This window comes from Gopherus flavomarginatus, chromosome 3, assembly GCF_025201925.1.
Source record: "Gopherus flavomarginatus isolate rGopFla2 chromosome 3, rGopFla2.mat.asm, whole genome shotgun sequence".
Lineage (NCBI taxonomy): Eukaryota > Metazoa > Chordata > Testudines > Testudinidae > Gopherus > Gopherus flavomarginatus.
Window position 1 is genome coordinate 83,833,448 of NC_066619.1, and position 72,089 is coordinate 83,905,536.

At 41.2% G+C, this 72,089-nt stretch overlaps 1 protein-coding gene across 2 annotated transcripts; it reads left to right on the top strand.

Annotated features, from left to right (window-relative positions):
• The first annotated feature begins 8,907 nt into the window (after positions 1–8,907).
• On the top strand, positions 8,908–58,237 carry SPTLC1 (serine palmitoyltransferase long chain base subunit 1). Of its 2 annotated transcripts, XM_050945943.1 has the most exons (11): positions 27,659–27,832; positions 29,241–29,373; positions 38,164–38,293; positions 40,986–41,075; positions 42,285–42,392; positions 46,077–46,172; positions 46,468–46,564; positions 47,336–47,390; positions 52,757–52,874; positions 54,760–54,833; positions 56,508–58,237. In XM_050945943.1, the coding sequence occupies exons 2-11, from the start codon at positions 29,279–29,281 to the stop codon at positions 56,599–56,601; spliced, it is 957 nt and encodes a 318-aa protein (XP_050801900.1). In that variant the 5' UTR covers positions 27,659–27,832; positions 29,241–29,278; the 3' UTR covers positions 56,602–58,237. The 2 variants fall into 2 exon arrangements, with proteins under 2 accessions (XP_050801901.1, XP_050801900.1); XM_050945944.1 differs by lacking the exons at positions 27,659–27,832; positions 42,285–42,392; positions 46,077–46,172; ... (3 more) ...; positions 54,760–54,833; positions 56,508–58,237 and adding exons at positions 8,908–8,984; positions 13,383–13,490; positions 18,924–19,018; ... (1 more) ...; positions 25,196–25,268; positions 41,443–41,798.
• The last annotated feature ends 13,852 nt before the right edge of the window (positions 58,238–72,089 follow it).

The following is a 72,089-nucleotide window of genomic DNA, read 5'->3' on the forward strand; positions in this document are numbered from 1 at the left end:
AGCCAGCATTCTGGGCTTCTGCTTGCTTTGCTGCGGGGTATCAGATAAAATTAACAACTTTTGCAGTTCTCCTTTTTGCTTCTCACACTGTTATTGCAAATCACTGAATCTACAATATGTCATTGACATTTTTTAAAAAGTGTAACTAGTAATCTTCAACTACTTTACTGTCTGAATTTAACAATCATGATAATATTAGGTTTGGTCCCATTAATCTCTCTCTTTTCTAATAATGCTAGGGGGAAAGTTATTCTTAAGAATGCAGAGGAGCCTGTAACACCAGATCTGAGTTAATACCTTAAATCTCAAATAAACACACCTCCTCTTGATGTTTCAGGCTGGGCATCCTAAAACTACTATACAAAATTACTAGTCATTTTTTAAAATCTTGGCTTAAAGAGTGATAGTGTACTTGACTACACTATATTAGTCCATTGAATAACTGAACTGTACCTTGGACCAAAACTTGTTCTGAAGTAACGCTGCCTTTCATTGTGGCACTAAATCATTGGAGTTACTTCAGACAGACACCATCATACAGGAGTGCAGAATTTTTCTCCTTGTGTTTAGAGGTAATCACTGGAGGTGGGGAGAGATATTCTAGGAGTAGCTATGTGAGAGCACGACACAGTAGAGAAGTTCTGTTTGTGCAATCTGTCCTTTTCTCTTCCTTAGTCATCTGCATCACACCCAACACTGGTGCTGCCACTGAAACACAAAGAAGGGATTCAGGACACAGGTTACACTAACTAGGGCCAGGGCCGATGAGAGGGGGGAAGCCGGTACAAATTACTGGGGCCTGGAAGGGGGCCCGGTGCCCGGCTTCCCCAACCCTGTTTAGTCGCTCCGCCCTTGCTGGGGAGGCACGAAATTTTTTTTTTCACCGGGGCCAGAACCCGCTCTTGGCGGCCCTGACTAGGGCAAAAAAAAGAGGGAGACATGAACCAAATGAGAAATTTCATAGGCTGTAAAAACTGTAGAATATGAAATAGAATCCTTTAATCCAATGAAAACTGACTATTCCCGCTGTTGCCCCATTCTTATATATATATTTACAGCTGGGCACGTTTTCCCTTTAGATTCCAGTAATGACATTAAATGGATATGGATGGTTCTTAGTGTTATGGATCATGGTCAAAGATCCTTTCATTCCTTTTAAGCTCCTTTCTCTGAAAAACATGTTCACTTCTTTTTAATTCCAGGATGTACTACTTTAATACATTTACTCCAGGAAGCCAAGCATTCTTTCTCCTAAAATGGAATTGTTCAGAAACATAGAAGTGCCATAGATTCCTCCCCTTTTTCTGAAGTTTTCTGGCATGACACCCCTTATCAAATTCTGAAGTACTCAAATAACCTGTTGTTAATGGATCTGAAAGCATCTTACAGGTTTTTTTGGGTGGGTTTCAGTTAATCAGACATGGGTACTAATTGTTTATAGTTTAATGGTTATATATGTGCCCACTGCATTGGGTGTGCACCCTTTGTGAAAGAAAGCTATGTCAATAATCACTTATAACATGTTTTTACAGTATATTAGAATACTAATTTGACTAACAGTATATGATGATTTCTCTTTTTCTGGCTGTATATTTGACCAGTTGTCTGCAATGTTATAGAATGCCTCTCTCTCTCTCTCTCTCTCTCTCTCTGAGGTCCTGATCTTGCAAATGCTCAGACTCTCGTTAATTTCATTGCAAGCTGAACTGACTCAGCACGTCACAGATCAGGTTCAAAAAAGACTTTATCAGTAGGAAAGCAATACTATGAAACTTTGATACTATCTTGGAGATGGAATCAAGTCTAAATTCCTACATGTGCTTATTATGATAAACATGGTTGTAGCACCATCCTTTGCTTCATTTATACTAGTGGCTGTGAATCTTAAGCACTCACGATGCTATCTAACCTACTAGCATTACAACCCTTACTGCAAGCTTTAGGAAATTCCAACAGCTGGTATTAATGAATTAAATAACTCCTTCCATTTGAACTTCCTTGTGTGATGTGATTTAGCACAGGCATTTGTAAAACAGATTTTGCCCAAGTTTTCATTGACAGCTTGTTTTAAAGCAGTGAAAACATCAAAAGGAAAAAGGGGATATGTCAAAGGTCCAAGCCAGTTATCAGATGATCAGTTCCTTCCAAGTCTCATCACTTCAGAGAAATCAAAAAAGACAGGAGATGATGGAGATATAAATCCAGCTAAGCATGAAATTTTTTTTCAAAGTGTTTGAGTTTTATATACAACTTTGCCGGATGGGGAGCATTATTGATGATGCTTTCGGAAAAATAAATTCTTAAGCATAAAAGATGTATTAATGTTAAAGACATCTGTTAAACAACCAAAAAAGGAATATATTTTTCTGACTCTTTTTCTTTTACCTCCTACAATGCAGAATATTTTATCAATGTTGCCTCCGGTCACAATCAAAGAAGACAGCAAGATTTGTAGAATATCATTTTCTATCTAAACCAGCTGTGGGATGGCTTAGCATCAGAAAAGCTTGACTTAGACCAAAATTGCTTCTGAACAAATTATGACCAAATTTTCAAAAGTGGTCACTAATTTTTAAGCTTCAAGTTTTAGGTACTCAACTTGAGACTTGATTTACATAGAAGCCAAAGACCCACAGTTTGGAGAGGCTTTCCAAATAAATTACTTAGGCCAAAGGGTTGTCTTTTTGATACCTCTATATTTAATCAACAGACTAGCATTGTATAGGTTTGAGGATGAATCTTTCCTCAGTCATAATTCCTCACAACTGTTGGTTAATAGTTATCAGGATTAAAAAGTGATCTATTACCATTTTTAATGTGCAGGATAGGTATGTAAAATACCCACTGTATCCAAACAGAAGGAGAAAGTAAATATAGTCTATAGTAAATCTATTAAAATATATAATCTTGTAAATAAGAACTTAGTTCCTGATCTTTGGGTCCAGCTAAGCTCTTGTTAGTGAAGGATCTTAGAAGGGGACAAAGGTAGGTGTACACAACCATTGCACTCTCTCAGCACCAGAAGCAGCCGGGGGTCAGTTCAGCCCCCATTATAAATTAGAACAGGATCAAGGCTGCTCTAATTTATGTCAGTTTGCAAGTATCCCCAAGGAGCCATGACACTGGTCAGGGATAACTAGAATGCAGCACATTGTGACTACTATGCCTCCTGTCCCAACACTTCCCCAAATACCAGAGGGACTGGTAGAGGGGGTATAAAGCCATGAAAAAAAAGCAGTTGACTGGTTACGACGGTTTTCTTTAAGGTTGCTCTGTGCCACTGAAATAGCTCAAAAAGGTTTTATCAGAGGGTAGGCTCAGTTCTTTACTTAAAACTCTATAATATGCAGTAGCTTATAGTCTCAGATCATGCTAAATCAGTCTAAATAATAATGTGAACAGTCACCTTCCTTTCCTTCCTGGTATCATCAGGCAAGAGTTGTGGAACCTGAGATTCTAGTACTCTTATTTCTTAAGGCTTACACGTTCTTCCCACAGAATAGCCTTCCATTATTACTATGTGTTGGGGCATGCCTGCTTGGCTTGAGGCTAAGCTCTCAACTGGGTTAGGACACCTTCTGTGCTTGACGCTGATTCCTCTTGGTTGAATGCCAAATTCCCAGCTGAACTTGATCATAGAATTTATAGGAAAGCAATTAGATCATCCAGTCCTCCTTCCTGCTAGTACAGGATTGTTCTCTGTTCTTTTAATGCTTTATCTAGTTTAGTTCTAAAAGTCACACCTGATGTGCTTTCTGCCACTTCTGGGAGATTTTTAACAGAATGTTAGGAGCTATTAGAAAAAGGATAGATATCATAATGCAACTTTATAAATCCATGGTACACCCACAACTTAAATGCTGGGTGCAGTTCTGATTGCCCCCATTTAAAAAAAGATATAATAGAATTGGAAAAGGTATGGAGAGGCAAAATAATGATTAAAGATATGAATGAGCTTCTGTATGAGGACTGGGACTGTTCATCTCAGAAAAGATACAACTAAAGGGAGATACGAAATTATGAATGGTGTGGAGAAAGTGAATACCAAGGTGTTATTTACCCCTTCACATGACACAAGAACCCAGTATCACTCAATGAAAATAATAGGCAGCAAGTTTTAAACAAACATAAGGAAGTACTTCTTCATACAATGCAGTCAACCTGTGGAATTCATTGCCGGGGGATGTTGTGAAGGTCAAAGGTATAACTGGGTTAAAAAAAGAATTAAATAAGTTCATGGAGGATGGATCCATCAATGACTATTAGCCAAGATGGTCAGGGATGCAACCTAGGCTCTGGGTGACCCTAAACGCTAATTGCCAGAAGTTGTAACTGGACAACATGGGATGGATCACCCTGTTCTGTTCTTTCCCTCTGAAGCATCTGGCACTGGTCACTTTTGAAAGACAGGATACTGGGCTAGATGGACCATTGATCTGACCCAATATAGCCATTCTTATATGGCCCAATGAATACCATCCTCTGGAAGATTTAACTGATACTCAGTCTAAAGGAAGTTAGTTCTATACACCAGAGTGATTGCCTCTGCTTCTGTGACCATGACCTCCCATAACAACTGTATTGCACTGGAACAATGAAACTGTCAAACAACTGGGATAGACACATGACAATGAGAGACAGAACCAAGGATGTGGGATTCACTGCCAGAAGCATTAAGAACATCTCTAATCTTGCTGAAGTCAGAGTTAAAAGCAAAACCTGCCTTTTAACCCAATGTTTCACAAAATAGTACCCTCATTCTGCCAGACGCATTTAAACACAAAATGAAGTGCGCCACCTAAGCTGGATTCTTGATGACAGGGAAGGGGGAACAAGGTCATCTTTTAACTCACAAGAGGTGCTCAGATAGTATCATGGAAAGGGCCCTAAAAACCTGAACCAAATAACAAAATATCCATTTCTTAATTATAATCGACCTGTCCTATTTACACTCCTTTTATTATTATACTAAACAATTCATTTCCTTCTATGATGTTTACAACTTTCAATATTTGTACACGCTTAACATAGTCCCCCCTATAGTCATCATTTAGAAAAGCTATACTTATTTCTCTCTCATCTCTTCTCACATCATTTTTCCTGTCACTAATTATTTTTCTTTTTTGTGGGTTCACACCCTACAATTTGTCATCTGTTGATTAATGAGGTACCTACAAATTAATATAATAGTCCAGATACTGTTGCCTCAGAGCTGTACAGACAGAGGGAACAATTACCCTCCTGTTCCTGACGCCTTTGAGTGTGCAGCCCACAACTACATCATTCCCCTTTTTTGCTGCCATGTTACCTTGCAAAATCCAGAACACAGCTGTAATTAAGACCAGAATCTAGCATATTCCATATTTCCTAAACAGCCTTTATTATGAAGCTCATTTGTTGACTTTTAACAGTTGGCTATGCAGCACTTAGCCTTTACTGCCATTTACGTTCAAAATTCCTATATTTAAAGTTATTTTGTCTCTTTATCTGTTTATTCCGTTCCCCTTAAGAAGTTATTCCTACTGTCACCTGATTTCACCTTTGTCATTAAACTTTTAACAGGTGTTGCATTATCCAGCTATACAGATAAGAATTTAAATAACTATATAATTTTAAAATACTCATATTACTATTTAAATAACTATATAATTTTAAAAGACTATTATAATAGCAAAGATGGCATTAGCAAATACATAGTGTAATATGTATCATTAATATTTTAAAGTACAATAATATCATTCTACTACTCAGAACTGGTTAAGTTGGGATAAAGAGAAGTTGAACTGTGAGGAGGGCCAAGGAAAGAGCGGTAATAAACAAATTTTGATTTGTAAGTGCTTGTTTAGAAACATCTAACACATTTATCAAAACTGTTATAGGAAAAACAGAAATGGGAAGATTCTACACAGCAACATCCTCCTAGCCATCATGCCAAATAAATGTACTCAAGAACCAATTATATAATTTCATATAACTGTTCTAGGAAGTTTAGTAATTACCTACACAGGGTATTTCTAGGATAAAGTCACTTGTGCAATGACCAAGCTCAATATGTTCTAAATAAAAGAAATTAGTGACAACGAACAAAACTAACCCCAGAGACTGTTTTAAAGCAAGTTTCAAGCACGTGGCCTCAACATCATGAAAAAGAAACAAATGAATAGCGTTCAGACTTATAAAATGGCATCTCAAAACGTAAGTAAGAAGTTGAGGGGTGTTAGATCTCTTCTCTTATGATTCTAGAAGCAACTAAATGCGGTGTTGTCCAGCAACGTTAACAGGGTCAGTGTGCCAAAACAAGTACACTTATTCTTCGATGACCTTGAGATTAGCATGGCTGTGATATTTTCATCCTGGAAAGGTTACTTAGCATGGCTCTCTCTTTCCTCCAGTTCTGGGATCAAGGAATGTGTAAAGCTGTGTTTTGTTCTCTCAGTGCTTAATATTTTCTTTATCACTGCTCAGAATCTCCCCTGTATGCTGTCCTTTCATTGACCTACAGCAGAAATTGGAATGAGCTTGATTACACTGCTCTACAGCCAAAATGCTTCTGAAATAAATTTAGTCCAACTTTAGTAATTGTGGGTCACTGAGAACGAAAATGATGCTTAAAATTGTTGATTGGCTCTAGTTTTCAAGATATGCTATTGAGTCAGTATATGTGATCCTTGACTTGGGAATGGCGGAGGATAAGTGAGTTTTATAAAGGGAAGGGATCTCAATTTAAACCAGAAATGACTAAATACATCTTTGACTGGATCTATGAATAAATCTATGACTGGGTTTGGACAGTACTTGCTTTTTAGGCAAAACAATGAATGATGCAATCTGAAGCTGGTATTGTGTCATACATGATATGAATTGCATCAGGTTATTCCTAGAAGTCATGGATGATGCAATCATAATGAAGCTTACGTCACTCTGCTGAACAAATTGCCCTATATCGGCTCTAGAAATCATACAGTGTCGTGCTCTCTCATTTGTCAGTGTTTGATAAACAGTGTTCTGTTTAGCCAAAGTGAGCAGAGATGCCTCGTATTTGTGTGAACAGTGCAGATAACTTGTGCTATGTTTGTGATGAAGTGACTTTTGCATCACAAAAGCGCAGTATAACCACTACGGTTAAGAAAGCCTATCACCTTGATTTTGGCTGCAAAATTGGAGACCAGGACAAGAGGTGGGCTCCACACATATGCTGCAACACTTGTGCAACAAATCTTCGCCAGTGGTTGAACAGGAAAAGGAAATTATGCCTTTTGTAGTGCCAATGATTTGGAGAGAGCCAACAGATCATACCAGCAATTGTTACTTCTGCATGGTGCCTCAGTTGGGAAAGGTGTGTCAAAGAGGAAAAAGTGGACTGTGCATTATCCAAACATTCCATCAGCTATATGCCCAGTACCCCACGGAGAAGGACTACCGGTTCGGTTCCTGATGCACCAGAATCATTCTCACTTGAGTCAGACGAGGAAGAGGAACAGGATGAAACTTCTGGTCCTGAACCATCAATGTCACAGGACCCACATATTCTCCCATCCTCCTCCTCTGAACCACACTTCATAACACAAGGTGAACTGAATGACCTTGTCAGGGATTTGGAACTACCCAAGAGTAAGGCAGAGCTGTTGGGCTCCAGACTACAGCAGTGGAATCTCCTGGCAGGCTATCAGGGCAAATGGAGCCCATCAATGCTTGCAGACTATTGCTGGACAGTGACAAGAGATGCTTCATTTAATGAATACAAGAGACAAGCCAAGAAGCGTCAAGTAGACACTGAATAGGACTAAACTATGTACATAATAGTTTTTTGCCTTTTGTTTCATAATAAATTTTATTTATATAACCCTTTTGCTGATTTTTAAAGTGTTACATACACAGGACAGGTGAAATATTATCATGTAAAGCAACCATAAGCACAGGAAAAGACCTAGGTTTACAATTTATGATTAAAACTCTACTATCTACACAATATACATAGACATAAAATGTAAAAACTTAAATATCTTAGAAACAGTAGCCAATCAGTTGTTTTGTCATATTTGAATTCAGCACATCAAAATACATAATAAATATCACATTTTATTTCTGAAGCAGACGACTTCTCATAAATTGTAGACCAGTGTTATCCTCTTCTGCCAAGCATAAGACACCATTTAATCAGAATAAGTAGTAAACCAATGTTAAACTAAATTTCTCCTGCTGTTTGATTCCTTATAATTATTGTATAGATCAACAGTTGCAAGGAGACGGAAGGTAAAAAAGGTGTTGTACTGCGATTTGTAATGCTTAAAACAATGTACTAAGTAAAAACAACACAAGGTATACAGTCTATATTCACTTTTCCAAAAGGGGAAAACACTGTCCTATTTACACCCACCCCCAGGTGGACTTTCCCCCTCTAAGACCCCCCTCTCCCAGCTTGACTATACCGTGTGAACCTGGGCCAATATCTAGTGCAGGTTAGCAAAAATGGCCGGTTCGTTGTGCCCTTCTCTTTGTAATTAATACTAAAGCGCGTTTCCTTGAGGCGTTTCTATTCACTATTCATCATAGGCTTCCGACCCGTCTGCCTTCCTGGCCTCCCTGCTAAGCCGCGGCTTTGACAATGTGCCAGTTATGAACCGAGCCCACGTTCATGCGTGGCAGTGTGGTGTGACCCCGGCCAGACCAGCCACCCCCGCTGTTCTACGCTGTGCTTCCCCCGCAGTCCCGCCTCAGCCGCCAGAGGAAGCCCAGAATCTCGCTCCAAAGCTGCTGCCAACCCCCGCTCCCTGTCGCCGGCCTAGAACACCCAGACTACCAGGGCTCCGCAGGAGGGGCGTGGCCACGGCCTGATGACGTATCAGATGCTCTCTCTCTCCTGTCTACGGTTGCTGACGTCAGTGTGCGCTCAGGGGGCGTGGAAGTGGCGGTTGGCGATGGCGGCTGCGGTGGGGATGGGGCAGCAGTGGGTGTTGGTGGAGATGGTGCAGGCCTTCTATGAGGTGAGACTCCCCCCTGCTCGGGCCGGGGCCGGCACCCCCGCCTCCTCCTTCTTCAGCGGGGCCGGCGCCGGGGCTGTGAGCTCAACCTGAGGGAGCGGGGCGCTGGGTGACGGCCCCGCCTGGTGACACCAGCTCTCGGGGGAGGGGGTGTCGCGCTGGTGGCACTGGGGGGGGGGACCCTGTGGCATTGGTGATTCCAGCAGGAGCCGAGCACCAGGCTGTACTGGCTGCACAAGGAGCGGGGCAGTGAATCAGTCCGGTAGGGTATGGTAGAGCTGATGGTAAGCCCGCTGGAGCAAGCAGCACTGACTGTCACTTCTCACAGACCTAAGTGGGGCTCAGAGAAGAAGAAGGAGAATGACTTGGTGGCCTGGAGAAACTCAGGGTGTGAGGAAGTGGGATTGCTGATCTTTCAGAGTTAGGAAGGGGATCACAATATAAAAAATAACAAATGCTGTAGTGATAATAGGGCAGGAGTGTCTTCCTGTGGCTTAATCCAAGTACAAGGGGATGTTTGGCCAAATTAAAAAGTGAGAAATTTGCAACTGATAAAAGGACTTAGGGCTTTTCTACACTCACACTTTACAGCGCTGCAACTGGGGTGTGAGAAAACACACCCCTGAGCGCTGCAAGATACAGCGCTGTAAAGCGTCAGTGTAATCAGGGCAGCAGCGCTGGGAGCACGGCTCCCAGCGCTGCACGCTACACCCGTAAGGGATGTGGTTTACATGCAGCGCTGGGAGAGCTCTCTCCCAGCACTGCCGCTCTGACTACACTCACACTTCAAAGCGCTGCCGCGGCAGCGCTTTGAAATTCCAAATGTAGCCATACCCTCAGTCTTTTACATGATGTGTCATTTGACTGTGGAACTTGCTGCCACAGGAAATCACTGCGGCCAGGAATTTAAAAAAGATTCATAAAGAGATTGAACATTTATATGACTCCTGGGCATCCTTGGTTGTCATACTTTATTATCAAGTTTTGGAAGGGATATTAAACCTCATGCATCATGTATGAATCAACTTCCAGCTATTAGATACTAAGATGAGATCTAATATGGGGGATAGATTACACCTCTATCTCGATATAACACAACCCAATATAACACGAATTCGGATATAACGCAGTAAAGCAGTGCTCCGGGGGGGCGAGGCTGTGCACTCCGGTGGATCAAAGCAAGTTTGATATAACATGGTTTCACCTATAACGCGGTAAGATTTTTTTGGCTCCTGAGGAGCGTTATATCGAGGTAGAGGTATATTTCCTATCTGCTTATTGTGAGGTTCTTGCATTTTTCTCTGAAGCATTTGGTACCAACCACTGTCAGAGACAGAACCCTGGACTAGATGGACATTGGGTCTGGTCCTTAATAGCAGTTCCTATATTGACATGCTATGTATTTTTTTTTTCAAAGTTAAAGTATGGTGACATTTGTGTCTCTCAAGGTAAATCTAGTATCCATCTATGGTGGGGCTTCACATTCACCTTCAGAATTTATGCCAGGTGCTCGTCAGCATTATGGGCCACTGCTGACTTGGAGGCAGTTTGTTCCATATTGTGATGTTGTTTCTGCTGTTAAACGCTATGCTATATTTTGGTACACGCTATTTTTGCCACATTTATTTTTTGAGGAAAAATCTACCATTTTGGTAAGAGAGTTGAGGAGATAAGACAAGAGACTTTAGTTTACACATTGTTACTATTATTGAAAGACAAAGATTTATGAATTCAAAGTCTGAATTTATTTTCCCTTAAGAGAGACTCTATTGTCATTTTATGCTAATGTGGAAATGGGTATTTATTTCCAGACTGTTAGAAACAGGCATTTCTGTGTTAGAAACAAGCTGATGACCTGGTTGCCACTTCATAGGTAAAGGTGTTGCTCTAATCTCTTTTATCCCACGCACAATCTAGGTGGTGACCTACTTTCATGTAATGGAATCTTGTTTGAGTTACCTAGCAGGTCATGCAATGAAAACTACTGCTCACTGAAGAAGCAGCAACTCTAACATCAATGTCATTTTTGGTTGGTCTCTCTCCCCCCCCTCCCCCAGTTGTTGCTATATCTTGGTCATTTAACATGGTTCTTAAAGACTAGTAGATTACAAGTGGAAAGATACATTGCCAACCATGTGCACTGTGTACTGTAACTCCTCGCTTAACGTTGTAGTTATGTTCCTGAAAAATGCTACTTTAAGTGAAACAATGTTAAGTGAATCCAATTTCCCCATAAGAATTAAGGTAAATAGAGTGGGTTTAGGTTCCAGGGAAACTTTTTTCATCAGACAAAAGACTACATACACATAAACGGTATAAGTTTTAAACAATTTAATATTGTACACAGCAATGATGATTGTGAAGCTTGGTTGAGGTGGTAAAGTCAGAGGGTGGACTGCGTTACTGATAAATGATGAACTAGCACTCAGCTGAGCCCTCAAGGCTTAACACATTGTTGTTAATGGAGCCTCATACTCTACAAAGCAGCATGAAAGGAGGGAGTGGAGACAGCATGGTAGAGAGAGAGACATGTGCGCACACATCCCGTGTGTGTGGGAGAGAGATGAGCGTTGCCCCTTTAAGTACGCAGACTCTACTCTAAGTACACTGCCTTTTTAAGTAGATCAGCAAGTTGAGACAGCAGCTGCTGCCAGTAAGCTCCCTCTGTCGTGAGCCCCTACTCTGTGGAGATGGGGTAAAGGAGCGAGGGGCAGGAGGGGCCAGGGCCATCCTGACATTAGCACCCCTCTCCCACCGTCCCCTGCACAGCAAGCAGGAGGCTCCTGGGAGCAGCTCCAAGGCAGAGGGCAGGAGCAGCACATGGCAGTGGAGGGAGGGACAACTGAACTGCCCAGCAACTGATAGCCTGCTAGACATCTGCCACGCAGGAAATTTAGGGGAGCGGGGAGCTGATGGGGGCGGGGTCTGCCGATCCACCCTGGTTCCAAGCCCCCACCAACTATCTCCAACAGTCTGCTCTTTCTGCAAGCAGTGGACAAAGCAGGTGGCTGCCAAACGACGTTATAAGGTAACATTGCGGAACTTTAAACGAGCATTTTCTCTAATTGATCGGCAACGAAACAATGTTAACCAGGACGACATTAAGTGAGGAGTTACTGTAACCCTTTTCATTTGTAAGGGGTTGGTTCTAAAGCTCATCCCTTTTAAGTGACATGTTCAGATCATTGGTGGCTGGTATCATAGATAAGGGGAGGCTGTGCCTCCCCAAATACCCAACTGTGGGCCTGCCCCCAGGCCAGCGTGCCTCCTGCAGGGACTTGGGATGCCTGGTGCTGGGCTGTGCTGCCTGCCCTGTGCTCTAGGGCTGGCCACCTGCGCACCGTGGCTGGGAGCGCAGAGACCATGCTGATCGGCCGCCTGACCTCCAGCGCTGTTTTTGGGAATAGCTTCTCACAGTTATATTCCTATATGAAGTGGGTAGAAGGGTGTCTGTATCAGGTTCTTGAAAAATAACTGATGTCCACTTTGTATACTGGATGCTTGTTAAAATAGAACATAAGAATGGCCATTCTGGGTCCGACCACAGGTCCATCTAGCCTAGTATCCTGTCTTCCAACAGTGGCCAATGCTAGGTGCTTCAGAGGGAATGAACAGAACAGGTAATCATCAAGTGATCCATCTCCTATCGCCCATTCCCAGCTTCTGGCAAACACAGACTAGGGACACCATCCCTGCCCATCCTGGCTAATAACCATTGATCGACCATGAATTTATCTAGTTCTTTTTTTGAACCTATTATAGTCTTGGCCTTCACAACATCAGCTAAACATACCTAAACCCATGTTCTAAAAGAGCTATCAAGCATTGATATATTTTAGAATTAGGTTTATGTCTAGCATGAACTTGTTCCTTAGATGGGCAGGCTTTAGCCTCATGCAATTTCTATTAATTCGGCTACAGATTTAATCAAATGTAGTCTGTCTAGCGGTGAATCTGTATAACTTTTTAAACATATGTATTAATTTAATGCAATTAAAAGTGACACTGAGCCAGTAAAGCATGCTATTCTCTTCCATACAAACTCCCTAGCCACAGCTTTGCCAGTGTAATTTAGGCTAACCTGCGGTGTACTTGCTAATCCTCTCATGCACCTTTCTAGAACTGAAACTACCTAACATGTCAACTTTGAGAGCAGCTTATTATGTCTTCCACTAACACATAGGATAAGACCATCCGTGTTCACTTTAACACTCAGTAGACAGGATACGCAAAGCCATGAACTTTCATAAAACACTTTTATTTAATTAAAAAAAAAAAGGTATATATGAACAGTTCTAGTTGATGCAAGGCAGTTTTGTTTCTTTTAGAAATAAAATAATGGAAAGGAAAAATACCAGCTAATTAAAACTGAATCTTATATGGACTCTTTTTAATTTCTAGGCTCCTGCTTACCATCTTATTTTGGAAGGAATTCTAATACTGTGGATAATCAGACTTCTTTTCTCTAAAACCTATAAACTTCAAGAACGATCTGACCTCACACCTAAGGTATATTGTAATAACATTCTTCCCAATATGCAGATTTTTTCATTATAGCAACAATTTATACTACTAATACATTTATATGTTTTGACACTCGGTATGTGGTGTGATCACCTCACAAATTGAAACCACTGTGATAAGATGATATTTCTAGTGACTCCAAAATGGAGTAAGAGATCTTTCAATATGCATTTTGTTTTGGGCAGGAAAAATGATTGATCAGGAATAATGTTACACCAGTTAAAAGAGAACTTAATTTTTTGAAAGTTACAAATCAGAAATTTGAAGGAATTGGATTAATTGTTAAATTTCTAGAGAGATGAAATTGTCATCAGCTCTAGTTTGTGAATGGATTTGTTTTAACAATGGAAACTTCAGGTAGATTTGAGGAAAAAAAAAACTATTGGAGAAATTCATGCTGAATTTTACTGTCCTGGAAAGCAATTGCTAAATAATCAGTCTGGAAATAGTATGTAAGCATAAAATACTGGCACCTAACACTTCAGCTATTAGCAAGTTTAAGAGAGGATTGAGAACTGTATACATCAGTGGGAATAAAAATCTGTTAAACTTTTAAACTCATTCCTGCAAGCAGTTGGACTCTTGCTTAACTCTAAACATTAGTAGTCCCATTGACTCCAGTTGGACTACACATGTAAGTTAAACATGTGTAAATATCAGAATTAAACATCAGTATTTCATTTTCTCTTTCTTACTTCATCTGGTACTCAAAGCCATTATATTCTAAAAACTAGTGATAATGGTGGGGAGGTCCTCATGACTTCTTCTGTACTGGTATCTAAGGGTATGTCTTCATTACCGGCTGGATCGGCGGGCAGCAATCGATCCAGTGGGGATCGATTGATTGTGTCTAGTCTAGACGTGATAAATCGATCCTCAAGCATTCTCCTGTTGACTGCTGTACCGGCGAGCAGTGCAGGCATAGTTGACGGGAGAGTGGCAGCAGTCAACTCACCATAGTGAAGATAGCATGGTAAGTAGATCTAAGTACGTCAACTTCAGCTACGTTAATCATGTAGCTGAAGTTACGCAACTTCAATCTATCTCCTCCACCCCCAGTGTAGACCAGGCCTAGTAGTCAATAAGGGGCTGAGAGGCCTTAGTGCAGTGGTCCCCGACCTTTTGGCGGTGGTGGAGCATCCGCTGAAATGCCTCCGAATTTCTGCGGCATTTCAGCAGCAACGCCTCTCAATGACGCCGCTTGCCGCTGACAAGCGACATCATCGAGAGGCATAGCTGCAGAAATGCCGCAGACATTCAGCGGCGTTTCGGCAGATGCTCCACCGCTGGCCAGGACGCGGGCACATTTAGATGCCCGCGGACACCGCATTGGGGACCCCTGCCTTAGTGGATCTGCTTAGGCTAGAAGTGTTGCCACCAATAGGCTATTGTATTGAAGGTCATGGGTTGCTGAGATTTTTAACCAATATAATTTTAAATATTCACCTTCTGTCCACCAGTATGACACTGCCTTTACTCTTCAGGCATCATCTCCCACGTCTGCTTATGTGATAATAGTGAATATGGATATTGCTGGACAATGCTGCACAGCAATAAACTGTATTGAAAGTTTGATAGAGAACAGAGAGATCAGTATTAAAACTACAATATTTCGTTTTAAAAAAAAAAATATCATATCACTCTTAACATGCTAGGCTAGTAGCATTGACACTAGCTAAATACTTGATGAAACTTTATGAGAATTCTTAAAACCTTGCAGACTGCTTAAGAAATAGGGGGTGGGGGAAAAGAAATCTAATGCATGTGCTATAATTACATTCATGAGCACACTAGCTTTTAATCTCAGTATTAGGGCTTGTCTACATCAGAAAGTTGCAGCGCTGGTGAGGGAGTTACAGCGCTGCAACTTAGGAGGTGTACACATCTGCAGGGCACCACCAGCGCTGCAACTCCCTGTTTGCAGCGCTGGCCGTACTCCCGTTTTGTCTCGGGTGTAGAGGATCCAGCGCTGGTAATCAAATATAGACACTTACCAGCGCTTTTCTTGACCTCCGTGGAATAAGCAGGTATCCCAGCATACCTGAGGAAGCCTCTGGTAATCAAGCTGGTCTCCTTCCCCGGTTTGCTCTCGCGTTCCCCGAACCCCGAGCAAGCAGGTCTCCTTCCCTGAGGTTTGCTGGGTGGTTCTGGGAACGCGAGAGCAAACCGGGAAAGGAGACCAGCTTCGCCGCGGTTTGCTCTCGCGTTCCCCGAACCCCGAGCAAGCAGGTCTCCTTCCCTGAGGTTTCCTGGGTGGTTCCGGGAACGCGAGAGCAAACCGGGAAAGGAGACCAGCTTCGCCGCGGTTTGCTCTCGCGTTCCCCGAACCCCGAGCAAGCAGGTCTCCTTCCCTGAGGTTTGCTGGGTGGTTCCGGGAACGCGAGAGCAAACCGGGAAAGGAGACTAGCTTCGCCGCGGTTTGCTCTCGCGTTCCCCGAACCCCGAGCAAGCAGGTCTCCTTCCCTGAGGTTTGCTGGGTGGTTCCGGGAACGCGAGAGCAAACCGGGAAAGGAGACCAGCTTCGCCGCGGTTTGCTCTCGCGTTCCCTGAACCCCGAGCAAGCAGGTCTCCTTCCCTGAGGTTTGCTGGGTGGTTCCGGGAACGCGAGAGCAAACCGGGAAAGGAGACCAGCTTCGCCGCGGTTTGCTCTCGCGTTCCCCGAACCCCGAGCAAGCAGGTCTCCTTCCCTGAGGTTTGCTGGGTGGTTCCGGGAACGCGAGAGCAAACCGGGAAAGGAGACTAGCTTCGCCGCGGTTTGCTCTCGCGTTCCCCGAACCCCGAGCAAGCAGGTCTCCTTCCCTGAGGTTTGCTGGGTGGTTCCGGGAACGCGAGAGCAAACCGGGAAAGGAGACCAGCTTCGCTGCGGTTTGCTCTCGCGTTTCCCGGAACCACCCTGCAAACCGCAGGGAAGGAGACCTGCTTGTTCGGGGAACGCGAGAGCAAACCGCGGCGAAGCTGGTCTCCTTTCCTGGGTTTGCTCTCGCGTTCCCCGAACCACCCAGCAAACCGCAGGGAAGGAGACCTGCTTGTTCAGGGGTTCGGGGAACACTGGAGCAAACCGGGGAAGGAGACCTGATTCCCCGCTGTTTGCTCTCGCGTTCCCCGAACCCCGCTTGAAGCCGCCCAACAGCGCTGCAGTGTGGCCACATCTAACACCACTTGCAGCGCTGGTTGCTGTAAGTGTGGCCACTCTGCAGCGCTGGCCCTACACAGCTGTAACAACCAGCGCTGCAAAATTTTAGATGTAGACATGGCCTTAGCCAAGCACACATTCTAATATGATTGTAGCTATTTCTAAATATTAAATATTTAGACTTAATTTTGTTGCACACATTTATTCACTTTATTTCCTTTCAAATATAGGGCCATTGGGCATAGTTCTAATAAGAAATACAACATATAAAAGATCAAATGTTTAGATAAAACATTTTCTTAAAACAATTTTAAGAAAATCTCTTCTGAAACACAGGCCCATTTATATTTTGATACAGAAGGTCTCATCCTTTTCAAATATGAAATGGTATTCTATAAAAAGTCAAAGTTCAAAAACAAAATCATTCGTCATCTAAATAAAAGGAAAAGATTGAAACTACAACAAAATAAACTTATAATTGTGTACACTTCCCTTTCCAATTTCTAATCTTTCCTTTGTCATTTAGACTTCGAAATTTTTTCTTTAAATGTAAGTATGAGTTCTTTGCATCAGAATCTTCAAACAAAAATTGAAGTTACAGAAAGAATGGATTTTCTTAAATAGTAATCCTGTAATAAGTATAAATAAGTAGGTTTATGTTTTTTAAATATTCCGTTACCCTTACAGTTTATATTGACATTTAATTACAATATTGATGTGAAAATCCAAAAGCTGTCATAAAGCTTTTTTCTTTTGCATTTGTGACTAGATCATCGGGAGTGTCTGGTTTTCTTTGTCTTTTTGCAAGGATGGGATTTTATTATACCTGGAAAATAACTCTTAGGAAATGTTACTCTTCAACAGTGTTAAGGGAGGTGTTACATTTTAGAACTCATGGCCCTAGTGGCTACTGATGTTTTAAGCATTGTTGTGTATCTGGGTAGTGCTAAGAACAATAATAGGATATATTAGCAGTTAATTTCCTATATCCTGTGTATGGGGATGGTTCATTGCAAGAGAACTACTTAAATTATAAAACCAAAGAGTGGAGATTGTCTGTCAGTTCTAGTCTCAGGATCTAAATATTTAGTTAGTCTTTTAAAATAAATTTAAAAGTAGTTTCCAGCTTAACATCCCTTTAATAGCTAATGTTTATATCATAGCCCTACTTAGTGTCATTGTGGTTCAGGGGTTAGAGAGTTTAGGATTGGGTGGAATGAAGGGTATGTCCACACTATCCGCTGAATCGGCGGGTAGCGATTGATCTATCGGGGATTGATGTATCTCGTCTAGATGAGACACGATACATCGATCCCTGAACGTGCTCCCTGTCGACTCCGGAACTCCACCAGGGCGAGAGGAGGAACCGGAGTCAATGGGGGAGCGGCAGCCATCAATCACTCACTCCGAGGACGCAGAGTAAGTCAATCTAAGTCCATCTAAGATACGTTGACTTCAGCTAAGCTATTCTCGTAGCTGAAGTTGCATATCTTAGATTGATTCCCTCCCCCACCCCACCCCTCAGTGTAGACTAGGGCTAAGGAACTCCTGAAGTCTAATGCTGGTTCTGACTCTAAAAAAGAACAGGAGTATTTGTGGCTCCTTAGAGACTAACAGAAATTTATTTGAGCATAAGCTTTTGTGGGCTTATGACTCTGATTCACTGTGTGTCCTTGTGCAAGTGACATAACCTCTGTTACTCCTTCTGAAAAATGGACAGGAACACTTGCCTACTTTGCATGTGTTGTGAGGATTAGTAGTTATGACAGTCTATGCTATGTGATGTTACCCAATGTGCAGATTGAGATAATTTAATTAGTAATTGTTGCTTCTGTTGTGTCACTTCACTTAACACTCTAATGCAAGAACTGTTTGTTTAAATAGTGCTATAGAATGGTTGAGGACAGGAAGTGAGGAATGCTGTATCCAATATTAAGTTAGAGGGTGATTTTGCTAGTTGGTAATCAGGAAGAAATTGCCTTAGTTAAAATTTTGACCAGGATGCTGAGTCAACACCTTTTTCTTTTACAAAACATACCCTGAGATCTTTAATGAACAGATCCAGCCAGGATCTCTCATTTCTAAGTCACTTCAAGTAGTGTCGAGTCCCTCTGTATAGTCTACGGGAGTAATAGTTCAGCATTGACTTGGAAGGGTGCTGCATGTTGATATAGTTCTTTTGGCTAGAACTATACCCATCTGCTTACCATACCATAATCTGCTATAATGGAAATCATATTTGAAAGATTCTAAATGTTGGGTATTTTGACTTCTGATCCTTTCAGGAAAAGGAAGAATTGATTGAAGAGTGGCAACCAGAACCTCTTGTTCCTCCTGTATCAAAAGATCACCCAGCTCTCAACTACAGTATTGTTTCAGGGTAAATTTAGCACAAAATATTCTTGTGTTCAACTTCAATAAAAATCTCTTCAAATTTCTCTGTTTTTAAACATATGAGGATTTGAGTGTTCCTGGAATATCTTTGTGAGTGAGTTGCATGTTAGGATTACAGGACTGGGTTTATCACTGATGCTAAAGCCTCCTATCAAAGTTCGTTATATCTTTGTTGAAACAGAATTAATTTCTGAGGAGATACAATAGTATAGAGAATCTAATTATGTTTTTAATCACTTACAGTAAAGTACAGGTAATTGGGTTTCATCTTGGTATCTTATTCAGGATCCTTTTCTGTTTGATGACTAATTACAAAATTTGCTTCATTTTGGTTAAGGTATAGGCCTAAATCTCCAAAAGCGACTAGTAATTTTAGGGTTTCCAACAGGAGGGGCCTGATTTTTGAGAGGATTGGCGTTTTCTTAAAATTAGACTACTTTAAGGTATATCAAGCTGGGCTCTCAAAAATGGAGTCATTTGAAATCTTGGCTATAACATCTTCAGGCTTGTCTACAAATTTGAAATGGGATTAAACCAATGTGCACTAGCCAATTAGTCTGTGACACTCTGGTGTGGACTAATGCACTGTGTAACTAGAAAAGCCCTCAGAAGAGTGATACTGATTCACAGTATTTCCCACATGTGTTGCAACACAGATGCAATTCAAACATAAGTACACTTCTAGAATATACATCATATTACTGCAGGAATGGTACACTTTTTGTTTTAACTTTTATGTTGGTAGCATTTAAAAATAAAGGTGTATTTTAGTGCTCATGAAAGATGCCAAGTTAACCAACACTAGTTATTTTAAAATCATCCACTCATGAAACAAGTGTGGCACAAACAGCACAGTGATTGCTTTCGCATGCTGGCCTGGCAATATGCTGCTTGCTTGTCAAAGAGGAAGCAGCTCTGCTTTAAAAAAAAAAAAAAATGGAGACCAAGTTTAATTGTGGCTTCTGTGATGTGGATGCTTTCGGTCACTTTTTCCCTGTCCAGAGCTGTTCTTAAAGATGTTGGTAAAGGGTGTGGGGAAACCATCAAAATGTCTCAGTGGGTATGGAGTGAAGGAAAATATTCAGTGTTTGAAAATCTTTCACTTGACTTCTATACCTTGTGTTAAAGCCATATTTAGTTCGATAACATAGATTCTTGTCTGACCTGAACAGATGAGTTTATTACTTAACCAGAAGCCCCAGCAGCTACTGTTGTTAATGATGACAAAACCAGCAATGCAGAGCATTTTCCTAACAAAGAACAACCAATTTTAAGTTAATTATTGTTAAAAGCTATGTTAAGACCACTTTAAGAGATCTATGTTGAATTAACTGATTCATGAAATATAATAGACTATGCTATGTAGGGAAACTATCTGCAAAATAGCCTGTTTAGACAGGATCATATTGAATTCTCATTCAGCAAATGTGCACCTTAATGATTAAGGGAAAAATAATGAAATGTTGGAAACACAAATGCTAAAAATGAAGTATATCCCTGAAACAAAAAAGTCCACAATGAACTTTATAGACACTAGTACTTGTCCTATGCTAACTTTAATAAAATGTTTCTTACAACCTTTGATACATATTTTGCTTTTTATGTTGAAGATGAAATTCAGTATTTGCCTTTGTCTGTACATGCAACTCAGTGAAATCCCCAAGCACAGATTTGGAATCTTAGGACCCTAAAAGACATTATCCAATTAATATACACATAGATTCCATGAAAATCACTTGGAATTCTTTGTTTTTATATAAAGTAAGAATGTGGCCATTATTTTTGATTTACAAAGTTAATGGCATTTAAAAATTGCACCTGGGAATGTACTGATCATTGCAGTAAGCCTATACCTGCATAGTTACACCCTGATCTTGCAAAAACATATGTACATGAAAACTCTTTTGACCTCAGCGGGACCACTAAACCTGTCTGATTACTTGTGGGCATGTTTATATGGCCAGGACCTTAGAGATGCATTTCAGATGGATATATAGCGAGTTAATTGAACACTTTTCAAAACTGTTTTGCTGACTTTTCTCATTATTTTAATCTTCTGAATTAACAAGTTTGAAAGAAAATTGAATCCATGTTTTTTCGAAGTTATGAACGCTTGTGTGCAGTAAGCTGAAACTTTTTTCTTACAATTTGTAATGAATTCAAATTTAGCCTTTTTGTGTTTGTGGTTTGTACAACTTAAAACTTTGTCCAAACTTATTCATTCAAAATGTATAAAAATTGGTGAATTAGGATCAGAAAAGAGTTTTGAAGCAACTATCTGAGGATATTGGAGCTGCCTTGATTGGTTTTGATTGTGTGTATATAAAGGTCACATATTATTGTTCCCTGATTAGACAAGCTTGGAGAAATTATATTTTATATTGATATAGTATAGGATCATATTGTACAGCATGTGCATAAATTGGCAGAACTAGTGTTTTTCAGTCATAACGTCAGTATGATTTACTACTTGTCACTTTGTTATTAAGTGAAACTTTAATGTTGAGTTAGTAGTGTCTTTAGCATTTATAATCACTGTTATAAAGTACAGAACACAGAGGTCTGATTAATTTGTAGGCTAGACATTAGGGGTTTCTGGCCTGATGCCTAAATTTTGCAAAAGCAAGTCAAATTGAGTTAGCCTAGTGCTAATGCAAATCTTAAATAGTCAGATTTTTCGTTGCTTCAGTAAAGATGTTTGATAAAATGCTTGCAGTGTAAAAGATTTCATTGTTCTCCTGGTTACAGGCTGCTTGTTTTAAACTTTGCTGAACATTTTGCTCTGGTCACGTTTTCGTCTCCACAACTATTTTTTGTCGTCATTGCTTGATTTTTTTTCTTTTTTTTACTTCCAATCCTGGTTCTAGCAAAAACGGTTCCTGGAATTACTGTAACTTCTATGAATTAAACAGAATGAAATCTAGCATGTCAGATTTCCCAAGCATTCTAAAACATCTTGTGTTGAGTGTCTGCATAAACTCGGTGCCTTTTTATTTTTATAATTTTTTTCCATACGTGTTTGCAAAGGTGATCTTGCTATACGACAAAATTATTGTTTTTTAGTTAACTCTTGTTAATAAAGTGGGAGGATCCCAAGGATCCAAAGTGGGAGGATCCCAAGGATCCCAAATGCACTTTGCAAATTATACAAAGAAGAAGTTTTAACCACTACTTAAATACATCACCTTTGTGGCATGAACCAGCAATTATTTAATCAACAAGCAGCAATCCTAAACAGTTCGGAACAGAACTTTGGAGAGTACTGCATTTAGTTTAAGGGACTGGAGATTTTAGGTAGGCAGAATGTAATTATCCAAACTGGAATTTGACAAGCGTATCTGTGTTAGTATATCTGTTTGTATTGTATTTAGGCTATGTCAGCACTAGAGTGCCTACCCCAGTACAGCTGTACCGACGCAGCTGTGCTGTTGTAAGATCTCGTGTAGCCACTCTATGCTAACGGGAGAGAGCTCTCCCTTTGGCGTAATTAAACCACCCCCAACAAGTGGCAGAAGCTTTTCCGCCAACATAGCACTGTGCACACTACCACTTATACTGGCAAAACTTATGTCACTCGTGGGTATGCCGATATAAGTGGTAGTGTAGACATGGCTTTAGGTTCAGAGTAAAATTATGACTTTGAAAACATGGCAGAATAGGGAAAAAAATCAACATATTTCAATTAATATTGTAATATGCCTTAAAATACGGTCAGTATACTGTTTGACTGTTATGAAAGTGACAAATATTTAACGATAGCACTGTTTTTATATTTTTGTAGCCCCCCAAGTCATAAAATCATAGTGAATGGCAAGGAATGTATAAATTTTGCATCATTTAACTTTCTTGGACTTCTGGATAACGAAAGAGTGAAGGTGAGTAGATTATATGATTGCGCATAGATAGTTATATACAAAGGGATTTTTTAAAACGTGCTATTGCATTTTTTACCTTAGTTTGGGGATGACTTCAAAATATGTGAACCTCACAATCACTCAGCATCGTAGTAGTCTTCATCCACCTCACATCCTAAGCCTGGTTCTGCTGTTGACTTACCATGTGACCTTGAGCAAGTCACTTCACCTCTGCTTACATTTCTTTATTTATAAAGAAAATACATACCTACCTCATAAGAACTGCCAAAATTAAAAACATTTAGAACTTATATTTAGACATATTCAAAGCCTTATGCAAATATTAAATATGTGTTTTTGGGTGAAGTGTTTCAGTCCGGTAACAACATGAAATAAAGAAATTGCAGTAACTTGTGTTATGCCTCAGTTATTTCCAGTGTATACTGGAAGTGTGAAAGTACTAGGAATTTAAATGGCAAAATGTTAATCAGCATTTAAATATGGCAGTATATGCATCATTGTAGTTTGTGTATTATAAGTAAGGATACAGTTTGGTCAGAGATTCCGTGACTTTAACAGATGTCTGTGACTTCTGGGGCTTCAGTCTCGGGAGGTGAGGCTCAGACTTCATCCCTGGGTGGCCAGGCTCGGACTTCAGCCCTGCTGTGACCATATACTGATTTTGTACATTTTTACCATGACTGTTCCATGAATTTTGCCTGATTTTACTGTGACAAAATTGTATCCATAATTGTGTTCAATTCTGAGGCATTTATAAGTTTGAAAAAGACAATTCCCTGTATGTAAGTTATTCCAAAGTTTGGGTAGATAATTAACATTTTTCCCCTTCTTTGATTATCCTTGCTTTTATACGTGCCTAGCAATTTTAGCACAACCAAACAGAATTCTGTGGGAAATAAACAGCCTCTTCTATCCTGTCATTCTTTCTAATTAGAAAAAGTGACAAAGTTTTAAATTTGTAACCAAAAATAAAGACTACAGAGAGAATTGTTTAAAAACATTTCAGAAAGTATCTTCTTGAAAAGTGTAGTGACAAACTGAGATTCTTAGTGCCATCTGATAGTGGAGTTTATGGACATCTTACTTCGTGGCATAGTGCTTGCTACTCTCAGTACACTCACTGACTTTAGTGAGACTACTCATGGTAGTAAGCATTGTGCCAAATAGTAAGGTGTTAACAGGATCTTATCCATGCTTTTCAGGAAAGGGAGCGATGCACTTAAAATTTGATCTTTTCATGACCCTGAGTATTCCATTCAAACTGCTTTCTGTATAAGAAGATAATGTCAAGTCAGTTTTATAACTTGTTCAGGTTGTACTGAGAACTATATAAAATCTTGTTGCACACCCACTACAAGACCAGAATATATATTTTTTCAATTAATGTTTAATCTAATGTTCCTTTTCTTACTAAAAAGGAGGTAATCTGATAGGAGTGACTTCCTCCTTCTCCTCAAGTGTAGAAGAGGCACTTTGGGGCGCTCTCCCCAACTGATATTGATAAAAACAGAGACGACTATAAATAGTTTATAGCTGTGTATAGTGCAGTCATTGATGGATGGTGTCAGCTGGAAAACTTTATTTTGAGAGAGAGTTCAGCTAGTTCTATTCATGCACCTGAAGTTTTAAGGAATATATTTTAACTTGTGTGAAATACCAAAGTATATAGGGTGACATTTACTGTAGGTTGACATCAAAATGAAAGTTCTTAAATTATTATTGAATTAAACATCTCAAGGCAACTGTTGTCTCAGTGAGATTTGCAGTGGTGCCTAACTCCATTAGGTGCTTTTGAAAATCCTTCCCTTGGTCTCTTTGTGTGAAGGAAATAATGGAAGAAGTAAATACCCTTCTGAAGTGGTAGTAGAATGTAATCTTTGCCTTTTTGTGAAATATAAATTTGTTCTTCATCTAGAACTTCATCTACTGAAAAGGCTAATATTTCAATAGGCGTGGAATCATATATACAGTTGCTTGATTTTTAAAGTTACATTATTAGTACCTACTAGATACTCTTTTCCACAGTGCACCATCAGTGTAGTATTGTTATACAGTAAACTAAGCTTAAATACTTGATTAAAATAGTGAAGTCTCATTGGCAAATGAGTTTACAAAATTAGTTAAGTTATTATACAACATTTTAATTGCATTTGGTTCTATGGCTATATAAATTATACGGAACAAGAAGAGGAATGTTGACAATTATGTAAAATTGGCAATCTGAATTGTTCAGAATATATTGTACAAGTAAGTTAAATGTTGTTTTTTATGTAATGTTTTCACTAAAGAATGCAGCCCAGGCATCTTTGAGGAAGTACGGAGTTGGCACTTGTGGACCTAGAGGGTTTTATGGCACTTTTGGTAAGTATAACTTTACTTTACTATTACTTACATGCTTTTAGTTCATCTTAGTTTAAAGATTTTCATATTGAGGTGGTGGGTATTTCCAAAATACTTGCTCGGTACCTGTCTTGGTTTCTCAGTGCAGGGAATGGCAGACACACAACAGACTTTTTGATATGATTGCTAATGATCTGTGATGCTTATCATTGCTGAAATTAAATTAAACAAGTGTTTTAAACAAAAGGCACTTTTTGCGTAGTCCATCTAACATAGATCCTTTAGCCAAGTCATAATGCTGAATTTGACCTATTGCATTTAGGGCACTGTAGAGAGAATGTGGATAAACTAGAGTCCAAATAAGTACAATTACATGATAATGGGTTTGAGTCTAAAAGAGGGAATATGCACAATCCAGTCAAGACTGAGACATATTTAAGTGTTTTAAAAGATGTAATAAAGTAGCTATTTTCATTGCTACTAGCTACCCTGTTTTGTTTAATCAGCATAAATTAAATGATAAAAACGTAATTGAGATTGATTAAACAATAGCAAAGGCTATCGATTCAAGTATGGTAGCTTGATAAAAATGCATGTATTTACTTTAAGTCATAGGTATAGTGTTTACCTGGACTTGTTCTAGATCAGTTGGTGATAATCTAGGACCCACAATTTCGACTTAATCCCCGCTCTATCCACTAGGTAAAACTGCCTTCTAATACATACTGTCAGTAACAGCAAGGGCATATAGAAATTACTTGCCAAGTAAATTTAGTATATTTTTCTTTTTAGAAACTTCCTTATGTTTCAAAATTTCACTTCGTTTACAATGCTGTGGAATTTGCCATACTGGGAAGTGTGTTTAAAATGGTTGAAGTAGAAATGCATTTAAAACTCCTTCATTAAATGCTAAACGGACCACAAGAGGGCAGTCTGATTTCTGTATATTTTAAAATTCAAATGATGAAACTTATTGTCTTATTTGTATAGTACTGTATTCAGACTGAAATATCCTCTACAAGAAACATTAAGACTTTTGTGGTGGGAAGCGTTCTAGTTGTGACAAATCTCAATATGAAATTTGTTTGTTTTTTTTATAACCAGCTTAGTTGTGAAACTAGCCTCTCTAATATTTCATTACAGAATTATGGCATTTATTATTCCTTTGCTGTCTCCACTCAGGAGACGTAGAGGACAGGATAGTTACAGGGTTAACATTTTGTCTTGTCTTCTTGTGAGCTTTCATGTCACTTCCTGGAGTCATGGATTCTTTTGTTAACCCAGATGGTTGTAGAGAGCTCCCTTGCCGTCAACCATATGTTTGATTTCTCCAGAAGCCTGGCTTAGATATTTCATTGAGTCAGGTCAGCCCTATTGAATGATCAGACAAACACCTTACGTGTTTAAATTTAATAAATATTGTTTTATTGCAACTTTTTAGACTTAATCCTGCAGACTTTGTTCCTTGATGTCACAACATACCTGGTCTTCCTGTCCATCCAAGGTGATAGCCAGCTAATAATAGTTATTAGTGAGCAGACCTGAATGTTCGGACTATTACGTGTTGGCAACACTTTTGTAACTTATCATGGTTGTCAAGTATTTAAGTTTTTTAATGAGAAATTTATTATATTCACATCCTGGTTGCTGCAAACAACAATGCTCTCTGAATATAGAGCCCCTTCACTGTGTGTGGTGGTTGTATCTGTCAGTTAAAGCTCATTAAATCTGTAATTAGATGTCCTCTTCTCTCACTTATTCCCCAGGTAGCTGCCTGATGTTCTGACCTTTAAGATCAAGTATTTTTATTGAAAGGCTTAGGTCATCCACATACACTTCTCTAGAAAGTTTTCTTTTTTTCCCCCCCTAGGCCAGGGATTCTCAACCTTTCCCTTTCTGAAGCCCCCACCAACATGCTATAAAAACTCCACAGCCCACGTGTGCCACAACAACTTTTTTTCTGTATAGAAAAGCCAGGATCAGCACTAGGGGGTGGCAAGCAGGGCAACTGCCCAGGGCCCTGTGCCACAGGGGGCCCTGCAAAGTTAAGTTGCACATGCTTTGTATGGGTGGCAGGACTCATGGCACTGGGATTTTGCCCCATGCAGTGGGGCTTTGGCTTTCTGCCCTGGGACTCAAGTCTAATGCTGCCCTACTGGGCGGATCTGCTGAAACCTGCTTATGCCCCCTGCTCTCCCAGAGGGTCCTGGACCCTGGCTGAGAACCACTGCTCTAGGCAATTCATAGCTGGATGCTCAAAGCTGTAGCTTTTCTCCATGTCCTGCACACTTCAGCTGATGAAGCCCCATGAGGAAGTTTGTTTTTTAATGCTATATTGTATATTTCATGTGGCCTTTTCTTTGGGTGTTCATTGCCATACAACAGATCTACCCAAGCTTTTCTTTTACTAGTTGAGTCAAAGTTCATCCAGCTTCCAGACTGACTGGGGGATTGAGTCTGGTAGATCCAGCAATTATTTGAAAACAAAGAAAACTATTGCCAGAGTTTCTGAAAACAAACTTCTAAACCTCTATGAAGTCTACATTCTGAGTGTGTTTCCAAAGACCACAACCAGTATTCACCCTGTAAGTACTTAGGGAGGTACTTCAGTGTAGGCTCTAAGTGCCAGAAAAAACTTTTTTTTGGACAAAGGGTTTGTAGTTAAAAATTGAATTTTAAGACTGAAAGCCAGTTCTTTTCACCAGTGATACTCTAGGCAAATTAAAGTAGGGCAGACCAAGGCTTCCAGTTTCTAAAATATGGAAAGGACTGGATAAAATTGATCCAGATCATGTGGATGAAGGTTATAGTGGGAAGACCTATTGTAGTTAAAGAGTAATATGTACACATAAATCTAGTAGAAGTATACTTCTGGGGAATGATATATATTTGATTCACATAATGTGGAGATCATGGGTCAAATCCAGGGTCTTTGTGCAATTCCTGTCTTCACCCCCTCTTAAATATGAAAACCTGCATCTTTAACTTTGATACCATAACAGACACATCAGTCTTGGGGCAGTAGAATGTTTGTAGACTACTAAATGGTCTACTTTTTTGCTGCTTCTTAGTTCATGTGAAAACAAAGCCATAAGGCATGAGCTTCAGAGCTGTGTTGGGCAATTATATTGGGTTGTGTTGATTTTCTGAGTTAGGATGACGGAAGTTCAGCCAACCAAGATTTAGTTAATTGCTGGAAATTGCATTGCTTGTTATTGTTTGCACTGCAGTAGCAGCTCGGAACTACAGTCATGGACCAGGGCCTCATTGCACTAGGGGCTGTACAAACAACAAAAAGGCGGTCCCTGCCCTAAGGTGCTTACCAGGGCCGGCTCCAGGCATCAGCATTCCAAGCAGGTGCTTGGGGTGGCAATCTGCAGCAGTCCGTGTGTTTTTGCCCCCATCAGCACGCCGAATTGCCAGCACAGACGGCGGGGGCAGTCCATGTGCTGTTAGGGCAGCTCGCACGTTTCCACGGCGGCAGCTTCTATGTTCAGCTGTCCGTGGCGGCGCAGCTTCTGTCTTCCGGCTGAAGACAGAAGCTGCCGCCGAATTGCTGCCACCGCGGAAACATGCGTGCTGCCCTAATGGCACTCAGATAGCCCCCACCGTCAGCAGCGGCAATTCAGCAAAAACAGTAGAGCCGGCCCTGGTGCTTACAGTCTAAATGTAAGGAAATTCTCATTGCTGTTCTGAGTACACAGGCATATTAGTTTTACAAATATATATATGGTTTGGCAACTATTAGAACTTCTGATGCTTGGATTTGACAAACATCACTCAGTGCCCATCAAGGATTGATGCATCAGCTTTGGTGTTTAGTGATTCATTTACTGTGACACTGTTACCACTGGTAAACAATTATACTCTTCCTTAGCAAATTCCTGTTTCAGTACATGGCTGTGTTAATTTCCGAGTACAAACTGTTACGCCATTCTGCAACAAAAGCAGAACAATTAAACTTGTCTTAAGAATTTTTAATTTTTTTCTCAGATGTACACTTGGAATTAGAAGATCGACTAGCAAAATTTATGAGGACAGAGGAATCTATTATATACTCATATGGATTTGCCACAATTGCCAGTGCTATTCCAGCATATTCAAAGCGAGGGGACATAGTGTTTGTGTAAGTAACACTTATCTTTCAGAGATCCCAGAGTAAAATTTCTGGGGGATGAGGTAGAATATTATTCAGATCCTGAAGAACTCCTTCATTGTGTGTGTTGAAAAGTCTAGTATTCTCTAGCCAGATAACTGCATCTCCACATAGATTGGTACATTTAATGTTCAATTGTGCCTGAGAAGCATACAGTGCAGTTTAGGAGGTGGGGTGCGAAGATGGCTATTTTTGTTGGCTGTGTATTAGGTAATTCCCCTGGCTTAAATTAGAACATTTTGAAACTCACTTTAACTTGAATCACCTACTGGTGAACTCAGTGGGTTGTGGTGGGGAAGCCGTAAACCAACTCTGTGCCACTAGACAGTCTTGCGCCCTACTGGGATGATCCTAATTATAGCATAGCCGACTACAGGAGAGCCACTTCTTGTCAGGTGCAAACTGCAAAGCAGCCTGAATGGAGAGGAGAATCTGGGACATATTTTCTAAAGTTGAATGTCTACAATGAATAGAAGTTGTCATGAAATAGCTTAAGCTTGATCAGTAGGTTGAAAGTCAGATTAGATTAAAATGAAAAAGTTTGTCATAAGAATAAAAGGAAAACTTTAATAAAACCATTTTGTAGAGCAATGTAACCTTGTTTGTATAATTATATTTAACATATTAGCTGATCAATGGGCCTAAAACTCGTATCTCTTCTGATTTGTTCTTCAGACCAAATGTGCTAGCTTTCAGTTGTTGCTGTTACCCAAGAAAATCAGACTTTGGCAGTAATTGCCACCTAAGGAGGGAAACACAAGTTTCCTTGTATGCAAGGACTGTATGCAAGGAATAGCAAGAGCGCAGTGGTTAATTTTCCTGTATCAGCCATTGTGCAGTGTTGTTGGCAGCTAATTTGAGATGGGCAGGCTTTTCTGTCTTGCCTGCAGGGCCTTCCTAACTGTTAAAAGGGTCAGGGGAAAGATGCCAGCCCAGATTGACAAGTTAAATCTGACAGCACTCATGCCAGTCTAAATCCTGAATTGTATGTGGAAGGTGAGAACACTGAGGTAAATGCTCTCTGAGATAGTGGGGCTATAGGTCACTTTATACTTAGATATGCAGATACTCTGTCATGCCAAAAATACCATAAGACTAATATTATCTTTGAAAGAACTAACACTGTGACATAGCAAGAATTTTAATCATAAGCAAGATTAAATGGAGCAGCTAGAGCTTGAGGGCAAGCTTCTGTGAGGTACTGAACTCATTCTGAAGAGACTTGAATATTAAATAAAAATAAAATAAAATCGTTTTCAGAAATATTTCTACTACCGTCTGGTTACCCTGTGACATTTCAAGCTACACTTACCTATATGACAATCACTTTTTTTTTTTTTTTTGTAAAGAGGAATGTAAGAGGGTTGTACCACAACTACACTTCTGATAGAAACTTACAGAATTATTTGCAGATCACCATTGTGGGGTGTAATGTAAAGTACTCATTTCTCTGTAAAACCTCAAGGTGTTTGCAGTCTTTTATCTAATAAAACACAATCAGCTTCAATTTTAAACTTCGAAAATTAGTTCTACTCTAAAAATTGACTGACCACACTTTTAAAAAGTAACGAGTTCCATGCCTAATTGTCTATCTTAATTTCCACCTAAAACATATTCAACTTCAGAAAAAACAACTTTTACTTTTAACTTCTGGTTGCCAACTTTCTAACTGCAGAAAACTGAGCACCCTTTCCCTACCCCTTCCTTGAGGCCCTGGCCACTCCATTCTCACCTATCTCTGTCACTCGCTCTTCCCCACCCTCGCTCATTTGCTCATTTTCACTAAGCTGGATTGGGGGTGAGGGCTCATTTATACATATGTAACCTAAGCATCATTTGATTTTGCCCTCTGATATCAGCAAATTACAACTTAATGAACAGTTTTATCAATGTGAAAGGGGAAAAATATACTCACTCCCTTCTAATTAAAAGAACAGGCGTACTTGTGGCACCGTAGAGCAGGCCTGCACAACTCGTAAAGCGGCGAGGGCCACATTACTCCAAAGAAAACAGCTGAGGGCCGAAACCTCCCAGCCCCGCAGAAACATCCCGCCCCAGGGTCACCCAGCTCTGCGGAAACAAGCCCTCCTTCCCCAGTGCTGCCCCACCAAAACAACTGTGGGCCAAAAAGGAAGGTTGGAGGTGGGGAGGTGATACTTTATTTTAAATCAATCGGGGGCTCCCAGCTGAAGAGGTGGCTGGGAGCGCTCAGGGTCAAATTAAAGGGCCCGGGGCTCCGGCAGCTGGGGGAACCCGGCAGGGCTGACTCTAGGTTTTCTGCTGCCCAAAGCAAAAAAAAAAATTGGCTGCCTGCTGCCCCAGTCCTGGGCTCTCCCCCCACCGACCCACACCCCCTGCCGCCCCAGCACTGGGCTTCCCTCTTTCCTCCCCACACCCCGCTGCTGCCCCAGCCCTGGGCTCCCCCCCACCAGTGCCCCCACATACACACCTCCCGCCGCCCCAGCGCTGGGTCACTGGTAACACTCCCAGGGCGGGTCATTCAGCAGGAATTTTGGATGTGCACAAAACACAGACAGGTTTGGTTCCCATATGGTTACAGAGCTGCAGTAAAGTGGAACAATTTTCAGCTTGTGTGATTGGAGGACATCTGGATGCATATTATAAGACTGTCCTCCATAAATGAGGAAAAGTTGAGGTGCCTTTATTATTCTTTTGTTCCAATCTTTCTTTCTATGGGGAATTTGCCAATACAATATCACTGTCTTCCTTTTAAACAAACAAAAAGGCAATGGCTGTTGAAAATAGCAATTCCAGTCCTAATAAGCATTTCTTGCTCAATTTTATCCTACTTTTTCTGCAGCAAGTTACAGTGGATCAGTATATTTGATTCGGGAGAAATGAAGTAACAGCTGCCCAAACTGAGCTTGAGCACTTCTGAATTTTGAGGTGTTCAAATCTGGAAGGCAGGTGCTGGGAGGGCTATGGGCTCCGCAGGGAAGCATGGCAGCAACGTGTCTGGAGCTGCATGGAGCCAGATACACTGATCTGAGTGGCACGGTAAGGGAGCTGGGGGTTGGAGAAGGGGTAGGGGGTTCCGGGGGGCAGTCAAGGGACAGGGAGCAGTGGGGGTTGGATGAGGAGGAGGTTCAGGGGGGCTGTCAGGGGACAGGCCGCAGTTGGATAGGCATGGGAGTCCCAGGGGTTTATCAGGGGACAGGTAGGGAGTGAGGTCCTGGGGGAAAGTTGGGGGGTCTCAGGAGGGGGCAGTTGGGGACAAGGAGAAGGGAGGCTTAGATAGGGGCTGGAGTCCCAAGGGGCAGTTAGGGGCAGGGGTCTCGGGAGGGGGCAATCGGGACAAGGGGCAGCAGCATTTAGATAGGGGGTGGGATCCTGGGGGGCAGGGATCCCGGGAGGGGGCAATCGGGACAAGGAGCAGCGGCATTTAGATAGGGGGTGGAGGTCCTGGGGGGCAGTTGGATCAGGGGTCCGGGGAGGGGGAAATCAGCGGCCGCAGGCCGGGATTCAAAGGGCTCTGGGCTGCCTGCAGCCGTGGGGAGCCCTGAACCCTTTAAATCTCAGCCGCAGCTGGGAATCTCTGCGGGCAGCCCAGAGCCCTTTGACTCCCGGCCGCGGCTGGGATTTAAAGGGCTCAGGGCTCCCTGCGGCTGCGGGCAATGCAGAGCCCTTCGGTTCCTGGCCATGGCTGGGATTCAAAGGGCTCTGGGCTGCCCGCAGAGTGCCGTGTGCAGGGGATTTAGAATCCCCCTGCGGGCCGCACAGTGGGGGTCCACGGGCCGCATGTTGTGCAGGCCTGACTTAGAGACTAACAAATTTATTTGAGCATAAGCTTTCGTGGGCTACAGTCCACTTAATTGGATGCACAGAATGGAACATATAGCAAAGAGATGTATATACATACAGAGAACATGAAAAGGTGGGGGTTGTCCTACCCACGCTAAGAGGCTAATTAATTAAGATGTGCTATAATCACCAGGAGAGAATAAAAACTTTTGAAGTGATAATCAAGATAGACACTGACAACAAGGTGTGAGGATACTTAACATGGGGAAATAGATTCAATGTGTGTAATGGCTCAGCCATTCCCAATCTCTATTCAAACCTGAGTTGATGGGGTCTAAATCTGCATATTAATTCCAGTTCAGCAGTTTCTCGGAGTCTGTCTGTTTTTGAAGCTTTTCTGTTGCAATATTGCCCCTTTAAGTCTGTTACTGAGTGACCCAAGAGGTTGAAGTGTTATCCTACAGGTTTTTGAAAGTTATGATTCCTGATGTCAGATTTGTGTCCATTTATTCTTTTTCATAGAGACTGTCCAGTTTGGCCAATGTACATGGCAGAGGGGCATTGCTGGCACATATCACATTAGTAGAGGTGCAGGTGAATGAGTCCTGATGGCGTCACGTGAATAGATATGTGGACAGAGTTGCCATCGGGTTTTGTTGCAAGGATAGGTCCTGGGTTAGTGTTTTTGTTCTGTGGTGTGTGGCTGCTGGTGAGTATTTGCTTCGGGTTGAGGGGATGTCTGTAAGCGAGGACAGGTCTGTCTCCCAAGATCTGTGAGAGTGAGGGATCATCTTTCAGGATAGGTTGTAGATCTTTGATGCACTGGAGAGGTTTTAGTTGGGGGCTGAAGATGACTGCTAGTGGCATCCTGTTGTTTCTTTGTTGGGCCTGTCCTGTAGTAGGTGACTTCTGGCTACTCTTCTGGTGCTAGCAATCTGTCTTTTCACTTCAGCAGGTGGATATTGTAGTTTTAAGAATGCTTGATAGAGATCTTGTAGGTTTTCTCTGTCTGAGGGATTGGAGCAAATGTGGTTGTATTTTAGAGAGTGGCTGTAGACGATGGATCGTGTGGTGTGTCCTGAATGGAAGCTGGAGGCATGTAGGTAAGTATAGCAGTCAGTATGTTTCCTGTATAGGGTGATATTTATGTGACCATCGCTTATTAGCACAGTAGTGTCAAGGAAATGGACCGCTTGTGTGGATTGGTCTAGGCTGAGATTGATAGTGGGATGGAAATTGTTGAAATCATGGGGAAATTCCTCAAGGGCTTCTTTTCCATGGTTCCAGGTGATAAAGATGTCGTCAATGTAGCGCAAGTAGAGTAGGGGCGTTGGGGGATGAGAGCTAAGGAAGCGTTGTTCTAAGTCAGCCATAAAAATATTGGCATACTGTGGGGCCATGCGGGTACCCATAGCAGTGCTGCTGACTTGAAGGTATATAGTGTCCCCAAATGTGAAATAGTTGTGGGTGAGGACAAAGTAACAAAGTTCAGCCACCAGGTTTGCCGTGACATTATCAGGGATACTGTTTCTGATAGCATGTAGTCCATCTTTTTGTGGAATGTTGGTGTAGAGGGCTTCTACATCAGGATGGTAGCCAGGATGTTTTTTTCTGGAAGATCACTGATGGATTGTAGTTTCCTCAGGAAGTCAGTGGTGTCTCAAAGATAGCTAGGAGTGCTAGTAGCCTAAGGCCTGAGGAGAGAGTCCACATAGCCAGATAATCCTGCCGTTAGGGTGCCAATGCTTGAGATGATGGGGCGTCCAGGATTTCCAGGTTTATGGATCTTGGGTAGCATATAGAATGCCCATGGACGGGGTTCTATGCCTGTGTCTGAACAGATCTGTTCCTGTGCTTTTTCAGGAAGTTTCTTGAGCAGATGGTGTTTCTTTTGATAACCCTCAGTGGGATCAGAGGGTAACGGCATGTAGAATGTGGTGTTAGAGAGCTGTCTAGCAGCCTCTTGTTCATATTCCACCTTATTCATGACGACGACAGCACCTCCTTTATCAGCCTTTTTGATGATGATATCAGAGTTCTGATGGTGTTGTGTTGAGCATGGCTGAGGTATGGGGCAAGTGATGTGGCTTTTCCACAATTTCAGCTGTGCATGTCGACAGAAGCAGTCTATATAGAAGTCTAGTCTGTTGTTTCAACCTTTAGGAGGTGTCCACGCAGAATCCTTTTTTGTTTTGGTAGTGCTGGTAGGGAGGATTCTGTGGGTTAGTATGTTGTTCAGGGGTGTATTGGAAATATTCTAATTCTTCTAGTTGTATTAGCTCCACCAGGCATACAGGAATAAACTGTTGTTAATGTTAGCCAACAATTTTATACTCACAAGGAATAGCTGTAATAATTAAGGTGCCATTTTTACACATCTATTTTGAAGACTAGCACTGGGCGTTATAACCTATTTTGTGCTAAAATATAAAAATACCTGTAAATAGTATTTGTACCATTTTTAAAGTGCTGTAAGAATATTAAGATTGGGCCAGGACATGTTACATACCATAAGGTCTTTGTCTGTGAGAAACTCCCTTCATTGTTAATGGGACTTGTTTATAAATTAATGCATTTAGGAAGATGATATACTTGGGGTGACATGGAATCTTATTGGTTTGGGGCTGTGCTGAGTAAATGAATATTCTCTATGGTATCCAAAGCTGGCTCCCTTTAAAATAGGGTAGCAGTCTTACTATTTTTCTCTAATACTGGCCCAGTCAACATTGGAATTACTATCTTAACAGAAAATGTTCAACTATTAACATAGTTTGCATAGTTATGTCTGGTCCCCATTTTACTGAGTAAACTATTTTAAAACAGTGCTTTAGACTTGGATATGCTTTTTAAACAGTGATGCCTGATGCATAGTGGTTTGTACACAGTGCTTAAAGGAAGAAAAATCTGTAGCTGGTCTAGAAAATCTAAATCTTTAAACCTGGTATGTTGCTAAAAATTTGAAATTTTAGTTATAGATCTAACTGCATCTGATAAGAAATCAGGACCCAAATGTACCATCTATGTGGTTCTAGCACGCTTAAAAATGCATTCAGTTGATGTGTAGAGAGTTTAAGCTTGTACGTGATAACATTTGTTCTTGTTATGGGCAAAAATAACTATTTTATAGAAATCTTTGGATGTTGTTATGTTAAATACTGTTGGCAACTTATGATTACTCCGAAATTACCTCACTCACACTGTCAATAAAAATGAGTTGATGACAATCTGACAAGCAATTATTGCAGTAGTATGGAGAGCAGTTGACAAAACTGGTATCAAATGTCTCTAAAATAACAAAACAAAACACTTCAAACTTAATGAAGAAAAAGTGCAATTACTAGCTGAATGCTTTCTTTGAGAAGTAGTAAAACTTGCCTCTCCTATCGTGCAGAATGCTTCTGCAACCACAAACCTACAATAGAAAGGTTCAGCTGCATAAACAGAAAAGCTTCATACTTACATTTCTTTGGAGGAAAGAGGTTATCCCACTTTGTGATGAGAAAATAGTCTGTATTTAAGTTAGATTATTTTCTGCGAGAACATATACCCATGCAATAAATAGCAGTAGACTTATGGTTAAGGCTGCATTCCCTAACCTGTTTCTCTTGACTCTTTTTAGTAAGAGCTGCAGTTTGTGTATTCACATTTTAAATTAAAGCAAATTAAAATGCACTGCATTGAGTGGCCAGAATATTTTAAGCTTGATATGCTGAATTCAGTATATTTATTACCTTTGCACTTGTATTTTTAGTTTTTTGCAGTAAGGCTATATCTACACTTACTGTGGTGTATAAAGTACGGGCACCATATGTGTAGCTGCACACTGCAGTGAGAGTCAGGCTGCATCCTTGTTTGTCACTGTAGCGTGTAGCTCCATGCTGCAGAGCTACCAGAGCCTTTCGCTGCAACCAGGAAAGGCTCTGACAAGGGAGAGACACTGCTTGGGCATGTAGAGAGCCAATGTAGGACATATGGCCTAAGGCTTCTGGCATGTAGGGCACCCTACCTTCCTAAGCTGTGTCTTACCATCTACATTGCTGTTTATACCCATGCTACCTGGGCATGTGGTGTTCTTATCTTGCATGCTGCCTTAAGTGTAGATGTACCCTAAGAGTCTCCTTCAGTAGCACACAGTATTTATCACTGAGAAAAAAGGTGTATTCATGGCATCATGTTGGAGACATGATATTTGAAAATTAAATTACCATTGTTCAGTATGTGCAGAAGGAGGGATTTGCAACTTCAAAAGGAATTCTGAGTATATCCAATTAAGAAATTAGCAAAAAATGTTATTTAGTTGGGGGGAAATTACATGCACATATTTAAATCTGAAGAAATGGCTTACCAGGCCTGGAAAACGGGGGAAAATGCTCACCATAAAGTGGAATAAAAGAGGAAGAATGAGTATGAGTACTCTTAAGACTGGTAAGAGGGGCCAGGCACATCCTCAGACTTGCTGTGCTTTTAAACTGAGGCAGGTAGAAAGAGAAGAACCAATGGATAATTATAGGAGCATAATACCCCTATTTATAGAATGTTGGTCTCCTTAACTGCCACAATGAAAAATACGTAACCACAGAATAAGCCTGATAGTCATCCTAGATGCAAAGACAGTAAAATGACTTCTCAGTGAAAATAGTTAATTACATATATTTTAGTGGTTTCATATGAACAGCTCAATGTAATTTGGAAACCAGAAAATACTTTAATATGACTTCTGTGCACTGGTCCTTGCTTTAGAGAAAAACTCTTTATTGTACATTTCATGACTAAAGTGTAAAGATGTCTCCACATAGCGGCAGAGGGTAACAGGTGTAAGAAATCAATTTTAAATTATTTAAAATTGTGTGTAATAAAACATAGATTTTATTTATACACATACAAGTATACAAGGCAGTTTAAAAGCAAACGAGGCCTAAAAGGTAATTGACCTATAGCTGTTGTTTAAAAGTGATTATCAAATCAAGCGCAAAATGAAAGCGTATTCTGTGTTTACAGAGATGAAGCTGCCTGCTTTGCTATTCAGAAAGGATTACAGGCATCGCGAAGTAACATTAAATTATTTAAACATAATGATGTGGCTGACCTTGAGCAACTTCTGAAAGAACAAGAGATTGAAGATCAAAAGGTAAAATTTCTTTGTAGTCTTTTTTTTGCCCTTCTTAAGTAGGTTGTATATTTGAATAGATCCACTACTCGTAGAATGTTGTTGTTTTATATCAATCACTGCCAAATGCTTAATTTTGCTTCTATAGTTAAATTGAATTTGGCTGCTGTGTTCGCTTACCATAATTGTATTGTCAAGAGTAGGTAATGGAGGTGGTCACTAAGAGCTTGTGATTTAACCACAGTTTTTTGTACCTATACACTTATTTTGAAATCTGTGTAACTGCCCCCATCCTGGGTGACACTTATTAAGTATCAGTTTCTAAAACGCTATAAGTAAATCTGTACCAAAATTGTTAGAACAGCCCTAACTTTATAAATAAATCATTATAGACCTGAACTATAGAAGAGGTGAGATGATTTTCCTCATGTACTCTTCACATACTCCCTCTTTATTAAAACTATCATTAGAGCCAAACATGATGATGATATACTTCCATTCCAGCAATAACTTGGGAGGATATTGAACAGCAACTGCTAAAGCTCGACCTCTTTAAATTAGCAGGTCCAGTTAACTTTCATCTGTTGATATGATATAATCTAAAGCTTCTGTAATGTATTTGACTTCGGCTGCATGACATTTTCATTAAGAAGCTAGAACAATGCAAAATTTACATGGCACACAAAATTGATTTAAAAATGGCTGATAGGTGTCAGCATGTAACTGTAAATGGGAAATCATTGAGTAAGTATGTCAGATCCCTCAAGAATCAGTTCTTGGCCCTTTGCTATGTAATGTTTTTATCAATAATCTGGAAGAAAATATAGCTTTGAGTGATAGTTTGCAGATGATACCTAGATTGGGGGAGTAATAAATAATGAAGAGGACAGGTCATTGATACAGAGGCAACATGGATCACTTAGTAAGCTGGACCCAAGCAAACAGTGTGTTTCAATAGAGCCAAATATAACATTGTACATCTAGGAAAAAAGAATGCAGGCCGTGCTTCTAGGATGAGTGACTTTATCCTGAGAAACAGTGACGCTGAAAAGACTTGAGGGTCCTCGTGGATAATCAGCTAAATGTTAGTTTCCAATGTGATGCTGTGGCCAAAAGGGCTAATGCAAACCTTGGATATTTAAATAGGGGAGTCATGAGTAGGAGTAAAGAGGATATGTAGCTTCTGCTTTTGGCACTGGTGTCAACAATACTGGAATACTGTCTCCTTCTGATGTACACACTTCTAGAAGAATGTGGATAAATTGAAAAGGATTCAGAAAAGGGCCAGGAAAGTTATTAAAGAATTGGAAGACATGCCTTATAGGCAAGACTCAAGGAGCTTGATCTGTTTAGCTTATCAAAGAGAAATTTAAAGGGTAACTTGATTGGTCTATAAGTACAGTAAAAGTGTTTTTTATCTGGCATGTTGGGGAAATGGGGGGTCCTGGTAAGTGAAGAATGCCGGTTAACTAAGAGGGAGGGAGTTTGGGTGCAGGGCTCGGTCTCTGGGAAGGAGTTTGAGTGAGGGCTGGGGATTGGGACATGGGAGAGAGTGTGGGGCATGGGCTCTGGGAGGGAATTTAGGTGTGGGAGGGGACTCTGGGCAGGGAGTTGGGGCATGGGAGGGGATGTGAGGAGCCAGATCCAGGAGGCACTCATCTCATGCAGCTCCTTGCAAGCAGCAACCTGTCCCTCTGCTCCTATGCGGAGGCAAAGCAGGCAGCTCTGTGTGCTGCTGCGCCTCCACCTAGGAGCAGTTGGGACATGTCGTCACATGTGGGGAGCCATTCAAGGTAAGTGCTCCCACCCCCAGATCCGACACCCTGAAACTCCTCCCCATGCCCCAGCTCCTGCCCTGAGCCCGTTCCCCAACCCCCAGCCAACACAGCTTTTACTGGACTACATAGGGAACAGAATTTTGATAAGAGGGCTCTTCAGTCTGGCAGATAAAGGTATACAAATCCAGTCTCGACTTAAGGTGCATATTATTAACAGTGAGGATATGTCTACCATTGGAGCAATTTACTGAGCTTTGTGATGGATTCTTCCATCACTGGAAATTTGTAAATCAAGAATGGATATCTTTCTTAAAGAGAGTTCAAACAGGAACTAATTCAGGGAAGTTCCAGGGCCCTTGTTACTCAGGACATTAGACTAGATGATCACAGTGGTCCCTTCTGGCCTTATCTATAAGAATGTATTTGAGATATGTTATAAAAGAGCCCTTGTAACAGGATTCTGTTGAGTTGAAACTGACTGTAGTAACCTTATGCTGAAAAGCCTTTAAGTCTTTAAATTACACTGTTTCCACTTATCTTTTTGTGACAAAGGGGAAGTACACCCTGAACACTGACAGCTAAGGGAGCATTTCTACTCTCTGTAATAGAGACCTGGTCTCAAAATATACAGTCCTGAATATTATTCCCTTAGTGTAAGTGTGCAATTTAGCTGAATTGGTGGTGTTCAGTCCCTGATTTGTTACACAATGGCATAGAATCTTAAATATGGCAACTTTAAAAATATTAAAGCCAAATAGTCAGCCAACTGTAAGACACTTAATATGGTTATAAGAGCAGAAATACTAAGTTCCAGCTAGGATATAAAAGTTGTTTTTGTTTTTTTCCCGCCCCCAAAAAATAGTTATCTTAATAGAAGTTTGTATTTTTTGTTGTTGAACATTTCATACATACTGAAACATACATTTTCTCTGAAGAATCCTCGTAAGGCCCGTGTAACTCGAAGGTTTATTCTGGTGGAAGGGCTATATATGAATACTGGAGATATTTGTCCTCTTCCAGAATTGGTAAGTGGTTTCAGTTTTGTTTTGTTTTTAAGCTGTGTGTCTTATGTACACACATTACTAATCAAATATTAATATTGCATCTTTGAACCTTAAAAGTAAGGAAATGCCAAAGGCAATGAATGCTTTACTTGAAACCTTATACCTTCCCTTCATTCATGATAACATTTCTAAAATATAATAGAATATTATATCCCTTTTTGTGTTAGCTGCAAAGTGGATTATTGTAATTGACATTTCTGAGATATTCATAATCAGGTTCCGAATTTTGCAGTTCTGTAATACACATATCCTATCATAAAGCAATGATCTGTTTTTACAGAGTATACCTGCTTAATAGGTTTAGACTAAAATCACTTTTTTGTTTTAGTTTAAAAATTGAGACTGGTCTCTTAAATAATGAAAACATAAGAACGGCTGTACCGAGTCAGACCGAAGGTCCATCTAGTCCAGTATCCTGTCTCCCGACAGTGGCCAATGCCAGGTGCCCCACAAGGAGTGAACCCAACAGGCAATGATCAAGTGATCTCTCTCCTGCCATCCATCTCCATCCTCTGACAAACAGAGGCTAGGGACGCCATTCCTTACTCGTCCTGGCTAATAGCCATTTATGGACTTCACCACCACGAATATATCCAGTTCTCTTTTAAATGCTGTTATAGTCCTAGCCTTCACAACCTCCTCAGGCAAGGAGTTCCACAAGTTGACTGTGTGCTGCGTGAAGAAGAACTTCCTTTTTATTTGTTTTAAACCTGCTGCCAATTAATTTCATTTGGTGACCCTTAGTTTTTATTAAAACAGTACACTTGACTCCAGAGAGTACAATCTTAATTATTAAACATACATTTTGTGTACAACACTGTTCCTGATCATGATGGGGAGAATGCTGTGAATAGCTTATGTAATATTTTAAAGTATTTTATAGCCTGTTTCTTAAAAAGAAAATCCAAGTTAGGTCTCATAAATGACTGTGTAGACATTTTTACATTTCCTATACTTATTTTAAGCATTAAACAGTGACAGTGGTGTGCAGGACTCTAAAACACACAAAATGGCTGAGTATTATAGTGGGATTAACAGTCTTATGTTGTTTAGGATACTTTATAGGATCTTTGATGTGATTTTTCAATCTTTTGTACATGTACCTTGTACTTTTTCTTTGCAAAATGTCAGTAATATTAGAGTATATCATTTGTACTGTTAAATCTGCAGATAAAATTGAAATATAAATATAAAGTGAGGATTTTTTTGGAGGAAAGTCTTTCCTTTGGAGTCCTCGGAGAACATGGACGAGGTGTTACGGAACACTTTGGAGTAAATGTAAGTGCCAGGCTTTTTTTTCTTTCATTGGGACTATTTTGTGTTGGCAAGAGAGTTGTAGACTGGGGCAAGTTCTGATACTGGTTTTTTTTTGTATATTTTTGGCAATGACAGTACTACAGAGTTTAAGAGTGTTCATCTGTGTATGGTAGGAATTTTGAGTCAGTCTGGATATCCAATTACTTTGCTGAACTTTTTGTTAGAAAACACAACCACTTAATTTTTGAGTTTAAATAGCGGCATTGGGGTAGGTGGAGTTGGCACTGTTTCTCTTTACAAGACCTCTTTTATCATCTGCCATTAACGTTCACTTTGTATTTGAAGTTTGCACAAAATTCTCTGACGAATGAACTACTTTTAGGAAAAGTCTTTTAAAAAAACTGGTTTATTTATATCTCTTGTTAGAATGGAGGGGAGAAATAATGAATGTGATATGCTATTTTTGTCCTATGAGGATATTGTTCTTGGGGTTGGAGATGGAATACATTTGGCACTGGGGAGTCTTTAGTCCAATACGCTGCTCTCACACGTGGCAACAAACTCTTTAGTTTACATAGTAATGTAAGCCTGCATGTGTGATAGTAGAGATGAGTCTTAATTTTAAATGCAGTAGAATACTTTTGCTCTTAAACAAAATGTTAAGTGGGAAAGAAATGCTGTTTAAAAATCAATCCTGCTTACATGAAAGAATGTTTTTAAAGTGCATGAATATTAAATATCACTATGCTACAGATGAGCAGAACTTATTGTAGCTTCTCCAAAGACATTTGTATCATACTGTGTTTAGATACCAATATCTCTGTTTTAGCCTGTACTCAGGCATGGCACACTTAGTACACCAAGACATGGACTTGAAAGAGGGTAACTTACAGCTAAAGTGAAAGGTACTGTGGAGGTGTCTCCACAGTTCAGGTTGCATTTCACTTTTCACTGAAAGCGTAATTTATGTCTCTCTATTTGACAGCTCACTGAATTTAATCTCTAAAAATACTTGCTATTTTTTTTTCCAAGATAAATTAAGTCCATTCAGTTTATAAATTGGGCCCAGGCACTTTTTTTTTTGCTCCCTGTACCTACACCACCACAAACTCAAAATTTTACAGTAACACAAAAATTATTCTGGTGGGGAAGGTCCCAAAAGTCCCTCTCCATGTGCTGTTCCCCCATTCCTCACTCTCCTTCGGTGGGGCACAGAGTGGTTGGCATATGGAGTTAGACTTTCTATAGATAAGTTTTAGCCATAGCCCTGCTCATTGTGGTAGGACTTCCTGGTGCTCACAGATTCAGCAGGTTCCCTATGCTTGGGAACATTGGTTTGGCATGACCTGTATAGTGATCCCACAAGAGGCCCTTTTCTTCACCCGCCATGGGCTGGAGAAGGAAGAAATGTACACATTGGAGGCAGTGGTTCCTCAACAGAAGCGACTTTCACAACCTTCTGAACATTAGTAATGTCAAATTCTGTCTCCTTCTATCTGACCTCTGGCATCCTTTCTTCTCTGCTGATCTCTCCCTCCTCTGCCAGCATTGCACTCCCTGCCTTCCATGCTCCCATCTCTTCTCCACTTCTGCCTTTGTTTCCTGCTCAATTTGCCCTAACTCCTCCAACCCACATAATATATTTGGAACAAAACAAAAAACGAATTTGAAGAAACAAAAGTGCAAGTGGGACTACCAAGATGTTTGCCAAGCATCATTTGATTCCTTGGCTTGTTGTAAAATCCCTTTGCCCATCCTCAATCTTTGTCTGTCTTGTCTATTTAGAATTAAAACTCTTTAGTGGTAAAGGCCATTTCTTTCTATGTGCTGCATTGCACACCTCACAAAAAGAGAACTTGTTTGCAACCGATGAGTTAATGGGACAATTAGGTATTTCTAGGATCCAAAGCCAACTCCAGTTAATTATGTACTTAAATACTCCTGAGGAATTATGTGCCAAAAAATAAAAAATGATGCGCCTAATATTTTAAAATTCTGCAAATTTTATTTGTCAATAAATAAATGTGGCTCCAGCATGGCAGTGGGGAGCACAGGCCACTGGCTGCACTGAGGTGGGTGATCACCCTGAAGCTCCCACCTCCCCCGGTACAGGGACTCGGCAGTGAGGCTGCATCTGACCCTGGCAGTACGAGGGCTGGGCCTGCCCCAGAAACACTTGGGGGCCCTGCCCCTCTGTGCCAGGTGCACCAGTTGTGGATGGGCAGGCTCAGCCAGCAGGATCCAAGTGTGGAGGGGCTTAGTGTCGGGGGGATCCAGGTGTGGGGTGAGAGGTTTCTCTGTGGGGCAATCTGGGTGTGGGCAGCTCAGTGGGAGATTAGGATGCATGGACTCGGGGTTCTGGGTGCATGGGTAATGGGACTCTGGAGAGGATTCAGGTTATAGTGGTTGGGCTCAGCAGGGGATGAGGGTAGATAGGGCTTGGCAGGAGGGTCTGGGTGTGGGGTTCAGTGGGGCGGGGGTTGAGTTCTGGGATGCTCATCAGAGGAATCCAGGTGTAGGGGAGTAGGGCTTGTCCGGATGAGGGTTCCATGGGCCTGCTTAATGGGGGCCATCATGATTCCCCTATCCCTTTTTCTTCTCCATCCACCTCCCCTCCCCTTCCCTCCCTACCCTGCCCCCACCCTATTCCTTCCCCTTCCTTTCCCACTGCCTCTTCCCCCACCACCACCGCCCACCATGGGAGCTCACTCTTCCACAGAAAATAGGAAGGTTCCCAGAACACAGAAGGGAAGCACAACTGGCACTAGGACCCAGGAGGCTGCATTCAGCTGTAGAATCAGCAGAGTCTGAGACCACCTCCAAAGGAGGCAGTGGCACATAACCCTGTGTGGCGCCCCCCCTCCCCCATGGGGGACAATCTCTCCCTCCCTTCAAAAAACAAACAAAAAAAAATCTGCACACGTGGTCATTTTCTGCAGGGAAAAGCAAGAAGTGTGTGTGTGGCAGGGTGTTTTCTGTGTGGGCGCGCAGTCCCGCAGAATCCCCCCAGGAGTACAGTCACATGGAAATGCGCTCAGGCCCCTCTTCACCCCTCCCCCTACGATGATCACGCAGGCATGCACATGCACCCAGCCCCCATCTCTGAGGCTGCTCCAGGCACACTGGAACAGACACGCTGCCTGGACTGCTAGGGATGAGGTGCATGTCCCCTGGCAGATTTGCATTTTTCTGCGCAGGGGGCACAGGAAAGTGTGGGCCATATGAATTCTGCACCCCTGCATCGGCGCAGAATTCCCACCCAGGAAAAACTTAAATCACATTCGGTCCCATTGACTTAATTGGAACAACTCACATGCTTAAAATAGGTCAGGTACCAAAGTACTTTGCTAGATTGGGACCTGCAAATGCATAATTTTATTTTTACATGCTGCATGTGTTGCAATACCCGAAAACATTTAAGTGAAGTATATTTGGATCCTTATAAACATAGTTTCAAATTAAAGTGGAGACAGTTCAGCCATAACTGTGTTAAAGTGATACAAACAAGGAGCTTTAAAACTGTGTGTGTGTGCGTGTGTGTTTTGTGGGGTGGGAGAGGTAGGTAGCCTGGTGTATTTTGCCCTAGTACGCATGTTAATTTGAAGCTTAGTTTATATATTGTAAATTATCTTGATTTAATTAAGCATCACTTTACTTACATCCACCTTGTTCCTCTCTCATAATATTCTGTTAATTGAATGGCAGGTTGACGATATAGATCTGATTAGTGCAAACATGGAGAATTCCCTGGCTTCTATTGGAGGATTTTGCTGTGGAAGATCTTTTGTTATTGACCATCAGGTATGCCACCTCTTATTTTTAAATGGAATAGCAGACTGAATTACTAAGGAATGACAGTGACTTGGCTTCTGTTTACAAGCTGCATCTTGATATAAAGGATTTACATAGGAATTTATTCCATTTAGAAGACCACTTCAAAAAGATTATGTGGATGAGTTAGAGACTGTTGTTCAGTTATGATTTTGGCTTAATTTAAACCAAATGACTTTAAAGATTTTTCTGTACTATCGTGAACAAGCAAAACTGATATAAAAGCTTTTCAGCTTTGTTTATGACTTTTCATTTTCCTTCTCAGAGATTGTCAGGTCAGGGTTACTGCTTTTCAGCCTCTCTGCCTCCCCTTCTAGCTGCTGCTGCTGTTGAGGCCCTCAATATCATGGAAGAGAATCCAGGTATTTCATTCTGAAAAATCAAATACTTTGTAATGTGATAAGTTATTCTGCTCAGAGGGAACACTAATTGTCTGAGCTCAAGGTTAAAGCCTGTGGGCATAATTTCCCCCACTTCCATCCCTCACCCTCTTGGTCTAGTACTTCCTCATTTACTTTTCCCTTTCATTCGTTCATTCTCTGCCTTTCCACATCTTACATTCATTATCTCCTTTTCACTCATTCTCCCTTTAACTTTCCCTCGCACTCTCTTCCCATCATACATCTCTTCCTACCCTCCCTTCCTTTTTTTTTGCACACAATGAAAAGGAGAAGTGGAAATGGAAAGAGCCAGAGAAGGGAGACACTGAACACTTCATTAAAAACTGTTGTTGTTCACTATAAACAAATGTCCTTCTGATTTCCCTCCTCCTATTTTGACCAGAACATATTTGGTAATTTTCAAAGAAAAGTAAGTTAAGGAAAAAAGAGGGACATAGTTATCAAAGGTTGACGCCCCCTCTTACTTTCCAATTATGTTCCTTCAGCCTATAGTTTCTTGATTCTCCATTTGTTGTCCTTTAATTGGCTCACACAAAAAAGAGTTCTAGACAGAAACTACTCCACTGGAATAGCAGTGGGGGGGAGGAGGGAGAACACATTTGTCACTTCATGATGGGAATGGTATTCCCTTAGGAACGAGGATCATTGTAAGAAGTAGAGAGGCTCAAAGTTTTATTTGGGATTTATAGAAATATACAGCAAGAGACTGAGGCTCTTTTTTCTTTTGTCTAGACATTTTTCAGATTTTACGAGAGAAATGCAAACGGATTCACAAAGCTTTACAAAGGTAAACTATTTGATCTTGACCACTGTCAACTTGCTCAGATTTTTATAAATCCGTATCACAAAGTATGATGAATATAATATCCTCTGTAGTTACAGACGCCCTGTTCCGTTCCGGAAAGCCTTGCGTAACTCAAATTTTGCGTAAATCAGAAACGTATACCCGTACATAATGCAAAAATTTCCGCAACTCGAGAATCCTATTTCTGGCTTATGGAACTTTTTTTGTAAGTGCAAATTTGTGTAAATCGGGTCTTGTGTAACCTGAGGGGCATCTGTACATTGAGTTTTATTATAATTTTTCTGGCAACAAATTTTTGATAATACAGTAAGTGTTCTAGATTCAATACTTTATGTATTTATAATCAATTGACTAATTTTCAGAATAAATACGTACCTGCTCCTAGAGTTCCAATTCAGTTTCTATATCAGATTGAAGTTTCTTAAAATTCTGTCATTTGTTGCAGTAATCTATAACCCAGTTTTAATGACAACTAATTTTTAGCAGTGGTCAAGCAATTCCAATCTTCTTTTTATTTCACAACAGTATTTACTTTATCTGTGTTCTTTCTGATAGCCTTTTAGTGGTTGGTTTTGTAATCTACAAAGTTTTTTTTTTCTAGTGGTTCTAATAAAGAAATGAAGTCAGTTGTTGCTTAAGGCTTTCATTGTAAGGTGATGTAAGTAGTCCAGAACAGTCTGGTCTCCTTGAATTATGCATTCTGTGCTAATAACAATGTTTGTTTGGTCTCAATGTCTAGTTGCTTGATACAATTAGTTGTAAGAGAATTTAAGTTTAAGGGAGGGGCACTAAATAACTGATAATTGAAACATGTAACTGGTTAAACGGTTGTAGCAGATATGTGACTGTGCTATTCTGTAGTATATTTTTAGGTATTAATATAGGGTCCATATAAACTTTTTCTTTAAGAAATTTGAGTGTAGGTAGAGGAACAATAGCAGACCCAAACAAATTCACTCTGAGCATACTAGAAGTTTGAATGTCACATAAACTGTCAGTAACAAAATCTCATTAAAATCAGCTACTATACTGGAATCTTCTTGAATTTACCTTTTATAAAGCTATTAGTAGTAATCTTGAGAAATACAGACAGGAGCCGTACTTCAGTATTGAGGAAAATTGGTTATAAAGATATTTACAAATGTAGATGCAAGTAAAAGGGACAAACCACATGTAAGGAGAAATTGTGCACCTCTCATTTATTAGAACTCTTGGTGTCTACAGGAAGTGTCTAAGAGCTGGATGTCAATTTATTTTAACTAGCAAAATGCTTTGGACAGAATTCTTACAAGAGGAGGTTATGGAAAATTAAGCACAGGGTGAGACAAGTATTGTCATGGTTTAGAAGCTGGTCACAACTGAAAATGAGTAGAATTAACAAATGGATAACAGTGGGGTGCCTCAAGATTCTGTACTAGGATTGGTATTTAATATCACTATCGTAAAAGCTAACAATGTTTGGAACCATTTTTGTGTGTGTGTGTGTGTGTATATATATATATACCTCTACGCACACATACCAGCAGTATTCAAAGAGTGTGTGTGTGTCACCATATTAACCCATAGTACACCCACACCTTGAATACTGCATGCAATTCTGGTCACCCAATCTCAGAAAAATACAATAGAATTGGAAAAAGTGCAGAGAATGGCAACAAAAATTATTAGGGGAATGGAACCGCCTCCATATAAAAAAAAATTTTTAAAAGACAAAGTCTTTTTAGCTTAGAAAAGAGATGATGGGGGAGACTTGGGCAGGGGCGGGAACAGTATGATAGTTTATAAAAACATGAATTATGCCGAGAAAGTGAATAGGGAAGTGTTATTTACCCCTTCAGATAACACAAGAGCCAGGGCTCACCCAATGATATTAATAGGCAGCAGGTTTAAAACAAACATAAGGAAGTACTTCACACAACACACAGTCAAGCTATGGAACTCATTGCCAAGGGATGTTGTGATGGACAAAAGTAGAAGTGGGTTCAAAAAAGACTTTAAGTTCATGAAGGACAGGCCCATCAATTACTATTAGCCAAGATGGTCAGGGACGCAGTCCCATGATCTGGGTATCCCTAACTGCCAGAAGCTTGGACTGGATGACACTTGAAATTGCCCTTTTCCGTTCATTCTATCTGAAGCATCTGGCACCTGCCATTTATGGACGACAGGATACTGGGCTAGATGGGCCATTGGTCTGACCCAGTATGGCCTTTCTTACATTCTTATCTTCTTGATACTTGCTTGAGCAAGTGTCTGATGGCAAAACTTGTAGAGGACATAATTATTTAAGTTTGGCGGCACTAGAGAAGACTGAAAGACTGGTGCTAGTTGTGGGCAACTCAATGGTAGATAAAATTCCCTGACAAACATAAAAGCACATTAGAAGAATAATTTGAACTACTCTTGCATATTAAATTAATAATCACTTTAGAAAACATGCAGTGACTGCCACAATAGTGCAAAAAAAGTATAAAAAAGTATATAGAAAATGCAGAATGTATTCTGCAATTATATTAATCAATAGTATGCCTTCGTCTGGAATACAGTATTTACTTCTCTCTATCTCTCATATTAAGCACGGTTTAACTAAGATTCAAAAGAATGTATATAAGTTTTTAGAGATGAAAAATATAATAGAACTGTTTAAAATAATGAAAGGTGAAAGGAGTGTGTGATTTTTTTCCCCTCCTTTTCATAACACAAAAAAAAAAAAAGCAAATTGAAAGGCAGCAAATTGAAAACCAGCAAAAAATCCTTTTTTACGTAGTGCACAAGTAGGCATTTTGAAATTCAGTGTCACAAGATACCACTGATACCAAGAGCTTAATAGAATTCAGAATAGGTGTAGATTTTCATAAGGATAATGAGAAAATCTATATTTGCCTTATATATGGTAAAATAAGGCGGTAAGTATATATAAGGCCTCATGCTTCGGGGCACAAAGCAACCATTAGGAGGATGTAATTCTTCCTAAACCCGATAGTAAAGTTACTCCATCACTCTCTGCTCCAAAGTTCCTTTTGCCTTTTCTTGAGGTAATAGACAAGACATTGGATGAGATTCCTAGCCTATATTGTCTTTAAATAGTATGAATTTGTATCCTATTTAAAAAATGGATAAATGGCAGTGATTAGAGGTGGAAAACACGTTTATTCAAGGTTCCATAATTTAGCTGCTTTACTGGAAGAGCTAAGATGGGGGAGGGGGATGTTACTACTCTGTGCATGCTGTGGAGTCGCAAATGTTCACCAAAGCTTGCAAGAAAAGCACAGCCAACCTTTGTTTCTTTCATACACACAGTGTCCCTTTCTCTGACAAAGCTGTGCTGAACTGGCTCTTTTGCATTTCTTATTGTTTATCCTTGGTTAGACAGCTGCTTGAGTCAGAGTAGGGTTTATTTAACTAGAGTTGTAACCGACAGAACTTCAAATTAGACATCAGTTTGGGCTTTACAAAGCAGCCTCTAAGTCAGTGTGTATAGTTAATACAAAGCATTTTTGTCTGGACAAAGTCAGTGAGATTCAAAGTTTGAATTGGCAGTGATACAAAGGCTGTTTCCTGGTTTAAAATACATGAACTCTTACCCATCCTCTCCTGCCCTCCTCTCCTTTCTTTTTTAGGCTGTTCATGAATGTTTTACCTAGTGTAAATTAAAATGACTTCATATTATGTAATTAGCTACTGATATAATTAATATATTGATGCACATCCTTTAAAAAGAAAATCTCATTGTTAGCAAGTATTGTTCATTAAGTTCTGACAGATCTATACTTTGTCTTAAAACTAATTCGCTGCAAGGAAACCTTTTAATCTATTAATTTAAGCTGTATGGTAATATGTCTGACTACAGTGAGTACCTGTTAATTTCTAGAACTGTGCTTCTATAACATCAGGTCACTATCATGGAACATACTTAATGACTGACATCTGTCATGCCATATATTCCATCTGTGATTCTGCATTGCAGAATGGCCTCAGACTGCTTCTCATGGCTCCATATGTTGCCACATAGTGTCTTTCCCATGACTTCTAAAGATATTTACCAATATTTAAACATTTGCTCTTTAACTGCATGACTCTTTTTAGAAGCAACCTCAGATTTTGTATCTGCATGACACCAATTGTGAGTGCAATTTTGTTGTTGCAAACATTGAAGGCCAGTTTAAGTTCCCTTTCAGAACTGGGCTCTAAATCAGTAGAGCTTTGTGGAAATACAAGGCATGTTTCAGACCTTAAAACATCTCTTTCCATTATTCATTATGTCTGTGGCACTCTGTTCTTCCCATGGATTTGACAGCTTGTGTTTTCTGAAGAGACCCTAACTTTTTGCTTCCTTTTTTTAATAGGAAACTGATATGGGGATAAAAAATACTTTATACATTTACAACATATCGTGTGTAATACAAACTGACCAAGTCAGGAAATCTAAGTTAAGGTTGACAGTAGCAGAACAGTGCATGTATGTGAGATGCTGTTAATATTTGGGAGCAAAGGATTGGCTTTTTTCATCCTATCTCAATATTGATTACCTTTCTTGATAGGGAATTTACAACTCTGCATGAGAGACGGTGATTCTTTCCTCCTCCCCTTATTGATTCTAAATTATGATTTGGGTGTCTAAGTGTCTTCTTTTTTATTGATAAAACACATTGCACTTAAACATCTTGCCTCAAGTGGATTTTTTTGGGAGAGAGGGGCAGGCTAAAGACTTGAAAGGATCAGAGTCTTGAAAATCAAAGAATGAATTATGTTAGGGTTGTGTATTACAAACCTTAAGGAACTCTAAAGGAAGGGCATTCAATTGATATGAAATCTTATTTAAAAATTAACATTGGCTGTGGCAGACAACTTATTCCCCATATGTTTTGTAAATTTTCTGTTTGAGCAGGACAAGCTATTAAAGTTAAAATTACAGGGGGGGAAATCAGAGGAACGCAAATGAGGAATATACAGTATAGGAATTGTATAAAGCAATAAAACTGAATTAAAATAAATAATCTATCTTGCCCAGATTCACCAGGAGTAAGTATTCTTTGTGAAAGAAACAATGTGGAGTGGGTTGTTTGATTTGGTCGATAATTAGATGCTCTCATGAGTAATTCATGGCTACATAGTTTAAATTTTGTATTGTGGTTGCTGGTATACAGAAGTTCAAAGGTGTAAAACTTTGTTTGCGTCCAAATTTGTTTTGTAACAAATACTCTCAATGTAAAACAATTTAGAAAGTTTTCCTGAAATACCATCAAAAAATGATAAAGCCTTTAAATAGCATCTTTTCACTCTCTGTTTATACACTTTGCTTCTGTATTCTGGTGAGATGTACACTGAAACTATTTGATTTGTTTCAGAATCCCTGGTCTAATAGTTGTGGGAGACTTATTTTCTCCAGCATTACACCTTCAGTTGGAAGAGACCAGTGGATCTCGAGAGAATGATATGAAGTTACTCAAGAGAATTGTAGATTATGTAAGTGTCCCTTTTGCAATTAAAGCATATCTACTCTTTAATTATTAGAAAAGCAAAAATGTTGTGCAAAGCCCTGGCATGCTAGTTGGTTGAATTACTGTATGACCTGGAGTGTTCCAGACCCCCTTGGGAAATTGCAGTTGAATAGGGAAAACAACAGAGGCCTGTGTTCGCTTTTTGAAAATGTAAGTGAGATGGTAATGTAGATGAAATTGTTTTTTTGTTGTTTTTTTTTTTAACACCATCACAGGAGTGGAGTGAGGAAGATAGCCTGAGGGGAGAGGAAGCATCCACTCAAAAACTCCCTTCCCCAGCTGCAAAAGTCTCCTTTATCATCCACCCCACAGTGGCAGTCTCTCTTCCCATCCCCCTGTGATTTTGATCATCAATAAAATATTTGACCTTGGTACTGGACAACATTAATCCATGTCATAGATACGTTAAAGCACAAGTTTCTCTTTAACTTAAGAGAATGGATGTGCATGAACAGATTAGAGAGGACTTTTCTGAGACTTACAGAAATTCAGGTTATAAAAAGTGTTTGTTTTTACAGGATGGAATTTTACATTTGAGTGTATGAACATATTATTATTTGGCAAACTGTTATAATATTTAGCACCTAAAACACTTTCTATCATCAGTATACACTACTTCTCAAGACACCCAATTTGAGAAGTGTGTAAGTATGCTATAGATGAGTGATGCGTCTTGTGCATTTTGGGCAGGGGGAGTGATTAGTACTTGTTTTGTGCTTGAGCTCATCTAACTCATCCAAATTTGAAGAATGTAACTCTTTGAAAGAGGTGCTTTTCTGTTTTAAGAACTCTTTTAAATGTCACTGTTCATATTAAACAGTTTTCTATATGTGCCCAGTAACTGCCTGCCTTGGTGGTTTTAGTACAAGTTGAATAATGTAGAGCCATTATGCTGAGGATCTCTCTCTCTCCTTTTTTCCATGGGAGTCTTTATTAAGGAATAAGATCATGCTCATGGTATATATAACCTGCAATAACTTTTTATTCCTTAAAGACTGCAGTTACCTTATTCTCTGCCAACATAGCTACAAACGTTAAGTCATAAAGTTAATCAGTCCTCTCTTAATTCTAGCCAGAATAGTTGTATTGACTTCCAGCAGCAATGGCTTCTACAGACAGGGTTACTAGAATCTGATGTATAGTCAGCATATATTAACCAAGGTCAACAATTTATGAAGCATCCTAGGATAGAGAGAAACGTTGGTCCATAGAAGCAAAGCAGAGATACTCAACAGACATAGTTGGATGCCATTAGTCCTTTTTATTTTAAATATCACTATTCAGTAAATAGGCAATGTAATCCTATTTCAAGTAACATTTTTGAGCTGAACTTAAACAAATGTGAAATTAAAGAAGCTTATCCTTAATCTTCCCTGTTTTGTTATATGTAAGAACTCCTACTGACTTATGAAATACCTACGAGAGCCGTCGTCATACTCCATTTCAGGCCTCCTTCTCTAAAAACCAACTTCACTACTCCCAAAAGCTGGTCATAAGCTGTAGAAGGAAATGTCAAACCTACCCCCTTGTCTCTATTCTTCTAATATAACACAGCCACTAATATTTTTAAAAGCCTCAAATAAGTGTCTAAAATTTTAAACTTTTAAAGGATGCATTGTGTGCGGAAATGTTTCTTAATGACAGCAAATTAGTGAAATGCTAATAATTCTCTCCTGATACTGGACTTGGTGTTTGGTTTTGATGTATACTTCTCTTTCTGCTCTGACTGTGCTGTTTGAGATTCTGCCATGTTTGTCTTCCAGACATTAAATAGCCACTGTTCATAGAATGTAATGGTAATGTGGTATCGAAGTTCCCTGTTGCATAACTGCTTATTTATATGTCTGCAGTGTATGAATAGAAGTATTGCATTAACTCAGGCCCGCTATCTGGAGAAGGAAGAGAAATGTCTTCCGCCGCCGAGGTGAGTGGAAATTCAGAAACCTCTGTTTCTTTTTATCCCTCTTGCATGAGGAAAACCACCTGACTTTTATGAAAACAAAGCTGCCTGCTTTAGGCCTTTTAATGGTTTGCCAGGTGAGGAATGGGAAATAGCTGCTTACAATAAACTTTAAATGGGTATTATGGCATGTTATAATGGTTATTTACAAGATAATGTATCAAAGTAAACTGAATCTTCAATATCAGCATTGTATTGTTTTCACTACTACCTTGGCTGCTTACCACGCAGGTTTTCATAAGAGGCCCATTGAACTTGAAAATACATCTAAATGTGGGAATAAGAGTGTGTGTGTTAGGCAAGTGACATGCTCAGTGCCTAATTGGAAAGAGATAGTATGACTATTTGCTTTGCTAGAGAGCCATTGCTTCACAAGTTCTCTATCTTGCAATATACCTTACTTGTCATTGTGCCTGAGTTCATGGCCCAAATATTGCCTTTGAGTGAGGGAGCCATTCCTTTACTCTGCTGGAGAATCAGAATATTGAGTGAGGGTCATATTAGTTTAGGAAGAGACCAGATAGCAAGTGTGAAAAATCAGGACAAGAGGTGAGGGGTAATAGGCGCCTAATACAAGAAAATCGGGACATCTGATTACCCTATATTAGTTACATAAATAGAGTAAGAGTTAAGGCTAGGCCTTAGTCTATTGATTATTAGGATGAGTGGTCTGTTAAATTAAGGGCTTATCATTAAATGAACCAAACCCTTAGAAGCTTTAATAATCTATCAGAGGGGCAGCCGTGTTAGTCTGGATCTGTAAAAGCAGCAAAGAATCCTGTGGCACCTTCTAGACTAACAGACGTTTTGGAGCATGAGCTTTCGTGGGTGAGTACCCACTTCGTCGGATGCATGTAGTGGTAGTTTCCTGTGCCACAGGATTCTTTGCTGCTTTTAATAATCTATGTAACATTTATTAAGAATGGAAGATTTAGTTGCTCAGTTCAATATAATCTTCTTTGTTAGAACAAATGTTCTGAACTGTCAGATTTAATCTTAACTAAAAGTTAAGAAAAACAGATGCTTTCTAAAAGTTAAACAGGTTGTTTTAAGAAGAACAAAGTACCTTAGATCCCAAACATCAGGAACAAGTACTCCAGACAGCAAAGTAGATAAGTTGAGGAAAAATAGCAAACATATGAATAGGGTGAATGGGCAAAATGACACTGTTGCCATGCGTGATCTGCATGTAATTAATATGAAGGAACAATTAGAATGGTGTTTTTATATAAAAATGTAGTATGTACATAGTATGAAATCTATCAGCTATGACAAGGGAAATAAGTGGTTAGGTATGAGCATGCACAAATGTATGGGTTATATAAGCATTAAAAAAAAATCAAAACAACGCAAGACTCTCTCTCTCTCGTAATGAAAGAAATAGCCTTCCTGTGCCCCATGATCAGGTAACTGATCACTGCCCTTTTCCTCTTTGTTTTAATTACACATGTATACTGTGTTTTAATTAAGGTGGTAGTATATTCTAAAATTCTTACATTAAAGCTTGTTAAATTGGTGTGAACCAAATTTTCCACCCAACAATTCGGATCTAAATTAAAACTGGTACAGGAGAAACAAAGCAAGGAATAAGTGCCATTGCCATTACAAGAGCCAACTATTCTGGTTTTCTTTTTTCAGTATTCGGGTAGTGGTGACAGTGGAACAAACAGAAGAAGAATTGGATAAAGCTGCATCGATTATCAGGGAAGCTGCACAGTCTATACTGAATTAAACTGCTGATTTGGATATTTGTATCCTGACATTATGAAAAAAAAATTTTTTCCACTGTATGCTGTCTTGGCATCCACTCCAAAGGTGCCAGCTATTTATGGCTCAACCATTGGTGGAATTGAAACCTTGATAATTAATAGGGTTATTCCAGAATCATGTAGATCTGGTGAGAGGAAGAATGATGAATTTCAGAATTACTAAATGACATAACGCCTTATGTAAAGAGTACAAACTCTACTTATAGTACTGTTTTAAATTGAATATTATTGTACAGCAGTAATTTATATTGCCTTTTCCCCCCTTCTTTCGTAAAAGCCTTACACTTTCCTCAATCCCCTGAAAATCTGAACACTCCATTTCTCTGAAAAGATTGCTGAGCCTTATGAGAATGTAGGAACTTTTAATATAATCTTGATAAAGTAAATTTAATTTTGTTTAAAATATTACCTCTTCCAAGATATTTCTAATATATTTAAAAGCTAAATAGTTAATGTATTAAGGAATTCTTGGTTTTGAACTATACTAAGTACGTAATTATTAAAATAATTAAGTGCATCCTATATTTATATACTAAAACTTTTTTTGGTTAACCATTCCTTGAAACCAGTTCTTAATCATTGTCCCTTAATAGTCCATTTTCCAAAAAGAGAGATTCACCTCAAATACAGTTTGATTAATGCATTTGATCTGTAAGTATATGTTGGTTTGACTGTTATGGATGAGGTTTTTCTTAACGATTAATTCACATCTAGTTTTAGAATTTGCTACCTTTCATATACTGTATGCTGCCAGGGAGCTAAAGCAGTGATGGGCAACCTGCGGCTCGTCAGGGTAATCCGCTGGTGGCCCGCGAGACAGTTTGTTTACATTGACTGTCCACGGGCATAGCTGCCTGCACCTCCCAGTGGCCGGAGTTCACTGTTCCTGGCCAATGGGAGATGCAGGAAGCAGCGCGGGCCGGATGTGCTATGTAAACAATGTAAATAAACTGTCTTGTGGCCGACCACTGGATTACCCTGACGGGCTGCAGGTTTCCCACCATTGGGCTAAACTCTACTAATTTGAAGAGATCTAGGAGAAGTTTTAAATGACAGGGGGGAAAAACTAACCAAAATGTTGACCACCTCTCCCCCACTGTATACCAAAAATAGCAACGTGAAAGTTCTGAAGCATGATCTCTAAATTATGCTATTGGTTTACTTATCAATAACTATAATTTAGACTTTGATTTTCAGAAATGCTTAAAGGATTTTAGTTGTACAAGTCCCATTGAGATACAACTGAACTTATATACTTAAATTCCCCTAGGAGCTTTTGAAAATTTTCACCTTAAAGTTATGTGCAGGTTTGCAGTAAACACAGATGAGGGTACAAACATAACACCAATCACTTGGAAAACAACAACTGAGGGAAGGTGACATAATTTATGGTAACTTTCTTATAACATATGAATAATTACTGTGTACTCCAGGACTTTTTAGAAAGTCTAATTGTGTTTGAAAACACTTTTTATAGTCTGCCTATTCCGTATTCTGGGTTGTTTTATAATGTACTTTTTGGTTGCTGCTACAGAGACTACAGTGCTGTATTTGAGAAAGAACCTTGTTTAAATAAAGTTAAACATATTTGATTAAAAATGGCATGTGTCACAGTTAAATTACTACAAATTTGTGTGGAATGTTGTACATAAGACACTTTTTAGTCAATTTTTTCAGTACATAGTGAGGTTGTCTGTGTGCTGCCTTTCCAAGTATATCAAGATATTTGCATTCAGATACACCACCAAAGTCATATAGTGTTTGTGCTCTGCTTGGAATATTTTATAGTCACTCAGAGCCCTACTTCTGCAAGTGTTGACAGTGTATCTTATCAGCAAGTATTGCCAAAATCCTGATTCAGAACAAGGACAGATTCTACTCCTTTTTGACTACAGGCTTTGGGCTACAGGAAACTGTAAAGACATCTCCTTTCTATGACAGTATAACATGGAATGGTACCTCACATAGATATTTTTTAAGGATGTGAATGGAGCATGTTCTAAGAACAGTGCCTGTGTGCTCCCAACAATAAACTTGCACAGGATGAAAACACTGTGCTAAAAACCTCAAAAAAAAACTTAATCCAAAAATGCTCTTGGTCAATTCTCTACATTGTTAGACTCCTAAACCTTTGTGATACTCAGGTCCTGCATCTGATTTTTTCAACTACCAAATAAACCACTTTGAATGGAGAAGACTTGCAAATAAGCCGGGGTTAACTGGTTAGAGAATTTCTGCTTATGCAATTCACATGCCATTTGGTGTGGTCATAGGAGCAGTTTGTGTGTACATTAATTACATTTGGGCTTCAGCTGATTGCTGTGCCTACACTGAGAGCTCAGACTATGTGATTCCCTTGCTTGTGTATACATACACTAGTTCTCTTTGAGCCAGCGCAAGTATAAATACCAGCGTAGCCATGGTAGCACAGGTGGCGTCAGCAAAGGCATGGCTTAGCTGTCCTAAATTGGTACCCACCGGTTTCAGGCAGGCTTATACATGATGTGCCTAAACAGTGCTGCTGCTACCCAGGCTGCCATGGCTACATTGTTATTTAGACTTGAGCTAGCGTTAACATGTGTACACAAGCCTGGGAATGACTCCCTTAGCTCATATTATAGACGTAACCTAACATCACAAGAATTTCCTCCCACAAGTGAGCTTTCTCTAAGGTTTCACCACATCATTCAGGATACATGCTTCCATTATATATCAGAAGTGTCCAGCCACTGGGAAACAAGCTTGCAACTTCACTATCCCATATCTGCTCCCTCTTAACTCAGTGCATGTGCTTTACCTTCTGTTGTGCAGTCAGATATGAGAGAATCTGTTTCTGCACATCTTGTAGCTAGATCAAAATCCTCTTCTAATGCAACCCTTTCAAAGAAAACCATTGGCCCAAAAGAGGGTGAATCTCACTGTATTGCGTTTTACAGGGGAATCCATTTTATAAGAAGCGTTTTAGTACACTATGGTTTAGCACACCTTCATGACTGACACTATTTGCTGCTAGCAACAAGAGTAGTAACCTGAAGTTGACTGCACATAGAGGCCTTCACACACATGTGAAGGGATGGCTTAAGTATTTGTATTACAGTAGCACTCCAAGGATCCCTAACTGGTAAAGACCCCATTGTGCTAGGTACTGGACAAACAATAAAAGACTCTGAAGAGATGACAATCTGAATAGGCCTGGAATTATCTCCACTTCCAAGATGGGAGCTGAGGCACAGACCCCAGGCTCACACAGAAAAATCCTGTGACAGAGCTGGGAATAGAACCCAGCTCTCGAGACTGTCTCAATCATATGAACATCCTACTTCCCAAATCTCTCTGGCAGAGGACCAGAATAAAAGGCCCTTCTCCTGTGCAACAAGCTAGATCTAAATGCTAGACCATTCTGGGAACACACTCCTGACTTAAATGTGCAAATGAATAAGCACACAGTATTCTTTTTTTTAAGTTAATTTTATCCTGTCACTAGGCTTTCAGTTTTCAATGTGCCATATTTTTGTATTAACACACAACTGAACTGTTAAATTTGTCAGGGGCAAAGTTAAGCATTTGACAGTAGGTGAAGGACACGGTTTAGGAGTACAGAATAAACATATTAACATGTAAGCATAGTACTGACCAATGTTGAAATATTAGGTATCCAAGTCAATACCCCATTCACTTCTCACACTTTTTATTTCTGGCTATCTGCACACTCAAGGGTTACTATTGATTTATGTTCTGTTCACTTTTGGAAGGTTTTTCCTTGCAATTAGAAGGGCAAGGAACATTTTTTAAAATATAAAAGCTCAGATGCTGAAGCATCATTTGGTAGTAAGTGATGGAATTCCACCACAAATTCCAAGTCCAGGAATACACCTGGACTTAATCATGGGTTATTTCCCCCTCTTTTTAATGTGCATTGTAGTCTGGCCCATTTTGCTAACTTCTACATGCTATTTAAAAAAGTAACATTTCTCTTCTCAACTGAAAACCTGACATTACTATTTTTGAGATCATCAGACCATCCTTTTTCTAATGGTGATAGTGCATAATAAGGTAATAGTTAACCTGTGGTTGGTTTGATGTAAAGTCGAATTGTTACAGCTAGCATTAATTGAAGTATTTGGTACTGAATGTTACTACAGACAGGCTACAAAGCCACTTACTGTTCAAGTAAATTCTTCCCTGAGGTATAGGGGCTATAGTTGGCACAGGGATAGATGTTCCTGTCCCAGTTTAGGCAGATCTGGCCTGCTACATATTAGCTTGTATTTATTTATTTATTTATTTATTTATTTATTAAAAAGTTATGTGAATGCCAGTGGCATCTAAAAGTTGGACTTAGATGCCTAAAGGAGGAGTTAGGCACCACAGAGAACTTAGGTGCCTAACTCCTCCTTTAGGCATCTAAGTCCAACTTTTAGATGCCACTGGCATTCACATAACCACTGCTCAGCTACCATCTAATCATATAGGTGCCTACATTCCAGGTAGTGGGCATACACAAAGCCACCTGAGTCCTGACACTACCCAACTACTTTGCACCTAAATTCATGTTAGTCTCCATGGTATTTACAAAGCAGGTATTCCCTTACCTATCTTGCCTGTGAGGCTCAGTCCATAGACATGCTCTGAGTATGCGTGACATGCACAAAAGATAGTGGTGGTGGAGGAGCTCCCAATAGTCCAGCATTGAGAGTGCTCATCCAGGATGTGGAAGGTAAAAAGTAAAAAAGGCGTTCCTCTCCCTTTGGTGAGGGAAGAAAGAAGAAGTTACTCACCTTGTGCAGTAATGATGGCTCATCTTCAAGTTCTTGCTCATGTTGATTCCATTCTAGATGTGTGCGCACCCACGTGCACAGTCAATAGAAATTGTTGCTTTAGTGGTATCCGTAGAGTTGGCAGTGGTACCTTCTGGAGTGCGCGTTCATGCATCAGTATATTAGGTGCCGCTGGCCCTATGCCCTCACAGCCCCGTCTTACCACCCGTGACAGTCGGAGCTCCTTCCCCTTGCTTGAGAAGTGGATAGCAGTTTTCTCTCATCGTTAGCTTTATATATAGCTTGTTTACAGTAGTTAGTCAGTAAGTAGGGGTTAAGTAGTGTTAGTCAGTGAACTAGAGTCCCAGCAGGGACTTAGCCCCAAGGTGGGACATGCCCTGGTCCCTGGGTTTTAAGAATTTTTCTGCCTGCAATAGGCCTATGCCTGTTAGTGACCTCCATAACAGCTGCCTAAAGTGATTGGAGGAGTCGCACATGAAGGACAAGTGGTGTATTTGCCAGAACTTTCATCCTAGAACTCAAAAGGAGAGTGATATTTGTCTAAGGGCCCTCCTCATGCAGGGCTCACTTCACATGGTGTTGGAGTCTACCCACTCTGACTCCACGCCCAGCATAGTGCTTCAGTGCACAGTGCACTGCACTGCTCCCCTTCACCGGTGCCCCAGAAGCAGCTGAAGAAGCAAGACTCCCCATCGCAAGCAAAAAAGATCAAAGGGGCGTTGGGCAAAGGACCACTTTGGGGCTGCCCACCCTCTCCGTAGCCACAATACCTCTCAGGACAGCCCTCCAAGATTCCCCTAGGGATCCAGATCCGCCTTCCAGGAGTGGTGGGGACTCAGACATTTGGCGGGGCTGTCGACATCTGAGGCCCTCCCGGCATCCAAGGATCAGAGAGCTCTCCTGGCACTGCTGGTACTGCTCACGATGTTGGATCTGGCTAAGGCTACCTATGAGGGTAAGCCAGCCATGAGACTGCCCCAGTTGAATGCCATAAGTTGCCAGAGAAGAGGTAGCATTCCCTGGCTTTGCAGCCTAGGTTGCCCATTAGATGACCCAGGGTGCTGGCACCGTGCTTGCTGTCACCATCAGCATGGCACGGCTCATCTATAGGGAGACATCAGGCTCCATACACCCGGCACCGATCGTCCTCCCACCAGCTGATCCCTCGGCCTAGATTTCCATTGGTGCATCGTTCCCTTGACTACAGGACCAATCACTGGCATGGCAACAATCTCCCTTTCCCAGCACTGGTCTCTGAAAAAACAGTCCTCTTGATTGAGGCATCACTCTCCCTGGCTACGGTCAGCTGCCAGACAAAAGCTTTGATGGCCCCACCCTGGTCACCGGAAGGGGACTCCTCTGGATTGGAACAAGACTTCAGCCTCTTGCCACAACAGCAGCAGCCCTTGTTGGTGCCTGAGACCACCTCGGCTTTCATGGTGCTGACCTGGCAGCAAGGCCAGTGGTCATATTGGAATGTGTGGGGCATATCAGTTATGCTGATGCACTTCTTGCACCACTTCTCCGTTGCCGCCTCAGAGAAGCAACTGATGGCACTGGGCTGTGTGTGGAGCAGAATCGGATCCTGGGGCAGAGGTGTGGATGCCCACTCCAAAAGAACGTCCACCCGCTGAGGTCTTCCCCTGGTGGTCTAAAGCTCATCATCATCATCAGATGCAGAAGTGCGGCCCTCTCATGCCAGACCACCTGATGATTTTAAGGAAGACCAAGGCCTCCTCCAAAGAGTGGCTGAACCTGGGCCTGGAGGTGAAAGAAATGGCAGAACAGTTAAACATTTTATTCAACATGCTCATGGTGGCAGCCTCCTTGTGAGTCACATTGCCCATGCATGATGGGGTTCTAAAAATAGCTAAGGCCCTCTGCCAAAACCCATCCTCTATCCCACCCACCTCCAAGCGGGCAGAAAAGAAGTATTTTGTCCCTGCTAAAGTGTTCAAATACCTATATACCCATCTGCCCCAGGGTCACTGGTCATATCTGCAGCCAACAAGAGAGATCGATAAGTGAAAGCAAGTTCTACCCCAAAAATAAAGATGCCAAGAGGCTGGACCTTTTTGGGAGGAAAGTTTATTTAATGGCCAGCCTTCAGTTTAGGGTAGCGAACCACCAAACTTTATTGGGGACACATACATTTAATCTGTGGGACTCCCTCAGGAAGTTCAAAGATTCTCTCCCCAGGACTTGGCCCAAAAGTTCACCACATCAAAGAGGAGGGTACAACAGCAGCCAAAAGCTTCCTCCATATGCCCTGGGATGCAACCGATTTGATGGCCAGGGTCATCGCCTCGGCCATGGTAACGAGACGCAGTTCCTGACTTCAAACCACGGGTTTGTCCCAGGAGATGCAGTCCTCCATCCAAGACCTCCCATTTAATGGGAGCAAACTCTTCTCTGAGCAGACAAATGTGAGGCTGCATGGACTTAAGGACACTCGAGTCACCCTCCACTTGCTGGGCCTGGATGCGCCACAAACAGCAAGGAAGCAGTTCAGGCTGCCCCCTCTTCCTAGGCCTTGGCCTCCTCGGCAGGGCTTCTCTAGAAGAGACAGAGACACAGGTTTTAGTCATTGCCACCCCTCCACTTCCTGTTCACCAGCTCAGCCTGGCCTGGCAAAACACCATGGGGACCAGAAGCGTTCGTTTTGAGGCTGTGCTCAAGAGTGATGCCCCAGTCAATTTCTCAGATCCACCCTTGTCATAAACAGACAGTAAAGGGTTAAGAAGTTCACCTAGCCTAGCTCACACCTAACCAGAGGAACCAATGGGGGGGACAAGATTTTTCAAGAAGAAGGAGGAAAGTTTTTCTTTTGTCTGTTAATTAAGTTCTGTGCCGGAGTGAAAAGATCGAGGAATCACCCAGTGTAGTGAGTATTAGAGAAGGAATGAATTAGCTTATGTTTATTTCCTTTCGTGACTTTGTCTTTTTGCATTAGAGGGATAATCAAATTGGCTTTTCTTTTGTGTACTAAGGTTTTTGCCCAGGGGAACATCCTCTGTGTTTTGAATCTGTTGTCTGTGAGAGTAGCTTATATGCTAATCTCTCAGAGGTATTTTTTTTACCCCTTTTCCTTAATTAAAAGTCTTCTTTTTAAGAACCTGATTGATTTTTTTCCTTGTTTTAAGTTCCAAGGGGTTTGGATCAGTGTTCACCAGGAAATTGGTGGAGAAGTCTCTCAAGGTTACCCAGGGAAGTGTTACAGTACCTGGGAGGGAGAGATTGGGGCAGGGGGGGGGGGGGAACAGAGTTTCCCAAATGACTCATAAACAGCTGTTTTAAACGATAGGCCTGGTGGAAGCAACCAGATCTAAGCTGGTAATTAAGTTTGGGGGTTCTCATGCAGGTCTCCACATCTGTACCCTAAAGTTCAGAGTGGGGGTGAAACCTATGACAATCCTACTCTTTCTTCAACAACCTACATCCCTTGCAGTTGGCTTGGTTGCGAGTAATCTTGGACTGTTAGGTGCTTGACATTATATTTCTGGAATACACCCTGCAATTCTTGGCTGCCCTTTCCTGTCCCTCTTCAGGGGCCCTTCTCAAGAGCAACTCCTAGCTTAGGAAATGGAAAGCCTCCTACAGCTGGGAGTGGTGGAGGAGGTCCCTTGGGAAATGAGGTGGAAGGGGTTCTAGTCCCACTATTTCCTAAACCCAAAAGTGAAAGGGAGCCTAAAACCCATCCTGGACCACCTGCGATGCCTCAGCAAATATCTCAAGAAGTTGAAGTTTTACATCGTCTCCCTAGCCTCCATCATTCACTCCCTGGACTGGGAAACTAGTTCGCCGCCCTCGACTTGAAGGGTGCATATTTTCATATCTCCCATCTTCCAAGGGCACAGACGGGTTCTTCGGCTGGCACCACTTCCAATTCATGGCATTCCACTTTGGACTTTCATCGGCCCTGCGAGCGTTTACAAAATGCATGGCACCAGGGGCCGCTTACCTGAGTTGCCAAAATATCCAGGTCTATCTGTATCTCGACGATTGGCTCATCAAGGGCAGATCTCGAGATCAAGTGCAGAAGAGCCTCAATCTGATATTCTATCTGCCACAGTATGGCCTGTTAATAAACAAAAATAAATATATGCTAATACTGGTGCAACAGATAGAGTTCACGGAGCAGTCCTCGACTCCAGGCAGGCCAGAGCCTTCCTTCCGGAGGCCCGTTTCCAAACCATGTCAGATTTGATCTTTCATGTGAGAGACCCACCTGCTCACCACTGCTTGCATCTGCCTGAGGTTGTTAGGCCACATTTCAGCATGTACTTACGTGGTCTGTCATGGCCGGCTCCATCTCCAACCACTGCAAGCATGGTTGGTGTCAGTCTACATCCCCAACAGGCACAGTTGAGACTTGTTAGTCAGATGCTGGATCACATATGGTCATCCCAGGAATGGTGGCTGGATCCTGGCTTGGTGTTGGAGTGAGATCCATTTGTGGCCCCGTCCCTGTCGCCGACTGTGCTCTCCGATGCTTCGGACCTGGGCTGGGGATCCCAGCTGGGCAATCTCAGCACACAAGGCCACTGGTCACAGGACGATTGCTCCCTCCACGTAAACGTCAGAGAGCTCAAAGAGGTTCGCTTGATCTGCCCTGCTGTCCTAACTCACCTGAAAGGCAAGGTGGTACAGATCCTGACAGACAACATTGCTGCAACGTTTTTTATCAACAAGCAGGGCAGAGCCAGGTCATCAGCCCTTTTTCCAAGAAGCTGTCTGTCTCTGGGACTTCTGTGTGCAGCATGCCATTCATCTCGTGGCTGGGCACCTCCCTGGGTCAGGAACATGTTAGCAGATCACCTCAGCAGGTCCTTCTCTTCTCACCATGAATGTCCACTCCATCTGGAGGTGGTCAATGTGATCTTCCAAAGGTGCGGTGGAGGTTCGCGTCCCAACAGAACAGGAAGTGCCATGCATTCTACTCGATTCAGGGGATTGACAGAGGCTCCCTGTCAGATGCCTTTTTGCTCCTGTGGTCGAGGCTCTAATGTACGCCTTCCTGCCAGTGCAACTAATCCACAGTCCCCATGAAGATCAAACAGAACAAGGCAAAGGTAATCCTGATAGCCCCGACTTGGCCTCGTCAGCACTGGTTCGGCACACTGCCAGACCTTTTGGTGGCTGTCTGCTTCAGCTGCCTCTCTGGCTGGACCTGCCGTCCCAGAACCACGGTGGTCTGCTACACCTGAACTTGGCAGCACTGCACCTGATGGCTTCACTGCTGCATGGTTGAATGCGGAAGAGCAGGAAGTGCTCGGCCCTTGTCCAGCAGGTCCTTTTGGCTAGCAGAAAGTCCTCCACTGGGGCAACCTACCTGGCCAAATGGAAGAGGTTCACGTGCTGGGCCTTGGATCAGGATATCCGATCTCAGCAGGCCTCACTGCAGTCGATGTTGGACGATCTTCTACATCTCAAGCTCCAGCGTCTGTCCCTTTAATCAGTTAAGGTCCACTTGGCCACTATTTCAGCTTTCTATCCTCCGTTCCAGGGCAGGTCGGTCTTTGCTCACAATATGATGGTTCATTTTTTTGAAGGGTCTGGAGTGACTCTATCCCCACATCCAGGACCCTGTCCCTCCTTGGAACCTGAATCTTGTGCTGTTTCAGCTCATAGGTTCCCCCTTTGAGCCTCTGGCTTCCCGTTCCCTTCTCCTCTCCTGGAAGGTTTCTTTCCTGCTAGCAGTAACGTCTGCCCGCAGGATCTCTGAGATTAGGGTGCTTACCTCGGAGCCGCTCTGTACAGTGTTCTACAAGGACAAGATCCAGCTGCGACTGCGTCTGGCTTTCCTGTCCAAGTTAGTTTTACAGTTTCATATAAAGCAGGACATATACTTGTCTTCTTTCCAAAACCTCATAAGTCAGCGGAAGAATGCAAATTACACTCTCTGGACATCAGGAGAGCACTAGCCTTTTACATCGAAAAGAATAAGCCGTTCCATAAGTTGATGCAGTTGTTCGTCACTGTGGCAGACAGGATGAAAGGTCTTCCAATGTCCGCCTAGAGAATCACTGCCTGCATCCGTTTCTGCTATGATCTGGCGAAAGTGCCTCCACCAGCAAATGTAATCACCCACTCGACTAAGGTGTGAGCCTCGTCGGCCTTCTTGGCCCAAGTGCTGATTCAAGATATCTGCAGGGCTGCTACATGGTCATCCATCAGCATGTTTACATCTCATTACGCATTTACCCAGCAGGCCCATGATGATGGTGGCTTCAGTACAGCAGTGTTGCAAGCCGCACGACTGTGAACTCCGAGCCCACCTCCATGGATACTACTTGTGAGTCACCTAGAATGGAATTGACATGAGTAAGCACTCAAAGAAGAAAAAATGGTTACCTACCTTTCGTCACTGTTGTTCTATGAGGTGTGTTGCTCATGTCCATTCAATTACCCATTTTTTTCTTTGCGATGAACCCAGACCAATGGCCTAATGGAGGGCATTCTAGTGTGAGACTCTCCACTGTTGAAGCTGTTCCACTTTGTACGTAACACTTAAATGTTCACTGGGTTAGTTTTTTTTGTCACAAGCAGAGATGGTGGTGCTGCTGCTACCACCAGGGCCTCCCCACACCCAAAAGCCCAGTAGTTAAGGAACTCCCACAGGATGTGAGAGACCTGGATTCAAGTCCCTGCTCTGGATCAGGAAGAGTGGAGATTTGAACCTGTGTATCCCACATTCTGTCTGAGTGCTCTAACTACAGGGCTCTTGGGTGTGAGGGGCGGTGCACTTCTGGCTATGAAAAAGGTGCTTAAGCCAGGTCAGTCCTAACTTCAGGGTAGTTGTGAATCCTGAAGGGAGGGAGGCAGCTCCCTCTAGGGCAGAATTAGGTGCCTAATTCCTTTGACTCATAGATTTTTAAGGCCAGAAGGGACCATTGTCCTCTAGTCTGGCCTCCTGTATAGTACAGGCCATAGAACTTCCCGAAAATAATTCCTAGAGCAGATCTTTTAGAAAAATAACTAATTGTGAGACCTATCCCTCTTCTTGGCATTTCCTATTGGGTAGGTTAGGCACACCCTAGTCAGTGAGCTGGCTTCTATTAATCCCTTTTTTGGGGTGCCTAACTCTCCCCATACTATGCTTTAGGCCCCCGACTTGGCTTATGAATTTGATTAGGCAACAGGCTTCTTGAGTCCCTCTTTTGAATCTAGCCTGGTTTCTTTATATAGGCCAGGGCAAGGGGATAGTGATAATGATGGCTGGGGCGTCTGTTTAAGCTTTTGACACTAGGAAGTTAACAGATTGCAAGATTTAGTTGGGACACTTTACATTTCAGTACTTTAGGCTTGCATGAACCATATATAGACAATTTTATGGGCAAAGGTGTATTGTTGTTATATTTGCATGAAATCAGTTTGTTCATGTATTTCATCATAGGGTATATTTCTTCAAGTAACATACATAGGACCCAGTCCTGTTCCCATTAAAGTACATGGAAAAGCATTCATCAAATTCAGGTGGGATTAAGATGAAATCCATGTGAGCCTCATCCTAAATTTCAATGCTTCTTTTGCAGCTAAAGGTCCAGATTCTTGAAGATATGTTGATTTTTTACAGCAGCTAAGGTTCTGGCCATGAGGGTTTCACCTCAGTAGGGGTAGCAGGTTGATGCTTCATAAAAATAGGTTAAAAGTAGCTGATCAAGAATAACTTGCATTAACACTTTTAGTAAAATTTAGCATGTGGTTTCTAGGGAAAAACACATCTTAATTCAATAATAAGTTACTGAAGTTGTCCTCTTAAAGGAGCTAGTGATCAATAATATAGATGGGGTGTTTTTTGATGGCAACCAGATAATTTCCTTTTGCAAAATTATATTTACATTATAATATTCATAATTCCATGCTACCTAATGCCATTAGCTTCTCAAAGATTATAAACTCAAACAAGATTATTTACTTGAACATTTGAAAATAAGTGATTGTATTAGTTTCTTTTTTTTTTTAAGGAAATTTGCAATTCCCTTTTCTGTTTATGGTAGAGATCATTATTTTTTGGATGGGAGGTGAAATACATAAGGAAAATATTAAGAAAGAAGTGAAGGTATGGCTGAGTAGCTTTGATTTTACACTTTTGAAATATGATCCAGGTCACTGCAGAGAATGGTGTACTCTCTCCTTTCTGTCACTCCATCTGGACTTAATTATTTTAAACTAGGTTGTGGGGTGTTGGCATTCACTGATCTATGAAGCTGCTACTGCAAAAGTATTTTGCATCCTAAGATATAAAAAATGTACATGAGCTGTAAAAGCTCCTTAAAAAAGATATTTAGAGTTAACCCAAAGCATTTGAGCATTAAACTGTTTCAGTGTCCCAGTAAAAGGAAACATTTGGGGGAATATGTCTTGTTGTGTTATATGTACACTGGCAGTTTTTGTGCTAATAAAAAATAGGTCTACTCTGTCTTGATACTAACCGGATTGTTCAAACGTTAATTTCCTGGCCTCTATGCTTGAATCATTCTAAAATATGCATAACAGAAATCACAGATACTCAGTAACAAAACAACCATTTGAGGGGCCCTTTGAAAATGTAGCATGGCCCTGCATCCCAACTTTCTTGCCAGCTGTGATCACATCTCCCCATCTTCTTGTACTCATGATCCAACACCCATGAGAGTGTTACAAAACCTTCCCACCTCACCTGTTTATGGGGCTACACACACCCCACTTAGGCATATGTGCACACTGGAAAGCCAAGAGGTAGAACTGAAGTCAACCTTCCAAGCGGGAAAGGCAATTAGGGAAGGCAGTTTTTTCTGCTGTAGCCCACTGATTGTTGGAGCCAAAGGAGGAGGTGGAATTGGAATGACACTGTGACACCTGGAGTGGGTATTGCACAGAGAACCACTACAAGCATGGAGATCTGGGTGGCTGGCTAGGCCTGAAACTTGGAAAGAGGTAAAATTCAAACTTTAAGATATCCATTTAGATTATTAACTCATGAAGAGATCTATTTAGATCTGGGTGAATGCCACCGTATTTAGACTAAAATCTCTTGGGAGGCAAAGACTGTCTCTTACTACATGTATGCATGAAGGCTAACACAATGGGTCCCAACCTCAGGGCTTGTCTACATCAGAAAGTTGCAGCGCTGGTGAGGGAGTTACAGCGCTGCAACTTTGAAGGTGTACACATCTGCAGGGCACCACCAGCGCTGCAACTCCCTGTTTGCAGCGCTGGCCGTACTCCCGTTTTGTCTCGGGTGTAGAGGATCCAGCGCTGGTGATCCAGCGCTGGTAATCCAATGTAGACACTTACCAGCGCTTTTCTTGACCTCCGTGGAAGGAGGAAGCCTCTGGTAATCAAGCTGGTCTCCTTTCCCGGTTTGCTCTCTCGTTCCCGGAGCCCAGAGCAAGCAGGTCTCCTTCCCTGCGGTTTGCTGGGTGGCTCCGGGAACGCGAGAGCAAACCGCGGCGAAGCGGGTCTCCTTTCCCGGTTTGCTCTCTCGTTCCCGGAGCCCAGAGCAAGCAGATCTCCTTCCCTGCGGTTTGCTGGGTGGCTCCGGGAACGAGAGAGCAAACCGCGGCGAAGCGGGTCTCCTTTCCCGGTTTGCTCTCTCGTTCCCGGAGCCCCGAGCAAGCAGGTCTCCTTCCCTGCGGTTTGCTGGGTGGCTCCGGGAACGAGAGAGCAAACCGCGGCGAAGCGGGTCTCCTTTCCCGGTTTGCTCTCTCGTTCCCGGAGCCCAGAGCAAGCAGATCTCCTTCCCTGCGGTTTGCTGGGTGGCTCCGGGAACGAGAGAGCAAACCGCGGCGAAGCTGGTCTCCTTCCCCGGTTTGCTCTCGCGTTCCCCGAACCCCCGAGCAAGCAGGTCTCCTTCCCTGCGGTTTGCAGGGTGGTTCGCGGAACGCGAGAGCAAACCGGGAAAGGAGACCAGCTTCGCCGCGGTTTGCTCTCGCGTTCCCCGAACAAGCAGGTCTCCTTCCCTGCGGTTTGCACGGTGGTTCGCGGAACGCGAGAGCAAACCGGGGGGAAGCTGGTCTCCTTCCCCGGTTTGCTCTCGCGTTCCCCGAAACCCCTTGAAGCCGCCCAACAGCGCTGCAGTGTGGCCACATCTAACACCACTTGCAGCGCTGGTTGCTGTAAGTGTGGCCACTCTGCAGCGCTGGCCCTATACAGCTGTACTAATACAGCTGTAACAACCAGCGCTGCAAAATTTTAGATGTAGACATGGCCTCAGTTGGGATTTCTAGATGCTTCTGTAATTTATATAATAAGACTACAAGAATAATAAGTTTGGAAGCCTTCAGTTATCCAGCACAGGAAGAGTAGTCTGCATCTTAAAAGACACATCTCCCCTAGCACCTCAAGAGCATATTATAGTACTGTCTCACTGCCCTGCCAGTGTTTTGATCAGATGCATATTTCCACTAGAAATAGTATTTACCAAAGTACAAGCACATTCAATGCAGGCTGAAATTTGGCATGCAATGACCCCAAATCTATTTCTAAATAGTGCCAGTTTAAGCTGTATTTTTTAGACTGGGAGGTGTTAATGGCTAACAGTAGACAATCTCAGACTTTGTTAAAGTTGGTGAGGTGCTAAGCACCTTTCTTTTAAGCTAAATGGAAGCAATTAAATGTCTTATGTAGTGATAGCTGGAAACAATAGGGAGCCACTGCCCAAGGCAAAGGTCACATGACAAGGCCAAACA

Bases quoted from the DNA above. Each gene is read 5' to 3' on its own strand.
- SPTLC1 (XM_050945943.1), top strand. From the start codon at position 29,279: ATGAGGACAGAGGAATCTATTATATACTCATATGGATTTGCCACAATT. The intron at 47,391-52,756 runs GTAAACTATTTG...GATTTGTTTCAG, and splicing joins ATTCACAAAGCTTTACAAAG to AATCCCTGGTCTAATAGTTG. The intron at 52,875-54,759 runs GTAAGTGTCCCT...ATATGTCTGCAG, and splicing joins TCAAGAGAATTGTAGATTAT to TGTATGAATAGAAGTATTGC.